The sequence below is a fragment of the Nicotiana tomentosiformis genome, chromosome 4, assembly GCF_000390325.3.
Source record: "Nicotiana tomentosiformis chromosome 4, ASM39032v3, whole genome shotgun sequence".
NCBI lineage: Eukaryota > Viridiplantae > Streptophyta > Magnoliopsida > Solanales > Solanaceae > Nicotiana > Nicotiana tomentosiformis.
Genome location: NC_090815.1, coordinates 77,671,390 through 77,743,478, shown reverse-complemented (window position 1 = coordinate 77,743,478; position 72,089 = coordinate 77,671,390). Strand labels below are relative to the sequence as shown.

At 39.6% G+C, this 72,089-nt stretch overlaps 2 protein-coding genes across 2 annotated transcripts; both read right to left on the bottom strand.

Annotated features, from left to right (window-relative positions):
- Positions 1–37,945: 37,945 nt before the first annotated feature.
- Positions 37,946–38,716, bottom strand: LOC138909987 (uncharacterized). Its single transcript, XM_070201205.1, has 2 exons — positions 38,546–38,716; positions 37,946–38,260 (listed from the first exon to the last, which is right to left on the bottom strand). Exons 1-2 carry the CDS (start codon positions 38,714–38,716, stop codon positions 37,946–37,948), a joined length of 486 nt encoding a protein of 161 aa, XP_070057306.1.
- Positions 38,717–60,921: 22,205 nt separating this feature from the next.
- LOC138909986 (uncharacterized) lies at positions 60,922–61,509 on the bottom strand. The gene is made up of 2 exons (XM_070201204.1): positions 61,088–61,509; positions 60,922–61,039 (listed from the first exon to the last, which is right to left on the bottom strand). Exons 1-2 carry the CDS (start codon positions 61,507–61,509, stop codon positions 60,922–60,924), a joined length of 540 nt encoding a protein of 179 aa, XP_070057305.1.
- Positions 61,510–72,089: the final 10,580 nt, after the last annotated feature.

The following is a 72,089-nucleotide window of genomic DNA, read 5'->3' as shown; positions in this document are numbered from 1 at the left end:
GGTTTTGACCCTCGTTAGCAGCTACTCTTTATTCAGCAGATTTTGGTGAGCCCTACTCTGTTCTGGGCTTCATCTCATTTGACATTGTACGTTAAATTTTGAGGTATAGCCAGGGCCTTGTCGCCGACATATCCATACTACTCTTTTGTTGTACTTAGAGGCTCCGTAGACAGGTTGTGGGTGGCATATGATGTTGGGAATTAAACTAGTAAGTGTTGGTATTTGGGCGAACATGTTTTTATCATATCAGTAAACTTGTTGTATTTTGGAAATCATAAATGAATATCCTTTAGTAATGGAAAATATTGTGGAACACTTGACTCTTCTCATGTCTATCACCTGTACTGGTTCTTATATTGTTAATGGGCAAGGTTGGGTAGAAGGTATCTAACCAGCTTACTTAACTAGGGTATCTCGGTTGAGTGCCGGTCGCGCTCCCTAAGGTCGGGGTGTGACATCTACTATGTTAGTAAGACCATGAATGGTGCCCAAGTCAACTACACCATTACAGAGAAAGAGTTCCTTGCCATTATGTTTGCAATTGAGAAGTTCCGCCCGTACTTGATGGGTGTGAAAGTTATTATCCACACGGATCATGCAAAACTTTATTATCTTATGAGAAAGAAAGATTCCAAAGCTCGATTGATGAGATGGGTGCTTTTGTTACAAGAGTTTGATATTGACATCCAAGATCACAAAAGGAGTAAAAATCAAGTGGCGGACCACTTGTCTCATTTGGAGGAGGAGGGGAGGCCGCATGATGGCCTTGAAATCAATGACTCCTTCGTCGATGAGAAACTCTTGGCTATTTCAATGAAGGAGGTGCCATGGTTCGCGGATCTGGTAAACTTCCTTGTGTGTGGAATTATCCCGGAAGATTTCTCTTCAAATCAAAGGAAGAAGCTCAAACAAGATTGTCAAGATTATTATTGGGATGAGCCATATCTTTTCCCGATTTGTATGGATGGGGGTAACTAGAAGATGTGTACCGGAATAAGAGTAAAGTGATATTCTTGGGGCTTGTCATTCTTTTCCATATGGTGGTCACCATGGTGGAGCAAGAACGGCGGCCAAAGTGCTAAGTTGCGATTTCTATTGGCCCACTCTTTACAAGGATGCAAGTGATTTAGAGAAAAGATGTGATAAATGTCAACGGGCCGGTGGAATCTCGAAGAAGAATGAAATGCCTGTCACTACCATTTTGGAGATTGATATCTTTGATGTGTGGGGTAATCACTTCATGGGTCCTTTTGTGAGTTCTTGTGGAAACACCTACATCTTGGTCGAGATTGATTATGTGTCTAAATGGGTTGAGGCCATTGCTCTACCCAACAATGAAGCGGGAAGTGTGGTGGTGTTCTTGAAGAAGAATATTTTCACAAGGTTTAGTACTCCGCGGGCTATCATAAGCAATGGGGGGGGGGGGGGTCATATTTTTGCAACAAGGATTTTGACACTTTACTTAGCAAGTATGGTGTTACTCATAAAGTCACGACTCCTTATCCTCCATAAGCTAGCAGTCAAGTGGAAGTCTCCAATCGGTAGATAAAGAGTATCTTGTCCAAAGCAGTGAATGCTAACCAGACGGATTGGTCAAAGAAGCTTGATGATGCATTATAGGCTTATCAGACCGCTTTCAAAACTCCTATCGGAATGTCTCCATACAGGTTGGTGTTTGGAGAAGCTTGTCATCTTCCGGCGGAACTTGAGCACCAAGCCATGTTGGCTCTAAAGAAGTTGAATCTTGATTGGGATGTAACCGCTAACTTGAGGGTTGCACATTTGAATGAATTGGATGAGTTCCGGTACCATGCTTATACAAGTTCGTCCTTGTACAAAGAAAAAGTGAAATATCTTCATGACAAATAAATTTGTGGGTGATCTTGTATTGTTGTTCAACTCACGATTGAGGATGTTTCCCGAAAATCTAAAGTCTAAATGGAGCGTTCCCTTTGAAATTGTGGTTGTGACACCTTTTGGTGCATTGGACTTAAAGAACAAAAACAATGAGGTATTCCGAGTCAATGGTCATCGGGTGAGGCACTATTTGGGAAAAGTTGATGATGTCCACGTTGTGGCAGTGATTCATTTCAAATTATGGTAATTTGGGTCGTGCCGCAACGTTAAATCAGGCACTTCTTGGGAGGCAACCCATGTGTTTTTCTTTTCTTTGTTTCTCTTGTAGTTAGGAGTTATTTTTGTGCTAACTTGATTTGAAGTATGCTGTAGGGATGAGTGTGCTTTACAGGAATTGTGCAAAGAAATCTGGTTAAGTGTGGAAAGAATTGTGGTCAGCAATTGCATTGTGCGGACCGCACAATTTTAGTTGCTGAAGCAAAAAGGTGCTCTACGGCCGCACAATTAAATTGCAGACCGCACAAATTGAAGGTTGAAAGTGATAGCTCTCTGAAGTTGGCCTGTCAGAAAAATGGCCGATCTGCGGCCGCAACACAAATTTTTCGGTCCGCAACAAAATCTGCGGCCGCAAACACAATTTCGTAGACCACAAAACGAAAGGGCAACTGAAGCCCCCATGTAACAGAGAGCGGTCCGCAATTGGAATTCTGTGGCCGCACTCACAATTTCCTAGGGTATTGTTAATCTTTTCCCTCTCTGATTTCACAACTTGCATCAATTCGAAACTTCTTCTTAAATTATCTTCCCACACGCCTAGCAACTATTGATCGCTCATCTCTTGCACTCATTCATATCTGGTATGCTTCATAATCTTGTTAATTTCTTTTAATTTTTAGATTTTTAGTAAAAATTTAGACCATTTGTCTGTTGAATCTAATTGAACAACCATGTGGGTTAAATCTGTAGTGGGTAGACCGGAAAATGCTCTAGGGGGAATTGGTCAATATATTTTCATGCTTATATGTTGTTTCCATGTCAAAGTTGTGCAAAAGTTGCAAGCCCTAGACAAACGTACTGCTTGTTCGTCATTATTTGAAATCTTCGGCCGCACAAGAAATTGTGTGGTCTGCAGAAGATGAGTCTAGGGCAATATTAGTTAAGCATGAGTCTGCAGCCACAAGGAAAAATATGCAAACCGCAGAATTTCCATTGCGGCCGCACAACTGCTATTTTACTATCTTCAGAGAGTTGATAAATTGGTGACTCACCTGTGCAGTCGCAAGGCAATTTGTGCGGACCGTAGAAAATAGGTAGCAGCTGAAAAATAGCCAATTCTCTATTATTAGAGAGTTTGCATATCTGTGGTATCTGAGTTGCAGCCGCAATGAATAATATGTGGACCGCAATCCAATTCTGCGGCCGCAAAAGAGAATTGTGCGTTCCGCAAGGCCCATTCTACGGCCGCACTAAACAATATGCGGACCGCAAATCCCTACCCTGCAAGCATGTTTCAAATGTGTCTCTCACTGTATCTTCTGGTGTGTGCTTATATTCATTCTTTGTCTGCACTTGAATTGCAACTAATAATCGCCTTTGCTTGGTACAGAAAATGGTTCGATCTAGAGGCAGGGGCGACACTTCGAATGGAAGGGGTGACCTTTCTCGGGGCCGAGGGAAGAGACCCTTACCTAGTGCCCAATAGCTAGAAATCAGAAAGAAAACAACAGCCGGTAGAGGGAGAGGTGCAGACCTTTCCGAGACCAGTTCTTATGTCCCATCTAGGGAAGCATCAGAGGGAAACTTGACCTATGTACATGAGTAGCCGGCTATCCTGTCAAGGCCGCCAGAGAGGTATCAGCTTAGGGATGAGTCGTCCATATCTGATAGCACTTCCGAGGGCTCGGAAAGTGCTAGTTAGGCTTCTGAGCAATCTACTACACCTGCCCCTAAGGCACCAGAGACAGCAGTGCAGGACATCCCCAATGATGGTAGATGGGGAGATGCTACTATTACCGGCCTCGAGAGGTCAAAGAAGAAAGAGATATGGGAGGAACATTTTGTCAGTTTGGCTGCCTTCACCAGCTTCCGTGAGTGGTGTCCAGTGAGGTCGCTCACTCTTGAGCAGCAATTTCAGTTGAAAGATCTTGAGAGGTATAACCCGGCAGTGTTGAGACAGTTTAGAGAACGGAAAGGGTGAATGTGGTTTACCCAGAGCGTGGTGGATGCTAAGGAGTACCTTGTCCGGGAATTCTACGCCAATGTGGCGCATATCAAGAAAGGGACAAAGGTGACGAAAGTGAGAAACCTGAAGGTGCGATTTGATTAGCACACATTGAACACCTACATGGGATTTGATGATGTCTAGCCTACAGAGTACTTAGAGATGTGTGCACTTGGGGATGCAGCTCGTCCGTGGCCAGCAGAGATCCTAGCAGCTCCTGGGCCACCACCACCATGGATCACAACAAGGGTTTCTATTAACAAGATCACTCTGATCTTTGAGGCAAAGGGGTGGCAAACCTTTGTATGCAGCAGACTAGTCCCGTGCCAGAATGAGACATATCTTCCGATCCATCGGGCAGTTCTAGTTGCTTCCATCATGGCCGGGTACCCAATAAATGTGGGTGCCGTGATGTCTGGAAATATCTATGTGGTCGCCCAGCAAGATGACACATCTTACCCATATCCCAACACCATTACAGAGTATCTCACAGATACGAGGGTAGAGATGAGGGACTTTGATACAAAGGTGCGGCCGAAGAAGCCTTTCTCATAGTACTCACTGATGGATGCACACAACCCTAAGAAAAAACGTTAGCCGTCATCTACTATAGGCCAGTCTGATGAGCCATCGGTGGTAGTTGCAGAGGCCGTTGATGTTTCATCCACCTCGACCAAGCCTTCAGCTAGTACATCAGCTATGCCTCCACCACCATCCTCAGCTCCTACAGCAGTTCCTGCCACAGGTTCCACCTCGGCTTTGAAGCCGGTGCTCATGCCTACTGCTCCACTTTCTGCGTTGCGAGTCTCCCAGACATTGGCGAGCCTCAACAACTGGATGCAGATAGCCATGGCCAAGCTGTCTAACTTATCCAGTACTGTTGCAACGCAGTCTTCTTTTCCGGCACCTCAAATGCCCCAATCAATGGAAGAAACATTGAAGAAGCTCTAGGAAAACCAGAACACCATCATGGCTATGCCTCTACCACCATCCTCAGCTCCTACAGTAGTTCCTGCCACAGGTTCCACCTCGGCTTTGAAGCCGGTGCCCATGCCTACTGCTCCACTTTCTACTTTGCGAGTCTCCCAGACATTGGCGACTGGCGAGCCTCAACAACTGGATGCAGAAAGCCACTGCCAAGCTGTCTGACTTATCCAGTACTATTACAGTGCAGTCTTCTATTCTGGCACCTCAAATGCCCCCATCAATGGAAGAAACATTGAAGAAGCTCCTAGAAAACCAAAACACCATCATGGCTACATTGGTGCAGCATGGGTCAGTGATCGAAGAGCTGGGAAAAGAAGTAAAGAACATGAGAAAGTCCCAGGCATCCAAGAAGTCAGTGGACAAGCTCCGGAGATAGGTTACCAAGCTTACTGCGGCCAGAGATATTCCATTTGACATGCTGATTGACCCACACCACCCAGGCCCAGATCCTACAGCACCAATAGCACCGGTGGCACCAGCTGGACAGCCTGAGGAGCCAGACTCTGCTGCTGACACTACCGAGGCAGTGCGTCAGATATTCACCAACCCAGTCACTCCAAAGTTGAGGATGATGAGATCCAGTTGGAAGAGACTGAGGGTGGTGACATTGCTGGGGACACAGAGATGTCCAAGGAGCCATATGGAGTTTTCTTCACTCTTACCCTTTACTCTTATTCTGTTAAGCATTGGGGACAATGCTTATTTTTATTCAGGGGGTGGAGTTTGTTTGATCTTATTTGATGATTCTAAGACAATTGGCTTGTAATAACTTGACATTATTTTCTTCTCTTTCCTTATTCTGTATATATTCTCTCTTCTTCTCTCATTATGTATATATCTTCTTCTTCTCCCTCATTATGTATATTCGTTATGCTTTCAATAGTTTTTGCTTTGTAGCTTCTTTATGTTTGTTTTCTTATTAGTTAGTGTTTAATTTAGTAGCTTCTTTTTATGTTTTAGTAGATAATAATCCTTTGGTTTTCTTAATGCCACGGTTCTTTCCAAAGGTAGTTTTTGTGTGAACCAGGTGACTCTTCCCAACGATGGATGGCGCGACAACCTTTTTAAGGGTGTCTAAATAATAATAATAGTAGTAATGAATAAAAAGACCTAATTAAGTCATTCTCAAAGAGTCAAACATGCTTCACTTGGCACCAACACACTTAACTACATGCTTATGGTTAGAAATAAGTTTTTTGAAATAAATAGCTCTAGTTAGTGACTTTGTGACTCTTGTGTTGACTTAGGCAATCATCGAGTGGTTTAATCGAACCATAGTATTTTTCAATCTTCAACATGGTCGTTGTGGGCCCTTGACTCTATCCTCTTTAACAATCCAGTTGCGTGAGGGGTGAGATGCTTTGTTGCTAGTCCAAGTACCCTTTTTCCATTGCCTACCAATGTTGTTATCCCTAGTCAACCCATTTGAGCCTCGAGCCCTTCTCATTTGATAACCATATTTCAAGCCTTTACCCATTTTATCTTGACCCTCTTTTGGCATCCGATATTTTCTAACACTCTTGTGAAACAATTGGCTAAAAACGTACGTTTGGGGAACAGACGAGGACTTGAAAGAGGTATCAAGGCACAAAAAGTGAAAAGAAATAATGAGAAGGAAAGGGCAAGAAAAGAAAAGAACAAAAAGAAAAATGCAAAAAAGTGAATAAGTGGAAGAGTTGAAGGGGTTCAAAGAAAGGTAATGATCCAAAACATGGAGAAATCAAAGAGGGAGAAAATGGATGTCATGATCAAGAAATAGTGATGTTAAGTCTCTTTAGTTCCCCAAGGAAAAGATAGTGCCTCAAAGAATTGGCAAAGCATGAGCCGAGAATAAAACAATGGAGTGCTTAAGGAAAGGTGAACCCAATCCACCATAGTGTATCCAACCCTAATCCAAAAGCCTTTATTACATCCCGAAAAATGCCCTACTTGATTTCAAGCCGAGAGAGTTTACATTAGTGGCAATCTACATGAGGGGCAAGCCTATGGTACTTGAAGCCATACTTGCGACATTCTCTTGAGATAGATGAGTGTACCTTTCCTAAATCTTTGAACTGATTGCTAAAATTCTTAAGTAAGCTTGGCAAACGGAGTGCAGCGGAGGAGGAGTTTGGGATCCACAATGATCTACATGAAAGAGCGAGCTTCCTTGATGAGTAAAGTCAACTCTTGATGCTCAAGTGTCACACTAGAACTATATGTGCATAAATGTTTAACTTGTCGCCTTGTTGATAATACATAAGTAGTGTGGGTAATTGTTGGTCCCAGCTGATGTGTGAGTGGCTCACTTTTGACTGGCTGAAATGACCCTTAACTTGTGGAGGTGGGAACTATTTTATTTGCTTGAGGACAAGCAAAGAATTAAGTTTGGGGGAGTTGATAAGTATGGATTTTGACTACTTATTAGCGCCTTTTAGCTTTTGTTTTAGTCTAAAAGCATTGATTTGTATTCTCAAAACTAATGAAATGTGCAAAATTGTAGGAATGTTGGAAGTTGGACTCCCGAGATGAAATCCGGCTCAAAGAGGAGTAATCCGAGCACAAGGCAACAAAAGGGCACAAAAGCATACAAAGTGTGGTCCGCAGAAGAAATTGCGGTCCGCAAAATTCCATCTGCCTCAATCAAAGAAGGAAAACTCAGCAGACTTTCGTGCAAATTGCGGACCACACATGAATTGTGTGGCTGCAAAAGAAGGGCTCAAGACCAAGATTAGAGAGATGACAAAACAACTAAATCCAGAGCTTCATTGAAGTGCGGTCCGCACAAGATTTGTGCGGCTGTAGAATATTGTATTTCGGCCGCAATCATACTATTGAAGACCGTAAAAGAGGGCCTTGCGGCCGTAGTGCTAAAAATGCGGACCGTAGAAATATTTCCTCGTGACCGCAGTTCAGAATTGTGCGGCCGCAGAATCCCAGCTCTTGCCAGATGAAGAATTGTGCGGCCGTAGAACCTCCCGAAGGGTATTTTTGTCTGAAATTTCTAGCCTCGTATAAATAGATGAGTTTCATAAAATTAGGTTATGGTTTGACATTAGCAAGTACTGTAGCCATGTTTCTTGCCTCTTTTGGAAGTATACTATATTTTAGTGTATTTTACAATAGATTTTATTATTTTAAGCTTACATTATGAGTTTAATTAGTGTTTCTTCTTCTTCTTCTTCTTCTTCTTCTTCAAACTCAAGCATGAGTCCAACCCTAGTGTGTTAACCTTATGGGTAATTAAATTAGGGTCTGTTTATGATTGAGTGTTTGTTATTTAGCCTAGTTCATACTTTAATTTGTGAAATTAATGGTTGCAAACATTGGTTCATGCCTATTTGACGTAGTCTCTACTTGAGAAAGAGAGACTTAATCTAGAAAAACTTGGCTAACAAGGAATTGGGTCAATCGAGAGATTGATTAAGCCAATTAAGGGGTTCAACCTAGAGATAATAATAACCCAACTTGAGCTTTTATCAACTATTTTTTGTGATACCGATTTGGTCTTGAGAAAGCCAAATTGGGCAAAACCACTCTTTGACCGAGAGGTATTGAGTGGGTAATTGAGAGTTGATAGCCATAATACATTCCGATCAACAAAACAAGCATTAAGGTCTTTATCCCATTAGGAAAACACCTAGATAATGGTCACAACCCTAGGCTCTTTATTAATTTGAAAAACATCAAAAACAATCTGTCACGCCCAGAACCTGGGGGGCGAGACCGACACCCGGTGCCTCACCTATCCTTGTGTACCAACTTGCGACTAAGGGACTCTAAACATATAATGTCATACTTTGGCCATAGGCCACATTGCAAGACAATTTGCGAACGCTGACAAAACATTAATATAAAGCTGGGTCGACAAGGCCGACATAACTACTACGGCTGGCAAACCAACAAAATATACATATAAGGCTTATAAGCCCAACATACTGCACTAACTGACAGGATATGTCTACAAGCCTCGAGTGATGGATGTACTGTGATCGGAATAGGGCACCGACCTACTCATATAATATACATATATATATACAAGATGTACATAAAGCTCTAGACCCGGCAACACCGAAGGGCATGGAGCTTACCGATCAAGCTGAACTCGGGCAACACCTAATAAGGAGGTCTACCCGTCTATCTATCTGAACCTCCACGCATGAAATGCAGCGCCCCAGAAAAGAGACGCCAGTACAAAATAATTTACCGAGTATGTAAGGCAATTTACTGAAAGCTGAAATTGAACTGATAATATAATAACTGAAAGTAACTGGGAGTCAAAGATAATCTAAAGATATGCTCACCTGCTGATACTGACTCAACTCTCTCAATATAGTAAGTAAAATAGTTGTCCGACTTTATAAGGCTTGGTATATATAACAGCTCTGCCGTAGTAGGCTCGCTCATAGGTGCTCGGCCATACTAGGCTCAGTATCTCGGCCATACTATGATCGCTTATAGGCGCTCGGCCACAATAGGCTTGGTATATAACTTACCATCTGATCAGAGTTTGCCCAATAGGGGCCTGACCACTGATTATAGCTCGATGGTGGTGAAAATACTGTAATACTATATATATATATATATATATATATATATATATATATATACAGAACCTCTTCTCTCTTGACTGGAAGAAGACAATACTCAATAGAATATAAAGCCCCGATAAGGGAGAATACTGTAACTTATGAGACTAGAATAATGCATATAAATTCTGGAATATGAACTTCTCTTTATGTTTCGTTATCAAACACATGTAATTTTGAGATCATGCCAAAATGAAGGAAGGGCTTAGCCTTAACATACATGAGCCGATTTTCTTGACAATCCTTCCAACACACGTCAATAGTGACAACATGTAACGACGGATCGAAGTAGGGGAAAATCCATATGATATTCTTGAGAAAGACTGCACCGTACTTCCTTAGAATTGCAAAATCTCACGTTATAGCTCCGACCATTGTAAATCACATATGCAATTTCTCTGAAATGTAATGCTTTCTCTTTTAGTCTGGGGGGGGGGAGTAAGCAAACATTAGCTTGCATTGCTAAAGTGAATATATTTCTGCAATTCACGTTCAGAAGGCTAAAGAAAATGTTAACCTTGTTATGTACTCTAATAATGTGACACCTTGCTACACCTTATATGAGTCATTTAGTGGCTTTGTTAACCATTTCATGGACTTCCACGTTGGTGGTAAGATCCATCAAGCTTATCCAATTCTAATTAATTGTTAATTTATTAATATCCCACTAACCAATAATTAACCAATTACCCACATAATTAAGAATGATCTCAAATTACTTAAAATACTACTCACTTTTAACACACTTTGTACACCTTACTATTATGGTCATGTGGTACCTTGTATGGCACTAGTCCATAAATACCGGGTATTATAGCTCGGACCGTATTTTATCCCAAATTGTCAAATTTTAACAAAACTCATTTTCTTCGATTTGCTTACCCTATTACCTTCATGAATTTACTTATCCCTTATTTGAAATAGCATAATACTTAAAATCACAAAATAATCTCATTCCCGAGCTTACGTCGATTAACTTACGACGAAATTTTAACGTACAAAAATGCGGGATGTAATATCTCATTTTCGAGCTTTCATCAATTTACTTATGGCTTACTTTCACGTACAAAAACATGGGGTGTAATATTATTCCCCCTTTGGAACATTCGTCCTCGAATGTTGACTGATGCACTTATCATTATCATAGCCCAGAGCTCTTGCGAATACTTTAGTACTCTTCTTGCCATCTAGGCAATTGTTCTATGAATAAATCCAAAGGCCGGGGTATTTCTCCCTTTAGGCCTCTTTCTCACACCACGACTTGTGGTCGGAATTCTTCCAATCTCGTAACTGTTGCTACCTTCTATCATGCAGCCTGTACCACTTTTTCCTTATATGTGCGCCTATGCGACTCTTCCCTCCATCTTTTTCCTCCAGTTTTTAGCCAATCTTTAGGCCTCACTTTGTAAACATATACAGAGCTTGATAAGATGTCCCTCTGGGCATCTCTAGGTATACTGAAGTCCTTCGCTCGGTACTTTGTCAAACTTACGAATATTGCTATATCTTATTTCATAGGCCCGGTTATCTATCCGCATGACTTTACTTCCTTTAAGTAGGTCATAATATACCATAACTCTTACCTCAATTTATCATTACTGAGGTATGCTACCAAACTCCAGGTTACATTCGTTGCTTATCCCATATGTATAAATCTATGTCCTTTAATGCTTCCTCATTACTGTTCATCTTAAGAATGACGACCTAATCTCACCTCATACTTTGTGACTTTTGTTCATCCATTGTTGATTCACCTTAATGTTGATCTATCATCTACCACTGATAACTTGAGCTTTTATGAAATACTGTCGCTAGGGCTCACGTCTCATCGGGGAACATCTGAAATGATTAGACTGATCCACTTGGGGCGATACCATGCTTTCATAACTGTATTTCATAGCATCCCAATGTGATTCACATTATGTGGGTATTTTAATCCTGTACAATTCATGAAATTTCCCTTTTTTTATTCAAATCATTATTCAATCGATGGCCCAAATGTCATCTTTCATCTATCACAATTACACCCTCATTCTACTACCAGGGTATTATTCCATCTCTTCTAAATGCTACTAGTCTTAGACTCCTTTGAGTTCATTCAGGCTATACTGAGCTTTCTATAACTTAGAGAGACCATTATCTATCTTGTTTTCATGGGCTTAATCCTGAGAACTTATACATTTCTTGCCACCTCCTCACTCGCCCTTTCTTATCCTTACTCCTATCATAAAACCTTGTCTCTTTACTATACTTTAGCTTGCGACCTATACGTATCTATTTATGATACTCGCAACCTCCCTTCAACTTGCTTGCACCATAAATTTCCTTATGTTATTCTGGAGCATCAAGCGAGACATCACATAGTCTCTAACTCTTCTTTACTCTCTTGGCTAGATCTCTCGGTACCTAGAAACCATAGGCTGGAAGATATGCCACTAATGACACCGCTATCATTCCTAGATACTGAATCCCAATGCTTCTAGCCCTCTATCTGAAGTATGGATTGTTCACAACCTTCTGCACCTGAGTATCTCGTACGTTGTTCATCATTACCTTGCTTACCTTAAAATCTCGCATCGTATCTTCTATCTCTTTGATAACCCCACTTCCATATAGGTATGAATTACATCCACAACTTGAAATTTTATTATACTACTTATACCTCTGGTGCATTCACAATCTGGTGGGAGCTTCATACTGACTTCTTATGAGGCTGGTACTTTTCTAACTGGCTTTACCATAGAGCTGTTATAGAATATGGCTACTGTACTATCTCTCTTGCACCTCTGATATTAAGAGTGACTCTGCAATGTTCTTAATCACGATTTCTATAATTTTCTGGGTCCAATAATCAGACTCTTGATTTACTTAGTTGATGTAAGTATTTAGTTTCCTCTTCCTCTGATCAACCTTTATGTAGGCCTAAGCTATCTTCCGATCTGTGGCTCCTGGTATTATTTATTACTTTAGCCTTTCATGGGTGCTATGAAATATCCATGATATAATCTTCTAACAATTCAATCCTTTGTCTATGCCCTGGGCTCAATTCTTTCTTTTAACTTATACCGAAGTCTTCTACGGCTGTATGAATATCAACATATATGCTGCATGGATAATACTTCGAACTCTTAAGTGTGTTCATAACGTAACTAACTCTGGATCATTAATCGAATAATTCTTTTCGTTCCATCTCAACTTTCTTTAAATGCAAGCAATTGCTTTTCCTGGTTAATCTGCCACTTGTTGCGTGCATACTTAACTTATCTTAGTGCCCATATATATTGGAATTCCATACAACTCATATAATCTTGAATATCACTTCTGATTTTTACTTCCCGTCCATTAGCCACGAGAGGTGCCACTTTCTTATGGAGTGCATACAACGTTGTTATGAGACTGTTGTTATAAGATCACTTCCTCTTTAGGTCACTGAGCTTAGGTTGAATCCTTCCTCCTTACTTCCTCAGCTAGTCTTTCATTGTAGTACTTAGGGAGGACCCTATGGTTCTTACAAGGCTGTGAGCTTATTACATCGTTTATCCGGCGGAATTTTTAATGTTCTTACTCGTTTATAAATATCCATAGTTACATACCTCTGTGCACTTGTGCTCGTGCAGTTGCTTCTGAACTGAAGTTTTGACTGTCTTTCCAGTGGAATTCTCTTTTATTTCCGTAATACTCATACGATACCTTTAACTACCCCAACTCTTATCTGAATATTTCTCAAGGGTTCCGATGTCATATCTGCGAGACTGAATTCCCCATGTTGGGGTTCACTATGTTCATCTTGCATGATCTGCTGATTTGTTGGTAACCTCTTGTCTAGCCATGACTAAGCTCTTCCTGAATCAACTATTAATTACTCGTTGACCCATTCTCATATCAATATCTCGCAAAATCTTTCTTGTTTTATTTCCTTTGTCTTAACTTACCTCTCGTACTGGCTTCTTATTTATCAATAACATCCCAGGCACGAACCCTTACTTCCTTTCTTTGATGTTGTGTTTGCATAATGTTCTGGAATCGTAGCATATCTGTAGGATTTGAATAAGTGCAATTTCATCCCTTTCTCATTTTTATCGCATTCTTTCTTTACCATTCCATACTGATTTCTATTACTCTGGGGTTTAACTTTTCCTTTTGGTAATCACGTTAGAGTCACGAACTTATTTCTCGAAATGAGGATATGACTGTATGGCCTATACTCTTTTGTTGTCTTAAGGCCTATCACCTCTCGTCTCTTCCTTCACCTGACTATGGACCTTTTAATACCGTCATCTTTTTGATCTACCATTGTCATCCATGTATCACATCTTACTCATAATGCTTCCTTATCTCTCTTATCATTTCCCTGCTAATATTTCTGCCTATCCCTTTCTTGTGAAAACTTCAACAAGACATTCTTTTGCTTTTAGCTCCCCTTGCTTCATTCATCGGCTCTTCGGGTTGCTCAACGTCCTCGCTCTACTAGGGACGGGAGCCACTCTAAAATAATATTTATCGCTTCCAGGCTTTCAGTGCCTATCTTCTGAATTTTTTTGATCATGCTAGTATTCACATCTAATTGTAATATTCTAGAGTGCACTATCTGGGTGTCTCATAAGGAGATCTATTAGCACATTTGTAATATCCTTCAGAAATGTCAACTAACACAAACAATCCATTCACTATTTTGGATTACTCTAACCCCAGCCAGATCCTAATGTCCGGTCCTTTTCTTAAACTATACCTGTTAGCCCCCATAGGGCATAACTGAGATGGGTGTGGCCAATTATACATACCTCTGTTACAATTGAAGGTAACTTAAAATGTTTATATTTCTCTGCTTGTATTGTAAATACTGATAATCTTCATTAACTGGGCGCCTCGTACCCTTCTTCATCTTGCTTCTTTTACTTGTTCAAACTTGTACCTATCTTCTGAATCTCTCATTGCTTTTTTTTTTTTTTACCATAAGAGTGGATATTCTTACCTTAAGTCTCCTTATCAAGAAGCTTACACACATGTTTGGCTGAAAACTTTACATTTACTCATCATAAGCATGATACAAAATCGAGTTCCTCTGACTCAATTCTTCCATAGCTATCTCTCTTACCAACCGTCTTTCTAGATGTAGGTATCGTTGTATTACGAATAAGATAAAGTTTAGGAAATTGAGTTCTTACAACTGAGCTCTACCACACGATCTAGAGTAAGAAGAATGAGCGATAGTCCTAAATGCCCCGTAGCCTCCTGCTTATAAGTGTGGTGCGCAACATACCCATAAACAAGACTCTACTAGACACGGCTTGTAGACTCCATAGGATAGAACAACTCTGATACCACTTTTGTCATGCCCCGAACCTGGGGGCGAGACCGGCACCCGGTGCCTCACCAATCCTTGCGTACCAACTTACGACTAAGGGACTCTGAACATATAATGTCATACTTTGGCCATGGGCCGACAAGGCTGACATAACTACTACGGCTGGCAAACCAACAAAATACACATACAAGGTTTACAAGCCCAACATACTGCACTAACTGATAGGATATGTCTACAAGCCTCTAGTGATGGATATACTATGTTCGGAAGAGGGCCCCGACCTACTCATATCATATATACATATATACACAAGATGTACATAAAGCTCTAAACCCAGCAACTCTGAAGGGCATGGAGCTTACCGATCAAGCTGAACTCAGGCAACACCTAATGAGGAGGTTACCCGTCTGTCTATCTGAACCTGCACGCATGAAATGCAGCGCCCCCAAAAAAGGGACGTCAGTATGCAATAATGTACCGAATATGTAAGGAAATATGTTGAAAGCTGAAACTGAACCGATAATATAATAACTGAAAGTAACTGGGAGTCAAAGATAATCTGAAGATATGCTCACCTTCTGATACTGACTCAACTCTCTCAATATAGTAAGTAAAATAACTGTCTGGCCTTATAAGGCTCGGTATATATAACTTCTCTACCATAGTAGGCTCGCTCATAGGTGCTCGGCCATACTAGGCTCTGTATCTCGGCCATGCTGGGCTCGCTCATAGGCGCTCGGCCATAGTAGGCTCGGTATATAACTTACCATCTGATCAAAGGTTGCCCAATAGTGGTCTGCCCACCGATTATAGCTTGATGGTGGTGAAAATACTGTAATACTATATATATATATATAGAACCTCTTCTCTCTTGACTGGAAGAAGACAATAATCAATTGAATATAAAGTCCCGATAAGGGAGAATACTGTAACTTATGAGACTAGAATAATGTATATAAATTCGAAAATATGAACTTCTCTTTATGCTTCATTATCAGACACATGTAATTACGAGATCATGCCAAAATGAAGGAAGGGCTTAGCCTTAACATACCTGAGATGATTTTTCTTGACCAATCCTTCCAACATATGTCAATAGCGACAACATGTGACAGTGGATCGAAGTACGGAAAAATCCATATGATATTCTTGAGAAAGATTGCACCGTACTTCCTTAGAATCGCAAAATCTCACGTTACAGCTCCGACCATTGTAAATCACGTATGCAATTTCTCTAAAACGTGATGCTGACTCTTCTAATCTTAAGGGGGGTGGGGGGGGGAGGTTAAGCAAACATTAGCTTGCATTGCTAAAGTGAATATATTTGTGCAATTCACGTTCAGAAGGCTAAAGAAAATGTTAACCTTGTTATGTACTCTAATAATGTGACACCTTGCTACATCTTATATGAGTCACTTAGTGGCTTTGTTAACCACTTCATGGGCCGCCACGTTGGTGGTAAGATCCATCAAGCTTATCCAATTCTAATTAATTATTAATTTATTAATTTTCAACTAACCAATAATTAATCAATTACCCACATAATTAAGAATTATCTCAAATTACTTAAAATACTACTCACTTTTAACACATTTTGTACACCTTACTATTATGTTCATATGGTACCTTGTATGGCACTAGTCCATAAATACCGGGTATTATAGCTCGGACCGTATTTTATCCTAAATTGTCAAATTTCAACGAAACTCATTTTCTTCGATTTGCTTACCCTCTCACCTTCACGAATTTAATTATCCCTTGTTTGAAATAGCATAATACTTATAATCCCAAAATAATCTCATTTTCGAGCTTACGTCGATTAACTTACGATGAAACTTTAACGTACAAAAATGCGGGATGTAACATCTCATTTCCGAGATTTCATCAATTTACTTATAGCGTACTTTCACGTACAAAAATATGGGGTGTAACATTAATCATCCTAGTCTTATTTATTTATTCTGCAAACTTTAGTGTAAAATTAGAAATAGAAACAAAACCCTTTTTGTGGAAGTGCAAATTAAGATAATTCAATTTCACGCATTAGAATATATACCCCTAACTCCCATCTAGCTCCTTATGGATTCGACCCTGACTCGTTGTTGGGTTATTGTAATTGCAATCGACCATTTCATACCTTGTTTAGAGGTGTGCATTTGGACGCGATTGGCCGGGTTCCGAGGCGCGAGCCCAGGGTTGACCTTTTGGGTTGACTTTTTATTTTTATTTAAATATTGCAACTTTATTGTCTGAAATAGTTTCCTTTAGTTTTTATTTATGGTATAATATTATTTTTGCTTGATTCGAGCAGTTCAGAGTTGGATATTAGTGGAAAGGGCTTACTAGCGGATTGAGTTAGCATGTTTTGAGGTAAATGTCTTTCCTAACTTTGTGTGGGGGAATTACCCCTTAGGATTGGTGTTGTTTTGTGTTAATTGTGGTACGTAAAGGCCATATATGCAAGGTGACGAGTGGGTACACGGGCTAAATATTGTAATTGACTGGTTAAAGTTATGTAGATTCTTTTCATGCCTTTAATTGAATTGTCATAACATATTATCTTCATCATCGTTAATCTATCCTTATGTGATTTACTTGACATTGTAATTATTTGTCTCATCTCTTACTTGTTATTTGCCTTTACATGCTTAGTTGAAGTTATTGTTCTCTCATTCCCTTGTTAATTATTTAACTGTTGAGTAAACTTACTTGAACTTATTATTTCTTGGAATATCTTATCGTTGAATTATGGTGTTGAAGTTATAAAGGCAGTGATTCACATTGACGCAAAGTTGTAAATTATTGAAACACCATACTTGTTGAGATATTCACTTTTGGTTGCTATTGTTGAGACTCTTGTACATATTATGGTTGAGCAATGGGTTATTTATTGTGGAAACATTATTGTTGTTGACTTCTTTGGCAAGTTGTTGTTCTGCGTACTTGAGGTGCGATTTGTGATATGTTGAGATATTGATACGCATGTGATTGTATAAGGATTGAGGTTGATACATGTGCGGTGATATAAGGTGGGCTAGATACACGTACTTGAAGCCACACAGTGTGATAAGGTGGGCTAAAATGTGGGTAGTTATTTCGGGAAAATGATTTTCAAAACTAAATGCAAGGCTCCCGCGGTAGTATAAGGAAAGACTGTGATTTGATTTGTGAAATGAGACTACGAGGCGGTGCCTTGGTAGTTATTCTTGTCGATACCTTTCATTTACATCACTTATGTGTTGTTTGCATTGTTTCCTTGGTATTCTTATTATGTCTTTCCTTCCATGATGTCTTAACTGCCTAATTTCAGTGTAGCTATTCTTGTTATATTTCTTCATTGTATCCTTTCCATTATTTCCATTATTATACTGTACTATACCTGTTTAGTTTCTTCATTTATTCCAGTAGGTGTCTTGACCTAACCTCGTCACTACTCTACCGAGGTTAGGCTTGATACTTAATGGGTACTGTTGTGGTGAACTTATACTATGCTTCTACATATTTTTGTGCAGATCCAGGTACTTTATACCAGGCTAGGCACCCGTGAGCGAGCTTGGATTGGAGACTTCAATGTATACCTGCCGACGCTTGCATACCTCGGAGTCACCCTCTATCTAGTTTCTATTTCATTCTCTTTTTTAGATACTGTTGTATAGGGATGTCTCAGTATATTCGTGTAGAGCTTGTGACTCAGTATCACCAGATTTTGGGTGTTATGTTTAGTCGTATTGCAAAGTCCTTTTTATGATAGCTTTGGTTTAATTGGGAGTTTTATTGTTATTTTCGTTAATTCTGCATGTATGTTAGGCTTACCAAGTCTTAAAGACTAGGTGCCATCACGACATCCTACGGAGGGAGATTGGGGTCATGACAAGTTGGTATCAGAGCTCTAGGTTCATAGGTGTTATGAGTCATAAGTAGGTTTAGTAGAGTCTCGCGGATCGGCACATAGACATCTGTATTTATCTTCAAGAGGCTATAGAACTGTTAGGAAACTTCACTTCTTTGATTCCTTATCGAGCGAATTTGGTGACTCCAAAATTCTAAATTTTTTTCTTTCCATGCTCTCATAGATGGTGAGGACACGCACTGCTGGATCTAACGATCAGACACCCATTCCCCCAGCTAGAGCTGCGAGAGGCCGGGGCTGGGGCAGAGGCCAATGAGGGGCACGTGGTATAGCCAGAGCATTTGCTTGAGCTGCGACAGAGGAGCCACCAGTAGCTCCAGTTGGGGGGGCAGGAACCTGAGGCGCCTATTGCTGCCCCTGCACTTTAGGAGACCCTCGTCCAGTTCTTGAGTATGCTTGGTACTGTAGCTCTGGCGGGGTTGATTCTACTTGCACCAGCCACATCTCAGGCTGGGGGAGGAGCTCCCGCGGCCCTTATCCCAGAGCAGCGGGTCCATGTTGACCAGGTCCCAGAGGTTATACCAGTGCATCCGGTCATTCCAGTTCAGCCCAAGGTTAGGGCAGCAACATCTGAGGAGGAGCAGCTTAGACTTGAGAGGTACAAGAAGTTCCACCCTCCTATTTTTAGCGGCCTAGCTACAGAGGATGCACAAGGTTTTCTGGAGAAATGCCACCGTATTCTCCGTACCATGGGTATTGTGGAGACGAGTGGGGTTGATTTTATTACATTCAAGATGTCGGGACCAATGTACCAGTGGTGGAGGGCTTAAGAGAAGGGTAGCCCAGCCGATGTAGCTTCACTCACATGGGCTCTATTTTCAGAGATGTTCTTGAGAGAGTTTGTTCCCCAGAGCCTTGGGGATACATGGCGTGCGGAGTTTGAGCTGTTGCACCAGGGTACTATGACCGTGTCAGAATATGCTATCAGATTCGGTGAGTTGTCCAGACATAAATTTGCCTTGGTTTCCACAGTCAGAGGGCGAGTCTATCAATTTATCGAGAGGCTCAACTATGGTATTAGATTCAGCATGGCTCGAGAGTTGGAGACAGATACCCTATATCAGTAGGTGGTAGAGATCGCACGGAGATTGGAGGGTATGTAGGGCCGGGAAAGAGAGGATAGGGAGGCCAAAAGGCCTCAAGATTTTGGCGGATATAGTGGTGCCCATGCCTCAGTTGCAACCTATCATAGTAGAGGCTATGTGAGTCGTCTAGTTCATTCAGCACTTCTAGCTTCTAGTGGTACTCCGGCTACTCCCAGGTCTCACATTGCCCATTATGCACTGCCACTGTCTAGTGCACCTCCTGCACGGGGTGCTTTAAGCTGTCAGTCCAGCCGACCAGGCCCGAGCTAGTTTCAACAACCATATCCTCCGAGAGCTTATTTTGAGTGTGGTGATACTCATCTGGTGAGGGATTTTCCCAGACTCAGGAGGGGTGCACCTACACAGTCTACTTAGGCTCCACGTATTCCACTATGTCCAGAGACTTCTCAGGTCGTGGTTACCGCTCCAGTTTTTGCTCCACCTGTACAGCCAACTAGGGGTGGAGGTCAGGCGGGTACAGGTCGCCCTAGAGGGAGAGGCCATGCTCAATGTTATGCTTTTATAGGTAGGACGGAGGCAGTTGCATCTGACGTAATTATCAAAAGTATTTTTCCAGTTTGTCATAGAGATGCATTCATCTTATTTGATCCAGGCTCCACTTATTCATATGTATCATCTTACTTTGCTCCATATTTAGGTATATCTCTTGATTCTTTGAGTTATCTTGTTTATGTGTCCACGCATATGGGAGATTCTATTGTTGTTGACCGTGTGTATTGATCGTGTTTAGTTGTCATTGGTGGTTTTGAGGCCAGAGTTGATCTATAGTTGCTTCGTATAGTAGACTTTAATGTTATCTTGAGCATGGACTGGCTGTCACCCTATCATGCTATTCTAGATTGTCACACCAAGACGTCGATGTTGGCTATGCTAGGTGTATCACGGTTGGAGTGGAGGAGTACTTTGGATTATGTTCCTAGTAGGGTTGTGTGATGCATCTCTAGCCTTTGTGAGAGATGTCAGTATTGATACTTTTATCGTTTAGTCAGTTTCGATAGTGAGCACTATCCAGACGTATTTCGGGCAGATCTTTAAGGCATGCCGCCTGATGGTGATATTGATTTTGGTATTGACTTGTTGCCAGGCACTCAGCCCATTTCTATTCCACCATATCGTATGGCCCCAGCGGAGTTGAAGGAGTTAAAGGAGCAGTTGGAATAGTTGCTTGACAAGGGTTTCATTCGGCCTAGTGTGTCACCTTGGGGTACTCCGGTCTTGTTTGTGAAGAAGATGGATGGTTCTATGCGCATGTGTATTGACTATCGGCAGTTGAACAAGGTTATAGTGAAGAACATATATCCATTGCCACACATTGATGACTTATTTGATCAGCTACATGGTGTTAGGGTGTTCTCAAAGATTAATTTGGGGTCAGTGTATCATCAGCTGGAGATTAGGGATCCGGATATACCAAAGATTGCTTTCAGGACTCGGTATGGTCACTACGTGTTCCTTGTGATGTCATTTGGGATGACCAATGCCCCAGCAATATTCATGCATCTGATGAACAACGTATTCCAGCCCTATCTTGATTCATTTGTCATTGTGTTTATTGACGGCATCTTGGTGTACTCCCGCAGCCGGAAGGATCATGAGCACCATTTGAGGATTGTGCTCCAGACCTTAAGAGAAAAAAAATTGTATGAAAAATTTTTAAAGTGTAAATTCTGGCTTGCTTCGGTGGCGTTTTTGCATCATGTGTTATCGAGTGAGGGATTCAAGGTAGACCCGAATAAGAATAAAGCAGTGTAGAGTTGGCCCAGACCGTCTTTAGCTACTGAGATCCGGAGTTTTCTTGGTTTGCCCGGGTATTACCGTTGTTTTGTAGAGGGTTTCTCATCTATTGCTACATCTATGACTATATTGACCCAAAAAGGTTCTCCGTTCAGATAGACCAAGGAGTGTGAGGAGAGCTTTTAAAATCTGAAAACTGCCTTGACTACAACCCCATGTTGGTGTTTCTTACCGGTTCGGGGTCTTACACTGTGTACTGTGATGCGTCACGTGTTGGCCATGGCGCGGTGTTGATACAAGACGGTAGGGTGATTGCCTACGCATATAGACAGCTGAAGGTTCATGAGAAAATATTTCCTGTCCACGATCTGGAATTAGCAACTATTGTTCATACCTTGAAGATTTGGCGTCACTATTTATACGGTGTTCCTTGTGAGGTTTTACACCGACCACCGGAGTCTACATCATCTGTTCAAATAGAAAGATCTTAACTTGCAGTAGCGAAGATGGTTAGAGTTGCTTAAGGACTATGTGTCACCATTCTTTATCATCCCGGGAAGGCCAATGTGGTGGCCGATGCCTTGAGTCGAAAGGCGGAGAGTTTGGCTAGTTTAGCATATCTACCGGCACTAGAGAGGCCATTAGCATTGGATGTTCAGGACTTAGCCTACCAGTTTGTTAGATTGGATATTTCAGATCCTAGTCGAGTTCTCGACTGCGTGGTTTCTCAGTCTTTTTTATATGATTGCATAAGAGAGTGTCAGTATGACAACCCCCATTTGCTTGTCCTTAAGGACACTGTACAACACGACGATGCCAAGGAGGTTTCTATCGGAGATGACGGTGTGTTGGGGATGCAGGGCCGGTTATGAGTGCCCAATGTGGATGGTTTGCGTGAGTTGATTGTTTAGGAGGCCCACATTTTACGGTACTCCATTCGTCCGGGTGCTACTAAGATGTATCAGGATTTGAGGCAAAACTATTGGTGGAGGAGAATGAAGAAGGAAATAGTTGAGTATGTTGCTCGGTGCCTTGGCATTCTTATTATGTATTTCCTTTCGTGATGTCTTAACTGCCTAAATTTCAGTGTAGCTATTCCTGTTATATTTCTTCATTGTATCCTTTCTATTGTTTCCATTATTATACTGTACTAAACCTGTTCGATTTCTTTATTTATTCCAATAGGTGTCTTGACTTGACCTCGTCACTACTCTACCGAGGTTAGGCTTGATACTTACTGGGTACCATTGTGGTGTACTCATACTATGATTCTGCACATTTTTGTGCAGATTCAGGTACTTCATACCAGGCTAGGCACCCGTGAGAGAGCTTGGATCGGAGACTTCAAGGTATACCTGCCGGCACTCGCATGCCTCGGAGTTACTCTCTATCTAGTTTCTATTTTATTCTCTTTTTTAGATATTGTTGCATAGGGATGTCTCAATATACTCGTGTAGAGCTTGTGACTCGGTATCACCAGATTTTGGGTGTTATGTTCAGCCATATTGCGGAGTCCTTTTTATGATAACTTTTGTTTAATTAGGAGTTTTATTATTATTTCCGTTAATTTTGCATGTATGTTAGGCTTACCTAGTTTTAGAGATTAGGTTCCATCACAACATTCTACGGAAGGAGATTGGGGTCTTGACAACGGTACCATTTGGCAAGCCAACAAATTTAATCAACATGACGATAGGCAATTCATAACACATTTTAAACCAATGGTTAAATAATTAAGTGAAATTTCTCTATCTTTATAAAATTACTAACATTATATTCAAGATTTGAATATGATAACCTGTAATACTGAATGTCGTAAAAGAAATATATACAAGAATAGTAGTCTAAACCCCAAAACTCGGTGTTACAAGTACATGCGCATCTAATAGAGTGTACAATACCACTATAACAACTGTTTGGATTAGAAAATAGACATAATATAGTAAATGAGTAAGACAAGTTCTCCGTGTGTTGCATATCGTAACATAGAGAGCAGCTCACCACAAAGTCTCCTAAGCAACTACGCCTACGCGCGTAGATGACCACCAAATATACATGTCTTAGTACCTACACAACAAGTGCAGAAGTATAGTGTGAGTACATAAATCAATGAATACCCAATAAGTATGTAGTCTAACCTCAAATAGGTAGTGATGAGGGGTCGACACCGACACTTACTAGTGGTCCAATAATCATAGTACAATAAAGGTAGACAGGAATGAAGCATGGAAAGTAAAATTAGTGACAAAAAGATATATGTACATAACATGATCCTCAACAAAAGAGTAAATACAAAAGCCTCGAATATCGAATACTACCTCGAATGGAATATATGTAAGGTCACTAACCAATAAATATCATGTCTCAAGTCAGATAGATTCATAGATATGCTTGTTGTACCCTATTTTGCACAGGTCAAAACAAAATATAACTTGTGGTTTCCTTGAAGTTGATAAACGAAGAGTTGTTACCTAATATTTAAGTTATACTAAGGTACCTATAGGCCTGTAAAGATCATTATCCCAATGGTCCACTAAATTAAGAAATCGTGCAAAGGTTCTAGTTATTCTAAGGGGATGGTGTTAGGCATCCCTTAAAATCTATATGAAATAGTTCCTTAAACTTAGGCTAGATGTGGGGACAGAATTATATATATTCTAGTCCATTAATGATTAAAGTTACTAAACGGGTTTATGTGAAAGTCTTGACTAAGTGAAAAAATATTTTTATTCCTATCGAAACTCATTTGTTTTGAGAAAAAGATTTATAACTTTTTAGAAATAACGGTATTTGTTTCAAAAGTATGTGGTAAGGTTGCAAAAAGGGTTTATTTAAAACATGGGTCTATGTTAACACTTTATATGCCTCAGAAAATATACTTTATCTGTTTCTTTGAAAGCTATTTGGGTATGAATCAAAGCGTTTTCCTAAAGCTATTTATTTATTTCTTTGTAAAATCCAATTCGGGCTTTGTATTGCACTGTTTCCTCTTTTGTCCAAAAATATTAGATGTCGAGTTTGCCTAAGTGATCTGTTTGAAATTTATTTTTCTAAAAAATATTGTTTCTGCATAATCCATTCAGATTCTGTAGATTCCTAAACAAACGAAAACTCGTTAGTGAAGAGTAAGTAAATGAAAGAAAATTAATTGATAGACAGTTAGTTCGAATTCCTGAAATTGTTAAGCCTCCTAAAGCAAGTAACCTTCTCAATCAAGATTATCTTTTATCTTTACTAGATTTAACTCCCTAGGGTCTTTCTTAAACAATCACAACAAAGCAAATAAAGACAAAATATCACGTTAGTTGAATTTAAAGAAAAGGGGAAATGATTAGACTCTCTTGTTGGGCTGACAATTCGTCAGGCCCAACCAAATTCAAGCAGAAGCAGACTTCAAGCGAAAAAAAGAAAATCAATTAGTAAGTTCCAATAAAGAGTGAAGAAAAAAATAATGACAATAAATATAAGCATGATTTAAAATATAGCAAAGCTAAATTTGATTTGTGATAATCCCCTAAAGATTAATCAAGGTCAATAACTATAGGCTTAAAGTGAACCATATTCACTTACAAGGTTCCCTTCATGGACCCTGACACTTCAGATTTCACAAGGATCTCTTGGACCCCGAGCAGTGTTTGTGTAAGGGAAGGGTCCTTTGATAGTAAAATTAAGTCCACGTCAAATACCGCAGCTATTGAACCTTGTAATTGGGGTTTAGACTCAAGAACCATGACTTAGCACTTAACCAAATAGGTTAGCCAGGCAGCCCCATACATTCAACATGAGACAAACTATCAATAACATAGAAGGTCTAATATGATACCTTAATTCATCTAAGCATGATATATTTCAAGAATTTAGTCAAACAAAGGTACAAATAATTTCAGGACAATACAAGACTTGTTAGCAAACAATTATTCTACGAATTGAAACAATCACTTTAGTAAAATACCATAAATGATCAGGGACTAACACATGATTTAGTTTGAAACAATCTTTAGTAAGTGATCACTATCAAAATGTGTGATGTAGGGACATATCACAACATATAAGCTCTCAAAGTTCCTAGTAGTTTCAAAGGTTTAAAAGTCAAATCAGAACCATTCCACATGTTATAACATCTATACAACGTTCTTGGGGATCATTGCTCCAAACATAATATGAGCATACTTGCTATGTTATAGATAACTTTAATTTCTAGAATGTCACTCTAGGTGGTTTAAGGCATCAGCTGGAGTTAGCAAAAAACAAACACATACATTCACTTACTGAGTTTTCATCATAGGTCTACTATTTCATAAGGCTACAACAATAACAACATATACCTTTTTACAATCAGCGAGTCTATGACATTTATGCTAGAAACCTTGAAGAAATTAAACAGCTTAGGGCAGTCATTTAAAGATAAAAAGATACACCAACCAAGAGAAACAAATCATGATTAAACTCCAATGGACATTAAGCAGTCTAGATTAATTACTTTAGACCTGTAACTAACTCCACCAAAGTTAGGCCAATCAGAAAAGATAACAAAGCTATTAATCAGAACAAAATAATCAGGTTTTAATATTAAGGTCAAAGCTACAAGCATGGTATCTACAACCATAACAATCAGTAGAAGCAGCATGCGTGATTTCACCAATCCAAAATAGGATTACTAAACATATGAGGACCAGTATTCAAGTTTGATCCAAAATAGGATTTCACCAAAATATATTTTGTTTAAACAAATAACATAGGAGAAAAACATAATTATTAACGAAAAACGTCAATTAGTCAATTGGAAACCAATAAAAGTGGCAGAACATAGATTAAAGTAACATGCTTGACTAACGAATATCATGAAGGGGAGTAGGCAGACGATCAACAGAAAATATTAGATAATCAAATGAAAACAACATGAGAGAACTATATGACAAATCTAATTGATTAACGTAAAACTCTGCTGACCTTATTTGGAGCAGCAAACCAAGTAGCTATGCTTAGCCGTTTAAGGTGCAGTACTCACCATAAATATTTAGCATTTTAACTCATATAGAAAAAAAAAAAGAAGTTTAGAGGGATTCATTGAATACTTAAAGAAAATAGGATATGAGAAATTACTAAGATTTTTATGATAGTTGTGTGTGTTGGTGAGGGCATTAAAGCCCAGTATTTATAGCTAAGATTGAGACCTTAGGGGTTTCATTCAAATTTGAAAAATCAGTGAAAGATGATGATGATGAACACTGACGAAATCAAAAGGGGAAAAGTGAAAAATTAGAGGGGAAATCGGGGTAGGGATTTTACCTATTCAAAAATATCTACCAAATTAGCCGTTGAGATCGTCGGACTACCGGGGTAGGGATTTTACCTATTCACTGCGTTTGACCTATGGATCATCATATGTCACGATGAGGTCAAGATTCCTCCGAATCTAATGGAAGATTTAAACGAAATAAGGCATGATGATGAGGCTTTATTACTTTAATGTTTGAAGCTAGGGTTTTGGATTCTGAGATTTGAATAGGGATGATGAGAATGGGAAAGTTATTGGCTAGATTCGCGGCTGGAGGGGGGGGGGGGAAGGGAGGGAATGATGAAGTTTTGGTTGTCTTCAGTGACCTTGCACTGATTTGTGCAAGGTCTAGGAATGGAAGATGGGTGAGATGATGAGAGAAAAGAGAGAGGAAGGGGAAATGAGTCGGCTGGCATTAGGATAAAATGATTAGGGTTTGAGGGTGTTGACTTAGTTTAAAACGGGAGATCACATAGGGGACGCTGGATCATTTAGATCAACGGCTCTGAATTTTTGAACCAAATGATGAGAGAAAAATATTTATGAGGATAAATCGAGGACTATTGGATCATTCTGATCTAATGGTTGAGATAAATGAGCTGGAGGGTTTAAAATTAAAGGGGAATTTATGATAAATTTGGATCGTTGATGAATTTGATCAACAGTCCTGATGGGTTATGTTTGTTATGTGAGTGGCTTTGGAGGGGTGACATGGTGTAGTGTGATTGGTGAAGATGGAGTGGCGAGGATTGCCAAAGGGGACTGGTAGTGGGCTGATCGGACCGGGTCAGGGGCATTGGGCTAGTCTTTTGGGCCAATTAGTTGGGTATTTGTGTTGAAATAGGAATTTATCTCATGGCCACTTTAATTAAAATCATTATATTGCAATTATAGCCTACTTTAAAGTTTTAATCTCCCTTTTATAATTAAATTAATTAAACTTATTTATTCCTAATAAACATAATAAAATGTCATTAATGGGTGTATTATTATTTAACTAAGCTAATTTTTGTTATAAAATAATTAGAAAAATTAAAATACTCACATATTAAATTATAAAATCTAATTAATGAAAGTAATAAATCTGGTACAATTGTAATTATTTAAGACCAAATTATTATAATTATATAATTAATAATTTGAATTATTATTATACTTATTATTACCTAATATATTATTTATAGTTTAGAAAAATATATACTAACAATTTTAAAGTGCCTTATTACATTATTGTTGATTATTAAGCGTAAAATATTTAATTCAAAAAAAAAGGGAAAGGTCAAAATTGGTCGTCAACAATTGCCCCTCTTTGATCGGTGACGATAAAAGAGTTTGCGGACAAAGAAATTGACTTAATGACTGATTTTGTCCCGACTCTAGGCATATACTGTAGAGACGGTGTATGATATTGTGAGAATCAACGACATATAAGATTACGACCGAATACTGGTTTTGAATCGCCTATATACCTCGAGCTTAATGCGGATCGAGCCGTATGTAGTTCTGGAATGATGATTTGGAGAGAGTTATGCTTGAGGGAATTGCCCCAGTATTGTGTTAAAGCGATACTGCAAGACGGAAAGATTTTGAGACCCAATGACTTCTGGGTTACAGCTTGATTATAGATTTCCTAAGGAATTTGATAATTTGGAGTTCTACTAATCGAATTGAGTTAGAGACTAGATCCTTGGCTCGCTTATGAATCTGTTGTCCCTCATGAGCGATGTTACCTGGTTTGCTGCTTAGAGGAAGTTCCAAGTTGTAGTGTTTAAACCTGCAAAAGGAAGATACACACATACCCATATATTCGAATGCATATGTGTTAGGATATAATGTAAATATGTAGGAATGACGATGCTATCACGCCCCAAAACCGATGAGCGCGACCGGCGCTCAACCGAGAGAACCCGACAGAGCAAGACTGTTAGATTTTCTTCTACCCAAACTCATCCATGAATAAAGAGGAGATGTACTCCATTAATTAAACACTGAAAAGATTTTATTAACAACTTCCTTTTCATTCCCATTAGCAGCTTCATTCATAATTTCCAAAATATTACGAGTTCATAGAATTAATGAAAAACATGATTTCCAAATACCAACATTTCTAGTTCAATTCCCCAATATCAACCACAACCCACAACCTATTTACGAATCCTATAAGAACAATAGAAGAGTAATAGGGAAATGCCGGCAACAAGGCCCCGGCTATACCTTAAAATACAGTACGTGAGAAACAAAATATACATGACCCCAAAATGAAGTGGGGCTCACCAAACCAGCTGAAAAGAGTGTACTGCTATCACTGATCAATGCTGGCTGCTGTAGAACCACCTGCATCCATTAAAGATGCAGTGCCCCCGGCAAAAGGGACGTTAGTACTGTCGAATAGCACTAGTATGTATAGCTAAAAGTCCTCTTTCAAAATAGAATTCCCATATAAGAAAAGGCAACACATAGACACAGCAAGTCATAATGAACAATATCCAAATGTCCAGTTAAAACAAAATAATTTTTAAAATACGAACTTCATATACAACTTTTGTTTGGGAGATCATCATCAGCACCGATATTCCACCGTCTTTGTTAGCACGGAGTCCGATCACACCCGATCGGCTAGGCCATCTCCCCACGGACAATGTGGTTTGACAGGTGATGCGAAAGAAAGTTGTTACCAAGAGTAGTACCACCATGTGCGCAGCATGGAGTCCGATCTCCACCCGATCAGCTAGGTTGTCTTCCCACATATGCCATGTGGGTTGACTTTTCCAATCTACAAAGGTTCCAGTTCATCCCAATTAAGGGGAATAATATCATAATTTCATCCCAAATAAGGGGAATAATCATAATCCACCCCTACACCGGCACATGTAGTTTCAGGTGTGGGCGTTATGACCCACCCTTCCTTGGTTTTGCTAATGATGCTCCCAAAAATAATTTTTTTGATTTGATTTGCACATAAAGATAACATAAATACAATTGTACTCACCTCAACATATTTCACATTGTATAAATTCTCATTAGTATTTTCACTCATTCATAATGACAATATTTCCTTAGCTCATTTGGCCATTCATAAGATTCTTTATTCCTAGCACGATGGCCGTATTTCATATTCCACACTTTTACCCCTTTCAATTTCAAAGATCACCATCAAATATCAATATATAGAAAATTTTATAAATCATATACTTCAAATCCATTTGAAATGGGAACTTCAAACATAAAAGGTTTTTTCCCAAAGAATGAGGTATACCAACCAACAATAGAAACACACATGAAAAAAATCATAAGCAATCAATACACCATTTTCTCTTTCAATACTCTTCCCTAGAAATGACAATGTATAATTTCAACACACCTTAAACATATACTTTTCATTTCAAAATAATGTGGTTCTATCCTATGGGTCTCCTTTAATACTCTAACACGTTATTCCCAAATACCGTTGGCGTACTTATATTAAATCGTTAAAAAAAATTTCTGGGGCCTTACATTCTCCCCCGCTTAGGATCATTCGTCCTCGAATGAGGAGTAGTGTCCGTCCCAAATACTTAACATAATTTATCTTTTTTCTCACATACCTCAAGTCCCCAAATTTGACTAACTCCCAAATTATTTTTCAGAAAATTTGGCAGAGTCTCCTCTGTATTTGGGCCTAACCACCTGCCAGAGTAACACCAAATTCACCCTAACAACACTTTCATAACTCGACAAAGCATCTCAATATATATCAACAACATTAATCTCAACATTACATGCATCATATTATCAAGAGTGATATCTGGACATGAGTTGCACATATTTAAATCATAACACATATAAAGTGCCTTTCGATCCACAATCATTTGACTATACACTCAAGTGAAAACATTTTATTTTCTTAACACTTTTGGACCTCAAGGTGGCCTCCTCGACTTATAGACTTCATCATAATACATTAACAGCTCAACTCTCGAACTTATCTAACAATGATGGCAAATAGATACCCCTCATAATCCAATTATCTATTAACTTCATCTTCACTAGCTTTTACCGGAACGATAGACAAAAGATTTACAACTACCTTAATAGACATAGACACATGATACACCGGGTACACGGAGGACAATAATATGGAATATATCATACTCATAGTTTGGCCTATTTCCTTCAAGATTTCATAAGGCCTAATGTGATTACACATACTTTACCTTTATTAACAATTCACATAGCATCCCCATGGAGAAAATATTGAGAATAACACGTTCACTTTTTTCAACTCTAAATCTCTACGCCGAACACCCAAACTAAACCTTTGACAACCTCCAACAAATACTCTAAGATGTGCTAGCTTGAATATGACCATAAAACTTCCTATCCATTATATTTGATCACTGGATGATGATGCTTCTTTGACATATTTGAACCTTCAACCCCCATAGGTTACTATAAATAGGAACAAGGAGGTTTGAGATTGGGCTGGAATTATTCAAGAATCCATCAACGTACTGAGAAGGGTATTTCAGGAAGTTATATCCTAAGAGACATGAAGGATACTACCAATAGTACTAACATAATTAATCATTGTGATGACATCATAAATTTGACAAATAAGGCATAAATTTGCCTATACACATTAATACTGTGGAAACATGTACATGATCCGGAGATGTAAAAGAAGTGCGTCCTTTTAGACATATGACATATGGGAGGCATACTCGGGAGGATAAATACATTAGCATCCGTCATTCTTGGATGACTATGAGTTATGAAAGGGACAATAACAATTGTTTCATTCCATATGTGCCTTGTTCGGCAATAGTAGGCCTCAAAGAGAAATAGCCAAGTAGGTGATACCGGTCGCCTCTTTGAATGTAGGAAAAATCAGTTTAACTCAAAAATAAGAATAATCTGGCACCCTGAATGTGATATGGGTTTCAAAATATATGTAGTTGCCACAAGCCCATGAGGTTGAAAAAGAAGTTGAACACATGCGAGATTATTATCATTCTGATAGCTTAACCTTTGCAAATAGTTGATCCTATATGAGAGGACTAGAGATACGACAAACTTGCCTTTCAAATCAATATGCTCATGATATGTGCCAAAATCTGAAAGCATCTAATTTCAACCTTTCATGAGTGAAACCACATAGCTAGGACATCGTAATATTTGCGTGAAATCATGTATTGGCTAGATAGAGTGAACACTTTGCTATGAGCTAGACATGTTTCTACCATAACAACTCTCAAGCTGCCATATCAGGCCACTTCACGGGCAACTACAATACTAGGAACAAAGTGAGTTACTCACTGAGGCATGCTCTAGGTGGACATGAAAGTCATATTGAGATGGGCGCACAAAAGATCTTCTTGTGACGAATTTGTGAAAATTTCAAATTTCCTAGAAACTTTATGCAGAGAAGTGACCCCTTTCAATTTACATGTACACATTTGATAGGTGTTGAGATATGCTCTCATGTTACTAGACAGTGAAAAGGATTCATGATACAATTCATAAAGGAGTAGAATAATTGTTCCAACCATAGGAACCACATTCACCGAAAAGAGAAAGAGTGGCTTAAGAAGGATCTCACCACTGGGTTGCTTTATATTGGATTTGATACCACATAGGTAAACTCTATGACGGTGCATGCATAAGCACAAGTGAGCAAATGTTATCCATTTGAATCAAAACCTTCTGTAATAAATTCATCAAGTATAGTCCCTTGTTGAGAAATTAGGAAAGCAAGTGGGAAGTATCAATCCTAGAGTCATCACTTAATTCAAGGGCATAATTATAGAGCTCAATTCCTCAAGAGGTTGTAAATAAGATATTTTGTGATAGGGTGGCCTCACGAATAATGCGTCTCGTTCAAGGAGTAGATACAGAGAACAACTCATAAAGTTATTCCGGTTCTATCCCAACTTCCATAGTAGCATAAGGATTTGACATATGACAAAATGGAACCGGGATCATTAAAAGCATATACATCATGAGATTGGACAGTCAATATACCTGTAACCACATCTGAAGAAGCCTCCAACTTTTGACATTTCCTCATAGCATAAGATCTGCTGGGTCCTCCTGAGCCCTGTGCTCCACCCCTAGCTGCACCACGCCCTGCGGGGCAGTATAGTGCCTCTAGCTGGGGGAGGCATTGTGGATGTAGTAGCTATAGAACTGGATGGTTGTGTCACACCCCAACCCATGCTCTGGCGAGACGAATGACAATCTCTCTGAATGTGACCCCTCATACCACACTTGTAACATACATAGGTACTATAGTGACATACTCCCGGATGACATCTCCCACACTTCAGACAACGGGGATGAGGTCCGCTAAACTCACTCGTCCCACTGACCTCATAATTACCCTTTTTTCATACATCATAAGCATCCCCCTTATCCTTCCTCCAAGCTTCCAATATGAGATTAATAATTCCAGCACCGGATTGCTGTGTGGGCCTTTGGTATTGCCCAAAGCTATCACCCCTAACGCGCTGCTGAGCATACTCACAACACGACGACAAATGTTCCTTCCCGTATGACGGACATAATTGGATAGGTGTACCCAACCTTGGGAATTTGTTCTTCTTGTGCCCCCTCTTACCACAACCATAACATATTTCAAGGGTCATCCAACATGTTCCCAAGTGTCGCTTCTTGCAAATCACACAATTTGGTTCATTAGCACCAACAACCCTCTTTCGTTTCTTAGATTCTCTCACCACACGATCCGGTGGTGCGGTGACATTGGTAGGAATAAGGACACTTCCCTTAGAAACAAGTTCTTCCAACCCCTCCACGGCTCGATGCATTCTCCCAATGAACTCTTGTGTAATCTCCCCCAGATTCAATGGCACGGTTATTCCCTCCTTGTTGTTTCGAACTCGTAGATTACTCATCTGAAAAGAATGAGACATAATGAGGAAGTTAGCTCCCTACCTTGGGCTATATCGCACGATCTTGGAATACCAAAGAAGTGTGAAATTGTCCATGTAGCCTCATCATTATAGATATGGTCGACAATACACCGATAAGAAGGTCTCTACTAGACACGGCTCCGAGACATCCTAGGACACTTTAAAACCTTTGGCTCTGATACCAAGTTTGTCACGCCCCAAAATCGAGGAGCGCGACCGACATTCAACCGAGAGAACCCGACCGAGCAAGCCTGTTAGATTTCCTTCTACCCAAAATAATCCATGAATAAAGAGGAGATGTACTCCCTTAATCAAACACTGAAAAGATTTTATTAACAACTTCGTTTTCATTCCAATTAGCAGCTTCATTCATAATTTCCAAAATATTACGAGTTTATAGAATTAATGAAAAACATGATTTCCAAATACCAACATTTCTAGTTAAATTCCTCAACATCAACCACAACCCACAACCTGTCTACAGAGCCTCTAAGAACAATAGAAGAGTAATATAGAAATACCGGCAACAAGGCCCCGGCTATACCTTAACACACAGTACGTGAGAAATATAAGATACATGAACCCCAAAATGAAGTGGGGCTCACCAAACCAGCTGAAAAGAGTGTACTGCTATCATTGATCAATACTGCCTGCTGTAGAACCACCTGCATCCATTAAAGATGCAGTACCCCAGGCAAAAGGGACGTTAGTACTGTCGAATAGCACTAGTATGTATAGCTAAAAGTCCTCTTTTAAAATAGAATGCCCATATAAGAAAAGGCACCACATAGACACAGCAAGTCACAATGAACAATATCTAAATGTCTAGTTAAAACATAATAATTTTTAAAATACGAACTTCATATATAATTTTTGTTTGGGAGATCATCATTAGAACCGATATTTCACCGTCTTTGTTAGCACAGAGTCCGATCATGCCCGATCGGCTAGGCCATCTCCCCACAGACAATGTAGTTTCACAGGTGATGCGAAAGAAAGTTGTTACCAAGAGTACTACCACCATGTGCGCAACATGGAGTCCGATCTCCACCCGATCATCTAGGCCGCCTTCCCACATATGCCATGTGGGTTGACTTTTTCAATCCACAATGGTTCCAGTTCATCCCAGTTAAGGGGAATAATATTACAATTTCATCCCAAATAAGGGGAATAATCACAATCCACTCCTACACCGGCACATGTAGTTTCAGGTGTGGGCCTTATGACTCACCCTTCCTCGGTTTTGCTAATGATGTTCCCAAAAATATTTTTTTGATTTGATTTGAACATAAAGGTAACATAAATACAATTGTACTCACCTCAACATATTTCAAATTGTATAAATTCTCATTAGTAATTTCACTCATTCATAATGACAATATTTCCTTAGCTCATTTGGCCATTCACAAGATTCTTTATTCCTGGTACGATGGCTGTATTTCATATTCCACACTTTCACCCACTTCAATTTCAAAGATCACCATCAAATATCAATATATAGAAAATTTCAGAAATCAAATACTTCAAATCCATTTGAAATGGGAACTTCAAGCACAAATGGTTTCTTCCCAAAGAATGAGGCATACCAACCAACAATAGAAACACACATGAAAAAAATCATAAGCAATCAATACACCATTTTCTCTTGCAATACTCTTCCCCAGAAATGACAATGTATAATTTCAACACACCTTAAACATATACTTTTCATTTCGAAATAATGTGGTTCTATCCCATGGATCTCCTTAAATACTCTAACACATTATTCCCAAATACCGTTGGCGTACTTTAAAAATATTAAATCGTTAGAAAGATTTTTCGGGGCCTTACAGATGCATGGCTGCCGGCAAGTCATTATTTGGGATCTCTGGGCAATGGAAAGTTTGAATTTGGAGCCTCTGAGTTGCGGAGCATTATTTGGGATCTCTAGGAGATGGGATGTTTGAATTTGTAGCTTCTAAGTTGCGGAGCATTATTTGGGATGTTGGAGACGAGATGTTTGAACTTTGACTTTGAAGGTTAGTCGGGTTGTGTATTGTTCCAAAGTTTTCAGAGCGTTTGACTTTGACTTTGAATTTGAGTTTGAATATTGAATTTGAATCTACACACGATGAGAGTATTCGACTTTGAATTTGACTTTGAATTTTTGCGCAATGGGAATATTCGACTTTGAATTTGCCATTGAATTTGAATCTCCGCGCGATGGGAATATTCGACTTTGAATTTGACTTTGAATTTGAATCTCCACATGATGGGAGTATTCAACTTTGAATTTGAATCTCCGCACTATGGGAGTATTCGACTTTGAATTTGAATTTGAATCTCCGCACGATGGGAGGATTTTAATTTGAACCAAGCAAGAATGTAAAACCGCCTGTAAGCTACACAAATAAAATGTCAAGACATTCAAGATACAATAAGAGATAAAGGAGCATGCCCAAGAGGTACTCTTAACTGCAGGATTATTTTTCTAATTTGTGGCCATCGATTGGCGAGACATGTGACGGATTTGAACGATCCAACCTTCGACTGGCGAAGCTGGCTACGACGTTTGTAATGGTCTATCTAAAATCTCCGATTTGGCGGAGCAACATGAAATCTATGCAATCTGATGATGTGTTCAAGACGAACTTTACGACTATATAATGGGCGCTAATTAGTAAAGTGGACGGTGCGATCTGTACCATGTACTGTGATTGGTAGAGCGGACGATGCGATCTGTACAAGGTGCTCCAATTGGCAGAGCAGACGGTGTGATCTGTACAAGGTACTTTTATTAGCAGAGTGAATGATGTGATATGTACAAGGTGTCCCGATTGGTAGAGTAGACGATGTGATATATACAAGGTGCTTTGATTGGCAGAGAAGACGGTGTGATCTGGTTGTGTTGGAGGTTTGGCTCCGGATACCTGCAAAGAATTGAAAGTCAGTTTTTGGCTATGCGAGACTGAAACGAATTTAATAATAAATAGATTTGGAAGCTCATGTGGTTGTAGTGGATCTGGCGTCGATTCTGATTATATTTTGCGCCCTTTGATTCCTGTCAATACTGCGCTCAAAGAAAAATTCTTAGTAGGGGAAGGGCATTGATTTGTGTTGATCGTAAACTTGACCTTGCCCTGATTCATGTGAATCAAGTCATGAGGTTTGGAAGGTGGAAAAATAAGGTAAATATATTAAGACATAGTTTTAGAAAAATTATTTTGAAAAATCATTTATATTACGATAAATGCAGTCGTTCCGGATTATGACATGTTTTGACAGTTCCCTTGATGCGAGTATTATTTCTGGATGGCTCTTCTTTCCTGATGATGCTTTTCTTGAATATTCCCCCGATGATGGAGTTTTCTTGTTGATGTGATCAATTCCTAATCTAGACAATGCATTACAAAGGCTTTCCTAGGGTGATGACCGAACCTTTTTAGGTTGCCTGCATATCCAATGGAATCAAGTCTGAGCGTAGTTCGAGGGTATGAGTAAGTGAAATATTGAAATGACTGATCCTGACTCAGGCGGCCTACGTATCAAAACAAAATCAGGTCAAAACGTAGTTCGATAACAATAGATGCAAAAATAAGGAAATAGAATTTGAAATGATATGATCGAGTCTGACTCACACTAACTACGTATCCAAAAGGAATCAGGTCAAAACTTAGTTCGATTACAATAAATGACTGAATCCGACATGGTTTGCCTACATATTCCTACCAAAGGGAATCAAGTCATGGCGTAGTTTTGAATATATGAAAATGGTATTTGGATTTTCTATTACAAAAAGTGGGAGACCAGACTCTACGTCGGCTGCCTACGTATCCCACAGTGGAAAGTTAGGTCAAGTGTAGTTCTGTTACACAAAACCTAACTCTATTGTCTTCAAATGTAGTATATCTTATTTGCATCTGAATTAATGGGCTTTGTGCTCACTCTGCCGTCTATCTATGCTAAGATTAATGCTACTCCTGACAATACCCGATGGACTACATAAGGACCCTTCCAATTTGGCGCGAACTTCCCTTTAACTTTCTCTTGATGGGGAAATATCTTCTTCCAGACCAGTTGCCCTAGCATGAACTACTGAGGTTTCACTTTCGTGTTGAATGCATTGGCCATCCTATTTTGATACAGCTGACCATGACAAACTACATCCATCCTCTTCTCATCGATGAGCATAAGTTGTTGCTGCCTCACGCGTATCCTTTCTGTGTTATCCAACTTGGCTTCCTGGATGATTATTAAAGATGGTATCTTAAACCTTGTGGGTATTACAGCTTCAGTACCATGTACCAGCATGTATGGCGTTTTCCCGGTAGATGTCTTCATTGTAGTGCGGTAACCAAGTAGGGCAAATGATAGTTTCTTGTGCCATTGCATGTGATTGTCTACTACCTTTCACAAGATCCTCTTAATGTTTTTGTTAGATTCTTCAACCGCTCTATTCAACTGCGGCTTGTATGTTGAGGAATTATGATGGACAATTTTGAACGTCAAAAATTCCCCTCATGAGATTGCTATTGAGATTGACTGCATTATTAGTTATGATTGACTTTGGGATTCTGAATCAGCAGACTATGTTGTTGCGGACGAAATCTGCCATCACCTTCATTGTAACGACCTTGTATGTAGAAGCTTTGACCTACTTGGTGAAATAATTAATGGCCACCAGGATGAAACATTCCCATTTGATGCAGCCGGTTCTATGGGTCCAATTAGATCCATGCCCCAAGAAGCGAACAACCAAGGAGAACCCATTATATTTAACTCATTTGGCATGACCCTGATGAAATCCCTGTTAATCTGGCATTGATGGCATTTCTCCACGTAGCGATAATTGTCCCTTTCCATGGTCATCCAAAAGTATCTTGCCCTCAGGATCTTCCTGGCCAAAGTGAAAGTGTTCATGTGAGGCTCGCACGACCCTGGATGTATTTCTTCCGATAATCTTGTTGCTTCGGCAGCATCTACACAACTTAACAGACCCGAGTCTGGGGGCCTCTGGTATAGACTTCCCCGTTAAGGAAAAAATGGTTTGCCAGTCTTCTTAATTCTCATTTCTGACCAGTAGTAGCACTCTCTAGTATTCTCTTGCCTCAAGAAATATCTTGTTGTCATGATACCATGGTTTGCCATCTTCTCTTCATCTACGTGAATGTAGTGCGCATTCTGGTCCCGGATATCTACTTCGATAGAGTTGATGAAATTCTTGTCCCGGTGTTGAATCATGGATGACAACGTTGCAAGAGCATCAACAAACTCATTCTGGATTCTAGGAACATGTTTGAACTCGATATTGGTGAACTTATTGCAGTATTCCTTTATATAATGCAAGTATGGAAGGATTTTGACGTTCTTGGTGGTCCACACTCCTTGGACTTGGTGGATCAGCAAATCAGAATCTCTTATGACCAACAGTTCCTTGATATTCGAATCGACTGCCATCCTGATCCCAAGGATACACGCTTCATGCTCCTAAATATTATTTATACAGGAGAACCTTATCTTTGCTAAAATCGGATAATGTGGTCCTGATTCGTAGACTAAGACTGCCCCGATTCATACTCCTTTGAAATTTGCAGGTCTATCGAAGAACATTCTTCACCCGGGGTAAGACTCCAAAATGTCTTCCCCTGCGAATAACACTTCTTCATCTGGGAAATATGTGGTAAGTGGCTCATAGTTTTTGTCTATCGGGTTTTTTGCGAGATGATCAGCCAATGCCTGTCCCTTAATAGAATTTTGCGTCACGTAGACGATGTCGAATTCGCTGAAAAGGATTTACCAGTTTGCTAACTTTCCCGTAGGCATTGCTTTTTGGAAGATGTACTTGAGCGGGTCGAGTCTGGATATCAAATATGTAGTATATTCTGACAGGTAATGTCTCAACTTCTTGGCGATCCAGGTAATAAATAGCTTGTTCCATCTTTTCGGTCTCGTCATTTTGTCCTAACACGCATCCAAATGCATTATCCAGAACAGATAAATATAATATCAATGGCTTCCCAAGTTCAGGAGGAACCACCATGGGCGGGCTAGACAAGTACTCCTTGATTATGTCGAAAGCCTTTTGACATTCTTCTATCCATTTTATGGTGGTATCCTTCTTCAATAGCTTGAAAACTGGTTTGCAAATCACTTTTGACTGGGCTATGAATCGATTGATGTAATTCAATCTCGCAAAAAAGCTCATTACGTCCTTCTTGCTTTTGGGAGGAGGCACATCCTGAATAGCCTTGATCTTCGAAGGATCTAACTCTATCCCCTTCCTGCTGCAAATAAATCCCAACAATGTTCCCGCAGGAACTCCGAACGCACACTTTGTAGGATTCAACTGCAAATTATACCTTCGCAACCGTTCGAAGAACTTCCTTATGTCAATTGATCTGTACTCTTCCGTGACTTGATGATGATATCATCCACGTATACTTCAATCTCTTTATGGATCAAGTCATGAAAAAGGGTCATCATGGCCCTCATGTAGGTGGCACTGACAATCTTGAAGCCAAATGGCATGACCCTGTAACAGTAAACTCCCCATGGCATGGTGAATGTTGTCTTCTATGCATCTTCTTTGTGTATAAAAATCTAGTGATATCTAGTAAAACAATCCACAAACGATTGTAAATCATGCTTTGCATAGTTGTCAATGAGGATATGGATATTGGGTAGAGGAAATTCATCCTTGGGACTAGCTTTGTTGAGATCTCGGTAATTCCAAACATATCCTAATCTTTCCGTCCTTCTTAGGCACCGACACTATATTGTCCAACCAAGTAGGGTAATTCGTGACCCTTACCACATTCGCCTCTATCTGCTTGGTAACATCTTCTTTGATTCTCAGACTCAAATAAGGCTTGAATATCCTAGGTTTCTGTTTGACTGGCTGTTTGGCAGGATTGGTGGGCAGTCGATGTGAGACAATGTTAGTACTCAGTCCTGGAATATCGTTATATGACTAGGCGAATACGTCAATGTACTATTGGAGTAGCTCTAACAATTCTTTCCTCTAGGTGGATGCTGATTCGAGTCTCCTTCACATCTTCTTCATTTCCCAGATTGATAACCTTATTTTCTTCGAGGTTGTGCTTCTTATGGCTTTCTAGCGGTTCAATCTCCTGCGGTAGATTCTCGGGCATCATACTCTCATCATATTCTTCGTAGTTCGAATCGTTTTGCTTGAGGATTTTGTTACATGTTATAATCGTGGAACATAATTTTTTATTAATTTGATCACTGATAAGAAAAGTTGGTTATAAATAAAAATAAAGACAAGTTTGCAATGATTTTTAGGAAAATAATACTTTATTTCATTGAAAGAAACATCTCAGCATTCAAAGAGTCATCGACATGATTCAAGCCTCAATTTTACAATTCTACACTACCAAGACTCCCGACAAAACAGAGATGGACTGGTTGTCCAGTTCCACAAAGTCTCTCCTGGTTTAGCATTTCTAATGGTCGGTGTCTTGATGTTGGATTTGCCGCATCATTCTTCAATCATTTCCACGAATAACCTTCCGATTCCGTCGATGATCTCTTCTTCTTGTGGTAAGCTATGACCGGGCCCATAACATACTCTAGCACGAAAACATTCTCCCCAGATTACTGTTGTGAACCCCTCCAATATTAGGTTGGTATCCTAAGCTAGTGGTACCCCAGCCCGGTTAGATTGGCTCAGTTATCTTATCTGATCGGACTCCCAACCCGAATCCTGCATGTACCCGTATTTCTTCATTTCTCAAATCGCCATTCCTGACCCATATGATGACTGCATGTTGTGGTACCGTTCATCCTTTTCCATTTACATTGCTTGCATGATATCGACCGCATGAAAAGCGACCCCATCTAGTCCCCCTATAAAAGAAATCTCATGTTCTAAATAAGATGATTGACTCCAGACCACGTGTATCATAATTTCATGACAATCCCATTCGAACTTCATCCATTGATGGATAGTGGAAGGAAATTCCCTAGCCATTTGTATCCATGGCCTTCTCAATAGCAAGTTGTAAGACGATGAGGTATCCATCACCTGGAATAACACTGGAAAATCAACGGGTCCAACTTGCAAAACTAGATAGATTTCTCCGATAACTTATTTATGTGACACGGCAAAAGCCCTTACCATCACGGGGTTCTATTTTACCTCTCTTATATGGATGCCTAATTCTTGCAGAGTGGAGAACGGGCAAATATTTACTCTAGATCCCTAATCGACCACTACCCGAGATATGACCTTGTCTCCACACTTGACAGTGATGTGTAAAGCTTAGTTGTGATCTACTCCTTCCACAAGAAGTTCGTCCCTCTGAAAAGATTTTTTTGCCTCCACCATCTTCCCAATAGTTGCTGCCAGTGCCTCGTTGGTGGTATTGCCTGGCAAGCTCACTCCACTTAACACCTTTACCAGAGCGTCTCTGTGACTGTCGGAACTCATTAACAAATCCATGATTGATATATGGGCAGGGGTCTTTCTCATATGTTCTTCTATGTAGTATTCCTTAACCGACATCTTTCTCCAAAACTCTGCTGCCTCTGTGTTAGTTAAATTCCTTTTTTGGTTCTGTTCTCTGTTCTAATTTCCTCGATTCAATTCTTCAGGAGTGTAGCATCTCTCAGATTAGGTCATCCCATGAGCAACATCAATTTCTATCGTTTTCCCTTTCCTTTTGACTGATAGGTCCACAGAACTGCCTTGTGCTCATCATTCCAATCCCCTTTGACAGTTGTGGTGGCTGTGGTTGATATGTCTGGACTATTACTGGTGGGTTTTAGTTGTACAGTGGTTAACAGGGCTGCCCGAGGGGTTGTCCATGCTGCTTCAGCATTCCCAATAGTAATGATAGTCCTCTTTAGATCATAGTCCTCCTCTGGGACTGGGGGTGCATTGGATAGATCCGTTTTTAATCATCATTTCGATCTCATTCTTCGAACCATAGCAATCCTCAGTGTCATAGCCTAGAACATTTGAATTATAGGCACAACGCTTTCTTGCATCGAAATACTTGGTGGGTTGGTTTGGGATTCTTCCTTCAACCGGGAATAATAACCCAATTTTTCTCAGCCTCTCAAATAATTTGGCTAAAGGTTCGAAAATTGGGCTGAAGTTTTGGGGTTTTGTGCTTCGAAGTTGGGACGTGGCCTAGGAGTATAGCCAGGGCTATTTTGATGGGTAGTGGTTTGAACAGGGGCGTATAGTCGTGGTGGGTTTGGATGTATATTGGCTCGAGGTTGTCACAACCCAAAATTCAACTAGTCGTGATGGCACCTAACCCAACCCGCTAGGTAAGCCAACTAACAGTCAACATAATACAAATGAGATTAATGAGAAATAAATGATGAAATAACTGAACTTTTATACAACAACCCAAGGAATAGTAGTACAAGTCATGAGCTTCTAAGACTTAGAATTTACAAAAGCTAGTACGAAATAAATACATCATCTGTTTGAAATATACTTAAATAGATTTGCAAAATCTAAAGCTAGTAAGGGCAAGTGGCAGCTATAACTGGAACGTAGATACATCTTCGATACCAGCTCCCACCATACACAACAACTCCAACTCCAAAATTTGCACCCAAGGTGCAGAAGTGTAGTATGAGCACAACCGACCCCATGTACTCAGTAAATATCTTGTCTAACCTCAGTGAAGTAGTGACGAGGCTTTTTAGTTAAAAGATACTCACTGATATAACTTATACAGTAGAATTGCAATAGAAACAATACTAAAATATAACAGAGAATACTACAAGAACAATTATGCGAAGCAGTAAAAGAATCATTAGAAGAAATTACGGTCAATATTCCTCAATATCACCACCAAACATTTCCTTATCACGATGACCATCAAACCTAAGGTAGTAAATCTAGAACTTTCATAGCGTCGGAATTGTACTCAAAATATCAATTCAAATAGCACGACAACACCCTTCGTGCATTTATCTCATTCTCACCAAATATATGTATAACAGTACCAACCATGTGAAAGAAATGCCAATAACTGTAACGACAAAGTGGGACTTACACAAGTAGCAATAACGAATAAGGCAGTACATATGGATAATGGTAATAGACTAGGTGGGATGCATAGAAGTAATGATAGCAATTAAGATGGAAGAACATAAATTTCAGTAACTAACATGGTAGAAGGCTAAGATGTAGATATAACAAACATGAAGGAAATCATGATCTTTATAAGCTAAACAAATAGAAGGTATGGGTAATACCATAACAATTTAGGAAGAGGACAAAGACAGAACAACAACGACAAGTCACATAGAAAATATAGGTGCAACGGTAACAACTCAAGATAAAGACATAAATGTATAACAAGGAAAAGATATCACAATATAATGTATGTCTCTCGTCCTCGCCTGCACGAAAACACCCTTCGTGCCATGAGCACACGATAATTTACAAACAATGGTGCGGCATCACCCTTCGTGCTTTTACTCTTATCCTGCATGTAGCAAACAATATCAATTAGTATGAAAAATTCCCCCAACAAAGTTAGGCAAGTCACTTACCTCGAACAAGCCAAATCGGTACGCTACAAGCACTATCCCATACAAATCGACCTCCAAATAGCTCAAAACTAGCCAAAAGCAATTCAAAATCATCAAATAATTCTATTGGAAGTATACCCAAACGATAAAGGTCTAATCTTTAATCAAATACTCAAAGTCAACCAAAGAGTCAACCCGGGCCCGCATCTTGAAACCCGACAAAATTCATAAATTCTGACAACTCATTTAATTATGAGTCTAACCATACTAGTTTCACTCAATTCTGATTCTGAATCGATGTTCAAAACTCAAAATTTAACTTTAGGAAAGGTTAGATAACCCCCCCCCCCCCCCAAATTTCTCTTTTGAAATCTTCAATAAAATTCCAAAATGAAGATAGATTCATCAAATATAATAAAAATCGAGTAAAAATACTTATCCCAATCCATGTGGTGAAAATCGCCTCCAAAATCGTCCAAATCCGAGCTCCAAAACCATGTGAGAAAAAATGACTAAATTTCGGAACAAGTAAAATAACGCAACAGCTGTTATAGCTCGAACCAGATCATAGATAAACCCAAAACTCATATTTGATAAGCCCAACAAAATCCTTACGAGATTCCACCAAAGATAGCCTTTTGAATCACCCAATTTAGCCTTAAAATAAGGGACATATGATTTGAAGTTTTAAGGGAAGTCTAAAAATTTAAGGGATAAAAATTACGTTTTCGTAAATATTTTACACCAGAAAATCAGCAACAAAACACTCTTCGTTTTAGCACCCAAAACTCATTCGCAACCTCCCAGACACAAACCATATATGCATTTCAATCATAAAATATGCTACAAACCTGTTTACGCACTTAAAACACAAAAAAGAGGTCATCTTGACCCGATATTGACTACGGTCAAACTCTAAATCCTTAACATAACTAGTTTCTCAACCAATAGTCTAAAATAAACCTGAGCCACTCGGGACCCTATCCAACCATACCAACAAGTAAAAATAAATTACCCAAACTTATCCTAAGCCTCAAAACACCCATGGGAACATCACAACAAAGAATCGATGCTCAAACCGAATAGAATTTCTCTTAAATTGTTAAATCTTCATTATTTCAAAAAAGTGTTTGAATCACACTTAAACACTTCGGATTACTTCCACATTTTTCACAAAAGTTTAATTAAACTATATAGACCTATCCAAAGTCTCAGAACACCAATTGGAGTCCAATAATATCAAAGGCAACTCTTGGTCAAACTTATAAACTTTTAAGTTCTTCAAATTGCCAACTTTCGACAAGTAGTGTTGAATCCTTCTAGGAACCCCCAAAACCAAATCCGAACATATGTACAAGTCCAAAATCATTATAAAAACCTATCAAAACCATAAAAACTAGATTCTAAGTCCGTTTACCTAAAAGTCAAACCTTGGTCAACTCTTCCAACTTAAAGCTTCCAAATTGAGAGTCATTCTTCCAAATCAATCCCAAACTACTTGAAAACTAAAACCAATCATATAATCAAGTCATAATATATCATATAAAGCTACACAAATTTTCAAACCACCGAACGGAACACTAGAGCTCAAACGATCGATCGGGTCATCACATGGGTGGATTGTAGTGTGGTTGGGTATTGTAATATGGCTGTGTGTTGTAGATTGGGGTATAAGTGGGATGATTTGGATTATGAGTGTTTGCGGGGTAGGGGTGACTCGACAAGGAGGACTTGGTTGATAATAAGGGACAATTGTCATCACTTCTTCTTTCTTCTTCTTTTTGCTGCCGATGGAATCAGACTGTATAGCCTTGCTAGTATCCTGTAGCGTAGCCATATAACGTAACATCCTAGAATTAATACCTTGTTCCAAGAGATATCCCATTTTGACTAGCTCGGGAACTTCTGGCCCATTATCCCCATCATTTTCGCAAAGTAGATTTCCTCCTGGGCACGAATGAAATATTTGGTTAGCTCGTTGTCATCCAACAAGGGTTGTGCTCTTGTTACTTCAGATCTCCAGCGATGAGCATACTCTTGAAATGACTCCGAGGGCTTCTTTTTTGTGTTCACCAAAGCAAATCTATCCAGTGTAATCTCAATATTAAACCTGAAACGGTTCATAAAATCATCAGCCATGTCTTGCCACTCCCTCCAATTTTTGGGGTTATGTCTAGTGTACCAAATGAGTGCTTCACCATTCAAACTTCTTATGAATAGATTCATCCTCAACTTCTCGTATCTTCCTACTCCTACTAACTTGTCATAATATGCTCTGAAGTGGGTGTGGGGATCGCCCGTACCATCAAAGATATCAAATTTTGGAGGCTTGTATCCTGCTGGCATATCAACATCTAATGTATACACAAGTCCTTGTAATCCAAGCTCTTGTCCCCTCGAGCAACTTGCAAATTATTCATTTGGATAGAAACTCATCTTCCTTGGATTTTGCTTCCCTCTCTATTTCAGCATATTGATCGATCTCAAAAGGCATCCTAACCATGACAGGCGTCGCGAAAGTGGGTTCTATTGCCGTATGTATGGGTGGAACAAATCACTCATGGGTAACGGTGTGTACCATAAGTATATACTGCATGTGTGTATTTATGAAAGTGACATTTTCATGAGGAGGAGTTTGGACCAGATTGATTGTGGTTGGTGGATTTGTGGGACTGGAAAGTAGTTGGGAGCATAAGGTGTGTGTATGGGAGGGTTTGGTGGATTTGCGGGGGTAACTGGCGGTATGACCTAGGTTATGGTGGGGTTTGTTGTACAAGTGGTTGTAGTTGGAGTATTGGTAGGTTGTTGGGTTGATGAAGAAAAGTGGTCGGGGATTAAATCTAGTGTTGAAAAATAGGGTGGTTGTGGAAGCATCGTCATGGAAAGATGTGCCAATTCCCTGATCTGATGTACCTTCTTTATTAACAACTCCATTTCTTGCTCCATCTGAGCGAAATGTTCATCATTCCGAGTTTTGTCCCTTCCCCATGAACCCCCTGGGTTGTCAGTTACTACCAGAGCATTTCTAGCCTGGTTATCTGCGATAGTCATCTTCCCTTTGGACCTCAGGTTATACGGTGGCTCGGCCAGTTTAGATATCAACACAAATCAACCTCTTCATTGAGGGATAAATAAATGAAGGGATAAAGCAAGAAAACAAAAAAAAGTAGACGTTAGCTCAGGGAATTACATATATAATCACATGGGGTAGTTAATTTTCATATTTGAGCAAGCACATTCCTAAAAATATTCAGGGACCACTCTTTGCCGGAGGTAGGCCTACATCGCAAGCGCTCCACAAATTATCCATATTTGACAAATTCGGATCCCGAGCGAATATGGTTTTCATTAATACGAAATAACACGGATTACAAGGATTTCAAGGTTTTTGCATTACTGATACAAAAGATAAGGAATAATTGCCAAATGCAACAATGTGATCCTTCCGGGGTTTACAAAAGTTTCATGGGCTTGGAGGGTTGCCCTTAAGGAATTTTAAAGGTATAGAATGGAAATCAACTAACAACTCAATAGTCATCCACAGAATCTCCTCCACTGGATCTTCTTCAAGATCTTCCTCGAATTCCTCCTCGACATCATCATGATTATACTATGGCTCATCTTTCGGATCCTCTAATGGTTCTTCTTTCGACTCAATTTGAATCTACTCCACTATCTGGTTATCATCATCAGGCGGCAATAGCATATGATCAACCGATCCTGGGACTACCTGTTGGTGCATGGTAGAGGTGACAACATAGTAAGACAGGATCTCGTGGAATACCTACAAAGCTGCTCTCGAGTCTTCCAACCCAGCTAACCCTTCTCGAATGGGCTTGGCAGCTGATCTTCTTCAGTAGTCCACGCAAAGTACTCGGGCGTAAACCATGCATTTTGTCCCATACCCATTGTGATCAAGTCACTCCACTCATTTTGAAGCCGTCTTACTCTCAGAATTGGGATTGGACCATTGTAGTCGTACTCATACAAAGCCATTCGGGACCAAAGGGGTATGTCTTGAACTAAGCCAAACTAACTCAAGAAACTCAGTGGTGCATATGGATGAATCCCTTTCAAACCCATCAGCTCAATGAAATATTTCTCCGCCCCCCTTAGATTGCTCTGCCGCTTAGCCTGGAAAGCTTTCAGTTGACGAATTCTCTAGTTAGGTAGGTCAGAAGTTCCCACCATTCTTCTTAACCATGTGGTGTTCCCCAGTGCCTCATTCTTTCTTCATGACTGCGGATCATACTGCTAGTGTCGATGAAGTAATCAATGGTCGCCTCTCTTTGAAAGAAATTCTTTGTAGCACATATTTGCAACAGTAGGTTGCTGCCCTTAAAGAAATCATACTCCCTCGAACATGCCGATAGTGCCCTGAACATCTCTGCCAACAACATCGGGATAAGAGTGACTCACAAATTCCCTCGTAATGTGGCCAAGATCAGCGGTAGTTTATTGATGTTGATCTATCCCTTCCATTGTGGAAAAACCAAAAGTCCTAACAATGACAAAGCGAAGGTCAGGAGCCGAAGGCTCTCCCACATTTCCTTATCACACTGAATCTCCTCAAGATATAGCTCGTAGCTCTTCCGATGCCCAAATCTATCAAACAACTGGTCTAGGCTTATCCACCCGTCTTCGACGTTCCTTAGGTTCTTGTTGCTCTTCAATCCCAATGGATAGAGAAACCTATGACCCGGCATGGTGACCGATAGTATGGGCTTTCATCTGGCAAATGGCAACTTAGTAAAATTGGTAACTTCCTCGAGTGTTGGTGTCAGCTCACACTCAACAAACTTGAAAATTGCCTTGACTGGATCCCATAATTCTATTAATAACCTAGTAAGCACTCTATTATCCTGGGCAATCATCAACATGGTCAGTGCTCCAAGATGTGTCCTAATTCAGTCTCTATGTTCTCGTCGGATATTTCTCTACCATTGTTTGAGCTTGTGGGGTGCTCCCGTGACCATGCTAATTTATGGGATGTAGTGGTTGATTTCTTTCTAAAAAGGGGAGAAAAGGCTAGGTATATATTTTTCTCTGAATCCTTGGTGTCTTATCTAGAATGATTTGTCATTATACAGAAGGCATGTCCTTAGGTGCATGACCCATTGACATTATGGAGGCTTTCCTACTTGTGAGTCAATGCCAAGGATCGGCTCCCCTAAGGTGTATGCAGCATGACCGATATTTACTAAGAGTAGAGTGTTTTCTAAATTTTGGAGTTGGACTGAATAACTGCAAGACGACAGGTCAGTTGACCTCACAATGTCGTTATCTGAAACTAGAGAGTTTTGAAAAAAAGGTTCAGAGGGGTGAAAAGACAACCCTCACGTGATTCGTGTGTGATTGTGTATGACCAAGACTCGATAGGAAAATGTGATAATAGCGTATATAACAGTAACAAATAATTATGTTGAATCGGTAATAATATAAGGAATAAAGCAAGTAAACATATATTTGCAAATTATGAAGACATGTAAACATATAATGAAGTTGATAAACAAACATCCCCCCAAGTTTAAAAATCTAACCTAAGTCTTCTAAGGTCAGAACCTAAGTGTAAAATCCTAAGCAGAGTCACCATGTTGTTGCACCCTATTTTGCATAGGTTAAAATAAAATACAACTTATGGTTTCCCTAAAGTTTATAAAAGAAGAATCGCCACCAAATATTTAAGGTATACGAGGGTACCTATAAGTCTGCAAACATCATTATCCTATTGGTGCACTAAACCAATGAGAATTCGGGTAAGGGTTCTAGTTATTCTAAGGGGAAGGTGTTACGCATCCCTTAAAATCTACATAAAGTAGTTCCCCTTATACTTAGGCTAGATGTGAGGAGAGAATTGTTCATATTCTAGTCAATTAATAATTAAAGTTACTAAATGGGTTTATATGAAAGTCTTGACTAAGTGAGTAAACATTTTTATACCTATCGAATCTCATTTATTTCGAGAAAAAGATTTATAACTTTTGAGAAATGATAGTATTTGTTTCAAAAGTATGTGGTGAGGTTTGCAAAAAAGGGTTTATTTAAAACATGGGTCTATGTTAACACTTTATATGCCTCAGAAAATATTCCTTCTATGTTTATTTGAAAGTTGTTTGGGTATGAATCAAAAGGTTTTCCAAAGGCTGTTTATTTATCTCTTTGTAAAATCCAAGTCGAGCTTTGTATTGCACAATTGCCTCTTTTATAAAAAATAATTAGGTGTCGAGTTTGCATAAGTGATCTGTTAGAAAAACCTTTTTCTAAAAAATGTTGTTGCTGCATAATCCATTCAAATTCTGTAGATGCCTAAACAAACAAAAACTCGTTAGAGAAGAGTAGGTAAATGAAAGAAAATTGATTGATAGACAATTAGTTCAGATTTCAGAAATTGTTAAGCCTATTAAAGCGAGTAACCTTCTCAATCAAGATTATCTTTTACCTTTACTAAATTTAAACTCCCTAAGGTCTTTCCTAAGCAATCACAACAAAGCAAAGAAAGACATAATATCACGTTATTTCCATAGTAGCATATACATAAATAGGCTATTAATTGCGAGAATTTAAAGAAAGGGGGGAAGGACTCGACTCTTGTGTTGGGCTGACAATTAGTCAGGCCCAACCAAATCCAAGCAGCAACAGACTTCAAGCGGACGACGGGGAAGATATCCTAGTTCCTCAAACATGGGCCTCAGTATATCATGAACTCCATGAGCCTAGCGTTCATGCAAGAGAAAAAAAAAAGAAAAACAATTAGTGAGTGCCAATAAAGAGTAAAGCAGAAAATAATGACAATAAATATAAGTATGATTTAAAATATAGCAAAGCCAAATTTTGTTTGTGATAATCCCCTAAAGATTAATCAAGGTCAATAATTATAGACTTAAAGTGAACCATATTCACTTACAAGGTTCCTCTTATAGATCCCTAGCACTTCAAAGTTCACAAGGGTCTCTTAAACCCCGAGCAGTGCTTGTTCCAAGGAAGGGTCCCTTGATAGTAAAATTTAGTCCACATCAAATACCCCGACTATTAAACCATGTTATTCAATAGGGATTTAGATACAAGAACCATGACTAAGCACTTAACCAAATAGGTTAGCTAGGCAGCCCCATACATTCAACATGAGACAAACTGTCAATAACATAGAAGATTCAATATGATACCTCAACTCATCTAAGCATGATATATTTCAGGAAATCAGCCAAACAAAGGTACAAATAGTTTCAGGACAATACAAGACTTGTTAGCAAACAATCATTCTAGCAATTGAAATAATCACTTGGGTAAAATGCCATAAATAATCAGGGACTACCGCATGATTCTGTTTGAAACTATCTTTAGCAAGTGATCGCTATCAAAATGCATGATGTAAGGATATATCACTAGATATAATCTCTCAAAGTTCTTAGTAGTTTCAAAGGCTTAAAAGTCAACTCAGAACCATTCCACATGTTATATCTACACAACATTCTTAGGGATCATTGCTCCAAACAAAGTCAAGAGAGAGTCACAAAGTATAAGTGGTTAGCTATACATTTCTATGAGCATGCTTGCTATGTTACATGTAATTTTAATTTCAAGAATGTCACTCTAGGTGGTTTAAGGCATTGGTTAGAGTTAGCAAAATACAAACACATGCATTCACTTACTGAGTTTTCATTAGAGGTCTACTGTTTCATAAGGTAACAAGAGTAACTACATAAACCTTTTTACAATCAGTGAGTCTATGTCATTAATGCTATAAACCTTGAAGAAATTAAACATCTTAGGGCAGTCATTTAAAGATAACTAGATACACCAATGAAGAGAAACAACTCATGATTAAACTTCAATGGACATTAAGCAGCCTAGGATAAACACTTTAGACCTGTAACTAACTCCACCAAAGTCAGGCCAATCAGAGAAGATAACAAAGCTACTAATCAAGACATGATGATCAGATTTTAATGTTAAGGTGAAACCTACAAGCATGGTATCTACAACCATAACAATCAGTACAAGCAGCATGCATGATTTCACGAATAACAAATAGGATTGCTAAACATATTAGGACCAGTATTCAAGTTTTATTATAGACTATATTTTATGATAGCATGATAAACAAAACAAGGCTTCAAACGACCAAGTATACTAACATGATAGGGCATGCACACTACTGATGACAGACTCCAATTAGCCAAATAAGATAAGGTAAGAATCTGAATGACTAACAACAAAGGAAATAGTGACTACACAGAAAATGAACAAGAGAAACGAGATTCAATGATCATCAAAAGACATTTTGTTTAAACATACAGCACAGGAGATAAACATAATTGTTAATGTGAAGCGTCAATTAGTCAAGTGGAAACCAATACAAGCGGCAGAACATAATTGAAAGTCATATGCTTGACTAATGATTATCATGAAGGAGCGTAGGCAGAGGACTAGCAGCAAATATCAGATAATCAAATAAAAAAATATAAGAAAACTCTAGAATAAATCTGATTGATTAAAGTAAAATCAGTGGTCTGCTGACCTTCTTTGGTGCAACAAATCATGCAGCTATGCTTAGTCGTTTAAGGTCCAATACTCACCACCAATTCTTAGCGTTTCAAATTGATAAGAAAACAAAAGGAAAGAAATTTAGAGGGATTCACTAAATACTTTAAGAAAATCGATTGTAGAGCAATTACTAAGATTTTTATGGTAGTTGTGTGTGTTGGTGAGGTCACTAAAGCCCAGGATTTATATCTACGATTGAGACCTTAGGGGTTTCATTCAAATTTGAAAATTAGTGAAAAATGATGATAATGAACACTGATGAAATCAAAAGGGGAAAAATGAAAATTCAGAGGGAAAATGAGAGTAGGGATTTTACCTATTCGAAAATGTTGACCAGGCTAGCCGTTGAGACCATCGGACCACCGGATAAAACTAATATACAGAGGTCACTGCGTTTGAACTTTGGGTCGTCATATGTCACGATGAGTTAAGATTCCTCCGAATCTGGAGGATGCATGCAAGCTTTAATGGCGTATTTGAACCAAATAAGACGTGATGACGAGGCTCCGTGACTTTCATGTTTGAAGCTAGGGCTTTGGCTTTAGATATTTGAATGTGGATGATGAGAATGGTAATATTCTCGGCTAGATTAGCAGCCAAATGGGGGGGGGGGGAATGATGAAGTTTTGGTTGTCTCCAGTGAGCTTGCACTGATTTGTGCAAGGTCTAGGAATGGAAGAGGGGTGAGATGATGAGAGAAAAGAGAGAGAAGGGGAAATGGGGCGGTTGGCGTTATGAGAAAGTGATTAGGGTTTGAGGGTGTTGGCTTAGTTTTAAACAGGAGATCACATAGGGGCTGTTGAATCATTTAGATCAATGGCTCTGGATTTTTGAACTAAAAGATGAGATGAAAATATTTATGAGGATAAATCGGGGGTCGTTGGATCATTCTGATCTAACGGTTGAGATAAATGAGCTAGAGGGTTTAAAATAAGGGAAATTATGATTAATTTGGACTATTGATGGATTTAATCAACGGTCCTGATGGATTTTGTTTGTTATGTGAGTGGATTTGGAGGGGTGACGTGGCGTGGTGTGATTGGTTTTATCACGACCCAAAATCAACCGTCGTGATGGCGCCTATCGTGGAACTAGGCAAGCCAACTACTCAACCAGTTCAAACAAATAAAAGCTTTGAAAATTAACGGAAGCAGTTAATATTTAAGAAACCATTTAAAAACCGAAATAAAACCACAACGCAATACGAACCCCTCCCAAAGATCGGGGTGTCACCGAGTACATGAGCATCTATGTCAGAATACAGTCTACTACAATGTCTAGAGAATAAAAACTAAAATACAAATAGAGATAAAGAAGGAGAGTCAAGGCCTACAAACGCCGTGCAGCTACCTCGATAGTCTCCGAACTCTGAAGCCTCAATTAGCAGCCGCCGTGATAAGAAGCGCCTGGATCTGCACACGAGGTGTAGGGAGTAATGTGAGTACATCCAACTCAGTAAGTAACAAGTCCAACCTTTGGACTGAAAGGTAGTGACAAACTCAATCGGTACAGATAAAATAGAAATAATTGTGCAGAAATGTAGGCATGCTTTCAAGTTAAATAGATATTTCAAAATAGTAAAGTAGATCAAGTCTGAACAATGTGAAGAATATATCTCTTCTACTTCTACACGCCAATGCACATACTATATGTGATGCACCATGATGACAGCCTCATGTGCTCACACTCTCAAATACTCAACCACTCAGTACTGTATATGGTTCATACGGCCCAGGGAAGATCCATCCCGGAATATATAAATCACTGACCATCAATCACCCAGTACCGAGGAAGGCCAATCCAGCCCTATGGAGAAGATCCATATCCAGGTATCAAGTACTTCGGACAAGATCCATGTCCAGAGAAGATTCATCCCTCAATAATATCAACCGCACTCACTGGGAGTGTGTACATACTCCGGAGGGGCTCCTACAGCCCAAGAGCTATCACAAATCAATATAACCGCTACAGCGTGTAGCCCGATCCCATAACTCTCACTCATAATTAGGCTCTTGGCCTCACTCAGTCATCAATCTCTCCAGTCTCACTCACGGGCTCACAATGTCATGAAAACTAGCCCGAAACAATGATATAATATATCAATAAATAACAACTGAGACTGAGATATGATATGAAATACATGAACACGACTGAATACAAAATATCAATGAAATCAGTGAGATGACAACAAGAAACGACCACTAGGGGTCCCAATAGTACTGACATAAAGCCTAAACATGATATTTAGCATGATTGACAGCTCAATTACTTTATCATATGATGAAAACACGGATATAAACAAGATAGAGTCACTATACGGTGCCATGGAATCAACCAGGTCACAATTCTCACGGTACATTCCCTCACTCCCATCACTTGGCATGTGCGTCACCTCAATACCAATCACATAATACATAATTCGGGATTTCAAACCCTCAGAACCAAGTTTGAAAGTGTTACTTACCTCAAACCGAGCAAAACTCTACACCAAAATGCCTTTGCCTCCCAAATCATTCTCCAATTGTCCTGAATCTAGCCACAAGTAGTACAATACAGTCAATATAGGCTAAAGGGACCAATTCCACAAGAAAAGTACTATATTATAGCCAAAAATCAGACATTGACCCGTATCCGTCCCTCGGGCCCACGTCTCGAAAACCGACAAAAGTCACAAAACCTGAAAGCCCATTCACTCACGAGTCTAACTATACCAAATTTACTCAAATCCGATAACAAAATCCCATTCAAAATCTCAAAAATCTAACTCAAGAACACTTCCTCTTTTTTCCCAATTTTTCACCCCAAATCACAAATAAGATGATGGAATTAAAGACATAATCATAGAATTTAGCCAAAACTATGTAAGAATCACTTACCCCAATCAACTTCATAAAAATCCCTTCAAGAATCGCCCAAATCCGTGGTCTCTAGCTCAAAATATGAAAAATGGGTTCAAACTCTCATTTTTGAAATTAAATATTGTTGCCCAGATTTCCTTCTTCGCGAACGCGACTATCTTCTCGCGTTCGCGTAGACCAATTTGAGTGCCTCCCAGTTTAACTCTTTGCAAACGTGACCAACGCTTCGCGAATGCGATGCTTTAACAACTCTGACCTTCGCGAATGCGACCCGTGCCTCGCGAACGCATAGACCAAAAGGCTGGGGGTATCTAGCTGCCCCACTCCTCTTCACGAACGCGACACCACTCCCGTGTTCGCGATGCACACACAGAACACACCTTCGCGTTCACATCCTCTTCTTCGCGAACACGCAGAACAAAAATTCCTAGCTCACAAAAACCCTTCGCGAACGCGAGGCTCCTCTCGCGAATGCATAAGAGGAAACTAGAAAAACACAGCAGCAGACATCAGCCATCAACCAAGGTCCAAAAATGATCTATTAACCACCCAAAACTCACCCGAAGCCCCCCGGAACCTCAACCTAACATATCATCAAGTCCCAAAATATCATACAAACTTAGTCGAACCCTCAAATCACCTCAAGCAACATCCAAACATGAATTACACACGGATTCAAGCATAATGAACTTTGAAATTTCCAAATTCTACAAACGATGTCGAAACCTATCAAAGTACATCCGATTGACCTCAAATTTTGCACACAAGTCACAAATGACCCCACGAACCTACTTCAACTTCCAGAATCAGAATCCGACCCCTATATAAAAAAGTCAACTCCCCGGTCAAACTTCCCAAAAATTTGACTTTCGCCATTTCAAGCCTAATTCTACTCCGGACCTCCAAATCATAATCCGGACACGCTACTAAGTCCAGAATCACCCAACGAAGCTAACAGAACCATCAAAATTCTGATCTGAGGTCATTTAAACATAAGTCGACATCCGTTCGGCTTTTCCAGCTTAAGATTTCAATTAAGAGACTAAGTGTCTCATTCACACTGAATTCACTCCGTACCCGAACCAACTAACCAGGTAAGTCATATAGCAGATATAGAACACAAAACAAGCAGAAAATAGGGAAACGAGGCTACAATTCTCGAAACAACCAGCCGGGTCATTACATCTTCCCCTTCTTAAACAAGCGTTCGTCCTCGAACGAGCATAGAGACATACCTGAAGTGGTGAAAAGATGAGGATAACTGTTGTGCATATCTTGCTCGGTCTCCCAAGTCACCTCCTCAACCGGCTGATCCCTCCACTGAACTGTCACAGAAGAAATATTCTTCAATCTCAGCTTCCGAACCTGCCTATCCAAGATCGCCACCGACTCCTCAACATAAGATAAATCCTTGTCCAACTGGACTGAGCTGAAATCCAACACGTGAGACGGATCGCCGTGATACTTCCGGAGCATAGAAACATGGAATACTGGATGAACTCCTGCTAGCCTGGGAGGCAAGGCAAACTCATAAGCAACCTCCCCAACACGTCGCAACACCTCAAATGGGCTGATAAACCTCGGGCTCAACTTTCCCTTCTTTTCGAACCTCATAACACCCTTCATGGGTAACACCCAGAGCAGGACTCGCTCTCTAATCATGAATGCAACATCGTGAACCTTCTTATCTGCATAACTCTTATGTCTGGACTGGGCTGTGCACAGTCTATCCTGAATTACCTTAACCTTCTCCAGAGCATCCTGAACTAAATTTGTACCCAATAATCTAGCCTCGCCCGGCTCGAATCAACCCACTGGAGACCTGCACTGCATACCATACAAAGTCACATATGGTGCCATCTGGATGCTCGACTGATAACTGTTGTTGTAGGAAAACTCCGCTAGTGGCAAGAACTGATCCCACGAACCCCCAAACACCATCACACACGCACAGAGCATATCCTCTAATATCTGAATAGTGCTCTCGGACTGTTCGTCCATCTGAGGGTGAAATACTATGCTCAATTCCACTCGAGTACCCAATCATGCTGCACGGCCCTCCAGAACCGTGATGTAAACTATGTGCCCCGATAGAGATGATAGATACTGGTGCGCCATGAAGCCTGACAATCTCGCAGATATACACTCGAACCAGCTGCTCAGAAGAATATGTAGTCATCACATGAATGAAATGAGCTAACTTGGTCTGCCTGTCCACAATCACCCAAACTGCATCAAACTTCTGCTGAGTCCGTGGAAGCCCAACAATGAAATCTGTAGTGATCCGCTCCCATTTCCACTCCAGAATCTCTAATTTCTGAAGTAACCCACCTGGTCGCTGATGCTCATACTTCACCTGCTGGCAATTTAGATACCGAGACACATACTCCACTATGTCCTTCTTCACTCTCCTCCACCAGTAATGCTGTCTCAAGTCTTGATACATCTTTGCGGCACCCGGATGAATAGAATAACGTGAACTGTGAGCCTCCTGGAGAATCAACTCACGCAAACTATCTACATTGGGCACACATAGCCTGCCCTGCATCCTCAATGCATTATCATCCCCAATAGTTACCTCCTTAGCATCACCGTGCTGGACCATGTCCTTAAGGACAAGCAGGTGGGGGGTCATCATACTGACGCTCCCTGATACGATCATAAAGGGAAGACCGAGACACCACATAAGCCAATACTTGACTCAGCTTAGAAACATCAAATCTAACAAACTGGATGGCTAAGGCTTAAACATCAAATGCCAATGGCCTCTTTGCAGCTAGAAGATATGCTAAGCTCCCCAAACTCTCCGCCCGACGACTCAAGGCATCGACCACCACATTGGCCTTCCCAGGATGGTACAAAATGGTGATATCATAGTCCTTAAGAAGCTCCAACCACCTCGGATGTCGCAAGTTAAGATCCTTCTATTTGAACAGATGCTGCAAACTCTGGTGATTAGTGTAAATCTCACAATGGACACCGTACAAATAGTGCCGCCAGATATTCAAGGCATGAACAATAGCTGCTAACTCAAGGTCGTGGACAGGATAGTTCTTTTCATGGGGCTTCAACTAGCACGAAGCATAAGCAATCACTCTACCCTCCTGCATCAAAACACACCCAATACCTATCCGAGAAGCATCACAATATATTGTATAAGAACCAAAAGCTGATGGTAGAACTATAACTGGAGCCATGGTCAAGACAGTCTTGAGCTTCTGAAAGCTCTCCTCACACTCATCCGACCACCTGAAAGGAGCACCCTTTTGGGTCATTTTTGTCAAGGGCGATGCTATAGACAAGAAACCCTGCACGAACCGACGGTAATAACCAGCCAAACTAAGAAAGCTCTAAATCTCTGTAGTTGAGGACGGTCTGGGCCAACTCTGAACCGCCTCTATCTTTTTCGGATCTACCTGAATACCCTCACTGGACACCATGTGCCCCAAGAACGCTACTGAACTGAGCCAAAATTCACACTTGGAGAACTTAGCATAAAGCTTCTCCTCCCTCAACCGATGCAACACGGTCAGTAAATGCTGGGCATGCTCTTCCTGGCTACGAGAGTACACTAGGATATCATCAATGAATACAATAACAAACGAGTCGAGATAAGGATGAAACACACTGTTCATCAGATGCATGAACGCTACTGGGGCGTTGGTCAGCCCAAAAGACATCACAAGGAACTAGTAATGACCATAACGGATCCTGAAAGCTGTCTTAAGAATATCCGAGTCCCAAATCTTCAACTGGTGATACCCTGGCATCAAATCAATCTTGGAGAATACCCTCGATCCCTGAAGCTGGTCAAATAGATCATCAATACGCGACAAAGGATACTTGTTCTTGATTGTGACTTTGTTAAACTGCCTATAATCAATGCACATCCTCATAGTACCATCATTCTTCTACACAAATAGAACTGGTCCACCCCAAGGTGACACGCTATGCCGAATAGATCCCTTATCAAGGAGTTCATGAAGTTGTTCCTTCAATTCCTTCAACTCCACCGGTGTCATATGATACGGTGGAATAGAAATAGGCTGAGTGCCTGGCACCAAATAAATATCGAAATCAATATCCCCGTCAGGCGGCATGCCCGGTAGGTCTACAAAAAACACATCCGGGAAATCTCACACCACCGGAACAGAATCAATAGCAGGGGTCTTTGCACTAACATCCATCACAAAGGCCAGATAAGATAGACAACCCTTCTCAACCATCCACTGAGCCTTCAAGTATGAGATAACTCTACTGGGAACATAGTTTATAGAGCCGCTGCACTCAACCCTCAGTAACCCCGACATCGCCAACGTCACAGTCTTAGCATGACAGTCCAAAATAGCATGACATGGAGACAACCAATCCATACCCTATATCACATCGAAATCAACCATACTAAGCAGCAAGAGATCAACTCTGGTCTCCAATCCCCCAATAGTCACTACACACGACCGATACACATAATCCACAATAATAGTATCTCCCACCGGCGTAGATACATGAACAGATGAAACTAAAGACTCACGGGGCATATCCAGATAATGAGCAAAATAGGATGATACATATGAATAGGTAGAACCAGGGTCAAATAATACAGAGGAATCTCTGTGGCAACCTAAGAATATATTTGTGATCACAGCATCCGAAGCAATGGTATCTGGTTTGGCAGGAATAGCATAGAATCGAGCTTGATCGCCACCTGATCGGCCTCCCCCTCTAGGGTGACCCCTAACTAGCTGAGGTCCACCCTGAGCTGGCTAAGCAGGTGGTAAAGTAACGGGAGCTGAAGTCGTAGGCTGACTCCTCTGCTGAGCTGGACCTCCCGTAAGGCTGGGACAATAACTCTTGATGTGACCCATATCTCCTCACTCGAAACAACCCCTCCCTACAAATGGCAGTGGGGACTGGAGGGGGCCCCGAGCACCAGAATACCTGCTAGAAGAACCTGGTGCCGATGAGCCCTGAACTGAAGGTGCATGGGATGAACTCTGAGCTGGTAGGGAACTGAGAGATGATTGGCCCTGATGATAACTATATGAACCATGGCAGGATGATTCACCAGGGTGAACTGGATGACCCGTCTAAGCGTGCCTGTAAGGACGACCCCTGCCGTGGTAGAACTGACCCCTAGAAGGAACTTCACTGAATCCACCCTGTCCATGAGGCCTCCTTCTCAACCCGCTCCTGGCTGCGAACCATCTCAATCTGACGAGCAATGTTGACAACCTCATCAAAAGTAGCACCAGACACTCTCTCTCTAGTCATAACCAATCGCAGCTAAAAAGTGAGGCCATCTATGAACCACCTGATCCTCTCCCTGTCTGTGGGAACCAACCAGACAGCATGATAGGCCAACTTAGAAAATATCATCTCATACTGTGTCACAAACATATCACCCTGACGAAACTGCTCAAACTGCCTGCGCAACTCCTCTTTGCGGGACTGAGGCACTAACTTATCCAGGAATAGAACGGAGAACTCCTGCCATGTAAGGGGTGCTGCACCGACCGGCCTATGCCTCTCGTAAGCCTCCCACCAACTGAAGGCATCCCCAGAGAAATGAAAGGTAGTAAACGAGACCCCACTGGTCTCTAGAATACCTGTTGTACGGAGTATCCTCTGGCACTTATCCAAGTAGCCCTGTGCATCCTCTCCCTCTGTACCACTGAAAGATGGAGGCTGGAGTATCCCAAACCTCTCCAATCTGCGATGCTCATCATCAGGCATGATAGGAACCACATAGTCCTGAGCGGCTGCAATAGGATGGGCTAGTGGTACCCCCGGTGTCTGGAGTCCCTGTACCACCTGCTCTGGTGTGCGGGTGACGGGAGTCTAAGCACCTCCCCCGGCCTGAGAAGTGGCTGCTGCGGTCGAAATAGAGACCGCCTGAGCAAGACTGGTGCATGCAATTAGAATCTGAGCTAAGGCCTCCTGAAGGCCTGGAATCACAATAGGCACAGCTGGTGCCTGAACTGGTCCCACTTGTGCATCCGCAACTGGGACCTGATCCAGAACTGGGGCAACTGGTGGATTTGTAGGTGTTGCCCTAGCTGTTGTGCGAGCTGTACATCTACCCCTACCGCAGCCCCTACCGCAACCCCGGCCTTTCGCGACCCTGACGGGTGGTACTGGTGGCTGTCCATCCTGCCCAGTAGTACGTGTCCTCAATATCTATGAGAGAAAAGAATAACAGAAGTTTAATTACCAGAATCAAAAGATTCATACGATAAGAATTCAAGAATGTGGAATTTCCTAAGGGTTCGACAGCCTCTCGAAGATAAGTACAGACGTCTCCGTACTGATCCGAAAGACTCTACTAAACCTGCTTGAGACCTATGTAACCTAGGCTCTGATATCAACTTGTTACGACCCAAAACCAAACATCATTATGACGCCTATCATGTAACTAGGCGAGCCAACTACTCAGCCAGTTCAACCAAATAAAAGCTTTGAAAATTAACGGAAGCAGTTAATATTTAAGAAACCATTTAAAAACCAAAATAAAACCACAACGCAATACGAACCCCTCCCAAAGATCGGGGTGTCACCGAGTACATGAGCATCTATGTCAGGATAGAGTCTACTACAATGTATAGAGAATAAAAACTGAAATACAAATAGAGATAAAGAAGGAGAGTTAAGGCCTGTGAATGCCGTGCAGCTACCTCGATAGTCTCTAAACTCTGAAGCCTCAATCAGCAACCGCCGTGACGAGAAGTGTCTGGATCTGCACACAAGGTGCAGGGAGTAACGTGAGTACATCCAACTCAATAAGTAACAAGTCCAAACTTTGGACTGAAAGGTAGTGACGAACTCAACCGGTACAGATAAAATAGAAATAACTGTGCAGAAACGTAGGCATGCTTTCAAGTTAAATAGATAGTTCAAAACAGTAAAGTAGATCAAGTTTGAACAATGTGAAGAATATATCTCTTCTACTTTTACATGCCAATGCACATACTGTATCTGATGCACCATGCTGACAGCCTCATATGCTCACGCTCTCAAATGCTCAACCACTCGATATTGTATATGGCTCATACGGCCCAGGGAAGATCTATCCCGGAATATATAAATCACTGACCATCAGTCACCTAGTACCGAGGAAGGCCAATCCAACCCTATAGAGAAGATCCATCTCTAGGTATCAAGTACTTCGGACAAGATCCATGTCCAGGGAAGACCCATCCCTCAATAATATCAACCGTGCTCACTAGGGGTGTGTACAGACTCCGAAGGGGCTCCACATCCCAAGCGCTATCACAAATCAGTATAACCGCTGCGGTGTACAACCTGATCCCATAACTATCATGCACAATCAGACTCTCGGCCTCACTCAGTCATCAATCTCTACAGTCTCACTCACGGGCTCACAATGTCATGAAAACTAGCCCGTAATAATGATATGATGTATCAATAAATAACAATTGAGACTGAGTTATGATATGAAATGCATTAACATGACTGAATACAAAATATCAATAAAATCAGTGAGATGACAGCAAGAAACGACCATTAGGGGTCCCAACAGTACTGGCATAAAGCCTAAACATGATATCTAGCATGATTGATAGCTCAATTACTTCATCATATGATGAAAACACCGATATCAACAAGATAGAGTCACTATACGGTTCCATGGAATCAACCAGGTCACAATTCTCACGGAGCACGCCCGCACGCCCGTCACTTGGCATGTGCGTCACCTCAATACCAATCACATAACACATAATTTGGGGTTTTGAACCCTCAGAACTAAGTTTGAAAGTGTTACTTACCTCAAACCGAGCAAAACTCTACTCCGAAATGTCTTTGCCTCACAAATCGGTCTCCAAACGTCCCAAATCTAGCCACAAGTAGTACTATACAGTCAATATAGGCTAAAGGGACTAATTCCACAAGAAAAGTACTATATTATAGCCAAAAATCCGAAATCGGCCAGTACCCGGCCCCCGGATCCACGTCTCAAAATCTGGCAAAAGTCACAAAACCCAAAATTCCATTCACTCATGAGTCTAACCATACCAAATTTACTCAAATCCGATAACAAAATATCATTCAAAACCTCAAAAATCTAACTCAAGAACACATCCTCTTTTTTCCCAATTTTTCACCCCAAATCACAAATTAGATGATGAAATTAAAGACATAATCATGGAATTTAGCCAAAACTAAGTAAGAATCACTTACCCCAATCAACTCCACGAAAATCCCTTTAAGAATCGCCCAAATACGTGGTCTCTAGCTCAAAATATGAAGAATGGGTTCAAACCCTCATTTTTGATATTAAATACTGTTGCCCAGATTTCCTTCTTCGCGAATGCCACCGTCCTCTCGCGTTCGCGGAGACCAATTTGACTGCCTCCCAGTTTAACTCTTCGCGAACGCGATGCTTTACCAACTCTGACCTTCGCGAACGCGACCCATGCCTCGCGAATGCGTAGACCAAAAGGCTGTGGGTCCCCAGCTGCCTCACTCTTCTTCGCGAATGCGACATAACTCCCGCGTTCGCGATACACACACAGACCACACCTTTGCGTTCGCGTCTTTTTCTTCGCGAACGCGCAGAACAAAATTTCCATCTCATAAAAACCCTTCGCGAACGCGAGGCTCCTCTCACGAACGCATAAGAGGAAACCAGAAAAACACAGCAGCAAACATCAGCCATCAACCAAGGTCCAAAAATGATCCGTTAACCATCCGAAACTCACCCTAGACCCCCCGGGACCTCAACCAAACAGACCATCAAGTCCAAAAACATCATACGAACTTCGTCGATCCCTCAAATCACCTCAAACAACATCAGAACATGAATTACATACGGATTCAAGCCTAATGAACTTTGAAATTTTCAAATTCTACAAACAATGCCGAAACCTATCAAATCACATCCGATTGACCTCAAATTTTTCACACAAGTCACAAATGACCCCATGAATCTACTGCAACTTCCGGAATCAGAATCCGACACCGATATCAGAAAGTCAACCCCCCGGTCAAACTTCCCAAAAATTCGACTTTCGCCATTTGAAGCCTAATTCTACTCCTCACCTCCAAATCACAATCCGGACACGCTCCTAAGACCAGAATCACCCAACGGAGCTGACAGAACCATCAAAATTTCAATCCGAGGTCATTTATATATAAGTCAACATCTGATCGACTTTTCCAGCTTAAGATTTCAATTAAGAGACTAAGTGTCTTAATTTACTATGGACCCGAACCAACTAACCCGATAAGTCATATAGCAGTTGTAGAACACAAAATAAGTAGAAAATAGGGAAATGGGGCTACAACTCTCGAAATGATCTGTCGGGTCGTTACAGGTTTAGAGGGAGTGGCGAAGATTGACAAAGGGGACGGGTAGTGGGTTGATCGGACGGGGTCAGGGGATTTGGGCTAGTGTTTTGGGTCAATTGGTTGGGTATTTGAGCTGAAATAGGAATTTATCTTATGGCCACTTTAATTAAAATTAGTCAATTGCAGTTATAGCGTACTTTAAAGTTTTAACCCCCCTATTTATATATTAAATTAATTAAACTTATTTAATCCCAATAAACATAATAAAATGCAATTAATGGATGTATTATTAATTAACTAAGTTAATTTATATTATCAAAATAGTTAGAAAAATTAAAATACTGACATATTAAATAGTAAAAGCTAATTAATTAAATTATATAATTGTAATTATTTAAGACCAAATTATTATAATTATATAATTAATATTGTTAAATATTATTATGCTTATTATTACCTAATATATTATTTAAACTTGAGAAAAATAGATACTAATAATTTTAAAGTACCCTGTTACATTATTGTTGATCAATAAGCGTAAGAAATTTAATTCAAAAAAAGGGAAGGGTCCAAATTAGTCGTCAACAAGGTTGACTTCTTATCGAATATTGCGCACGATTCTGCCGAGAAGAATGTCTGATTCCAAAAGAGTAATGGCATAATATCATGCCGTGGCCTACGACCCGCTCCCATAATAATTGTGTACATTGCCGAGGTCGTATGGTCTGATCCATGGATGCATCTCATAATACTGTCGAGGTCGTACATCCCATCCATAATAGTACTGCTGAGGCGTTCAGCCCGATACCATAGGTATAATGAAACTTGATGGGTCACTGACCCCACTCATGAATATATGTGTGAGTTATGAAATTTAAGAAACTTTCGGACAAATACGTAAAACGCGGGAGGAATCCGAAAAATAGAAGGAACCATTTTCACGACTGATCAAGTAGCGCATCAAGCATCTAAAATAGCAAAGTTCAATATTCTACAAAAGCCTAGTCACAGGCTAAATTATAACTTATAGCATTTAAACAAACAAGAATAACTCATTTAATACAATTAAAAAATATGGCGTAAGTCTAAGACTACCTAGACATGATCATGAATATAGCATACGCACGGACACTCATCACCTCATACGTGCGTAGCTCCTCTGACACATAGCAAATATAGCACCTACGAGGTAAATTCCCTCTTACAAGGTTAGACAGGAGACTTACCTCGCTCCGAAATCCGATAGTGGTCTCCAACGCCTCTCTAACACCTTAAACAAATATTAAACAATCCGAAACTAGTCAAAGAACATGCAAACCAATCAAATATGCTCAAAGTCTTGTAATTTAATCAATTAGAAGAAATTCCCAACTCCACACAAAAGTCAACAAAGTCAAACTCCGGGTTCACGCGCCCGTATTTCAAAAATTCTCAAAGATAAATACTACTCATAACACCACAAACTCTATTATATAATTTATTTTCAATTCCATGTCTAATTTCGTGGTCAAAACTCAAAAATACCATTTCTAGGTTTTCTTTCAAAATCCCATAATTTCTACAAAATTTCATGTTCAAATTCATATATAATCCATGTATTTAGCTCACAATGAGCAGGAATTACTTACCTTGTGATGGATGATGGAAAGGCCCCTTCAAAATCAGCTCCAATGAGAGAAGTGAGATAAAAATCAGCGAAGTCCTGATTTGTTTTCTTATATGTGATCACCTAATTTGTTTACAATATTTATATTTTTTTTATCACTTTTTAGTTGGTAAATATTTTTAAAGCTTTTGTTTTATCTTTTTATACGTTTTTAAGAAAATAAAAAATAAAAAAGGTTATATTTTTAGATAATTAGTCTTGTTTTAAATTTGTTTTTTTAAAAAAGAAAGAACAATTTTAATATATATTTTATTAGTAAAAATTTTTTAGTCTAAAGACGTTCTATAAATAAATATTGAATATTTAGTACTTTAATCCTTTGGTTAGTAAGATGTAGTATTTTACACTATTTACCTATTATCTCTAAATAAATAAATAAAAAAGAGTAAAAAGAAAAATGAACGAAAGGGTGACACAGCGATGTGGCCTTGAAACGTTTGCACAAATTTGACACATGCACTTTTTCCAATTGGCTACCCACTTTTCAAAAAGCTCACATGAGGTAGGAATTCAATTTCTCCTTCTCCCAATTTTTATTCTACTATACATATAACAAAAAGTCAAAAAAGTAGGGAGGAAAGTCAAAAAGGGGAGGAGGAAAGAGAGGGGATCCGAGAGAGAAGCAAAAAGAGAGGAAGTTAGATCTGGGGACAGAGAACAGAGAGAGAAGAAAATGCAGCACAAATATATATATATATATATATATATATATATATATATATATATATATATACACACACACACACACACTACAAATGAATCTTATCTTTTTTCAAGGGGGATACCATTCATAACACTCATTTTTACACCATTAAAATCACCTCAAAAAACTCCATAACCCGGTAACTTAACACCACTGCCAAACACTACTACTTCTTCACAAAAGCCAATTGGGAGCTCAGCTAAAAATCAGCCCATTTTCCACCCAAAAGCAGTCCCTAAATCAACACTCCAAACACAACAAAACAGAATAGTTCATAAATTACAACTTTTAAACGTGAAATCAAGCTAAAAAAAACCCAACTATAGCAACACCATAAAACAACCTTTAAATCATCGTTGTTATTAGAGTTTCGGTCGAAGTTTAGTCACCAGGGAGATTTTTAACCACTGATTTCGGTTCGAAGCCGGCTTTGGTCTTTAAAGTTTCAAAGGGTGTTGACGTTATAGTCTTTGACGTAAAGGTCCATTTTTATTCTCAATGTAATTCTTCTGTTTCCTTTAATAATCATAATATGTTAAGCTTTCTTATTAATATTTTAGTGCTTAAATTTGTGCTCTACTGAACAATGTCCTCTATGTTACTGTTCTATTAACTTGATGTGATTGTATTGTTGTTTAAAGCATTTCAATTTTAGGATTATCTCTATGCTTGATTATAGGAGTAATAGGGACGTTATAGTAATATCTTTAGTTACAATAATATCTAAATGCTATACTTTTCCACAACAAATTTCATAATTTGTGACTTTACAATAATCTCAAACTTAGGATTTGAACACTCATAAATATCGTTAGTATGCTTTAGGCGCACAGTAATAAATCAATTATCGTAATTTATGTTTACGTTCGTGTGACATAATTACAATTTTCAAAATTGAAGGCAAGGTATGCGTTCGTGCCACTTTAACGAAACAATCTTAATAATAATAAAAGCGTTATCAATTGTGTACATGCACGCATGACATGATTTTTAATGCACCAAATAAAATGGGTACACATACGCGTGACTCATTTCAAGACAATTCCATAACGCCATAATCAAGCAATAAAAGCGGACATAAGGAAAACATAAAAATCATATAAATCACAGTTTATCCAAAATTAATTTTAGCTAAATATAGTCAATAAAGCGATCGTGCTAGAACTACGGGACTCAAGAAATACCTTACACCTTCTCCCCGGTCAACAGAATTTCTTACCTGGACTTTATTTTTGCAGACCAATAATAATAGAGTCAAACCTTCCTTTGACTAGGGATTCAAATAAAAGGTGACTTGGAACACCCAAAAAATCAATTCCAAGTGGCAACTCTGTAAATAAAATAATCCCTACTCAAATTCTTTACTTTAATTGGAAAAACCCTTTAACCCACCACAATCCATAACATAGTAACATATCTTTTGAGGGGGTAAAAAGGGGTGTGACAGCTATGGCGACTCCGCTGGGGATATCAAAATTCAAGCTTGTACATGTTGACTTTTATTTGGCTTTATTAATTTTGTACATGTTGTGATTTATTTGGGTCTAATGTGCTACTTGCCTGCTTTTTACTGCTTTGATATTATTGAACTGTACATATAAACTGTCTTCTCACGCACCCCCTCTGAGTCTTCTTGAAATTAAAATTAGGCATTTGCTTAACATAGCCCGCTTTCTTTGAGATAGCCGAGGTGCTTGCCACCCGGTGACGAATTTTTTATCACACATATTTTAGGCGAGGAGCACGACCAGCTAAGCCAGAAAGTAATGCTACCAGTACGCTGACCCTCCTTGGCTCGAGTTGTCCGCTCGAGTAAGCTAGTCTAGATACCTTTCTCCACCAGGATTTAAACATAGAAGAAAAAACCTCATGCGGGATCCCTAGTAGGTACGCTTGTTTGCATCACGTACATTTGATTTTGGGGACCAACACAGGGGTTGAGTCCGTCTAGGACAGGTGTACCCAATTTAAAAGACCATCCTGATGCATTTAACGTGCTACGTGTGCACTTGTTTGTTTCGGCTTGCATGTTTACCATCTTCTAAATTAGGGAAAGAAAATCAAAAAAAAAAATAGAGTAAGGGGAGAGAAAATTACCCGTTTCTAAAAAATCCAGGTATTTAAAAAATCCTGAAACTCTGCCAAAATTTTGAAGAAAAAAAAGAGTCATTTCAAAAACAAGCCAAATATTTTCAAAAAAAAATAAAAATAAAAACAAAAATCATGTTTATCTATTATGTCAACACTGACTGAACTACGCGGGTCTGATTCTCACCGGATGTGAGATTCTTAGGCAAACCTCATCGGTTTCGGTCCCCAATTTTCAAAAAATCTAAAAAGATATTTTTCTTTAATTCCTTCTTTAGAAATTTTTCTTTGAGACGTTAAATCCAAAAATCCCAAAATATTTTCTTTCTTTTTTTAAAAAAAAAGTCTTTTTCCCAAAATTCAAAAAAAAAATCAAAATCCAAAAATATATTTTCTTTCTTGTGAAATTTACCAAAAAAATTCAAAATTCAAAAATATTTTCTTTCTTCTTTAGAAGTATTTCTTTCACCAATTCCCAAAAAAAAATCTTTCTTCTTTAGAAGTTTTTGTGGGATTATTTGTATATAAGTAAAAAAAAAAAAAGGAGTTAGTTTATTTCCTTCATTCATGATCTTCACGAACTACGCAAGATCTGATTCATGTTCCCACATGATACGTAGGCAACCCACATCAGGTTCGATCAATTGATTTTGAAAAAAAAGTGAAAAAAGAAAAGAAAAGAAAAAGAAAAAAAGAAGAAGAAAGGGAATAAAAGTGTGTTCATTCTAACGTGGTTGTTGTTTTGAAATGAAAGCTAGTTAAAGGTGGTTGGTTTGTTGGTTTGCAATGGTGAATTACTAAAATAATCTAGGATCGTTGTATCATCTTCTCAACCAAGGGAATAAGCAATACTATTGTTGATCCAACTAAGGTCGCGAAAAGGCAAGTAGACATTTTAGTGGTAAAAAATAGAGGCAAATAGTGGTTAACTTTTATCAGGTTTGAGAAACAGGACATGGTATACGTTCCATGGTTTGGGAATGGTTTGATCAAAAAGTCGGAATTTGAATGATGATTCCAAAGCAATCAAAATTAGTGAATGCCATAGTAATGCTGATGTGCAAGTCCCAGGCTAAGATGTCGCTTAATAACTGAATTCACTCCTCTTTTTGTCGGGGAGGAGTCATGGTAGCTTATTTTGTCATCTTTTCTTCTTCTTTTTATGTTATCGGACTCTGCTATCCTTTATTCAATAAAAAGCAGTCAATCATTTTGTGTCCACTTTGTGCATAGTTCTTTTCATGCTAGTTCTAGTGACATGACATGCATGCGGAATTTTTGGCTAGATCTTAGAAAACTGATTTAGTCTTGAATTGGATAAGGGAGAAAGAGACACTTTTGAAGATGAATAAAGACATGAAACATTTGGAAAATAACTATAAGCCAAGTATACGTGGAACCAAAGCAGTCATACCCAAGGAGGTTAAGGATCTCTACCTATGAATTGTTGTGAAGATCGGACTTAAGGATGATCAGATGGGTTGAAGTCTGTTTAGCACTGAAAAATAGAAAGTGTTTTTCAAAAGAAGGTGCAATACAGATAATTTGAAACGAATCAATCAGTTTCGAAATACACACCTCCATATCAAGAAAGAAAGGTTTCCCAAATTGACAAGGGTCATATCTTACGAGGAAATTATTGCTCATACAACTTTACGCTGGACAAGACCCAAAAGACAACATGTTTATAAATGTCATGATTGTGAAGAGATAATATGCTTGGTGTTCTTGAGGCTAGGAGGCCTTTTTTTCTGCTACCCAAACACTTTATACCATTTATTACCCATTTTGAGCCTATGTTATAATCTTTGACCCCCACTCTCTTGGAATCAAGTCTAGAGTCAAAAGTCCAAAAAAAGAAAGAAAAGAAAATAGTCTAAGTTCCATGCCCCTAGAACATAAGAGATGGGGCATTTTGCAACCAAAAAAAAGAAAAAGAAAAAAAAAAAAGAAAGATGAAAAAAGAAATAGTTAGGTCGGATGTTTGAACTACGTTTGATCTGATTCCGTAAAAAAGGATACGTAGGCAGCCTTTTACGGTTCGGTCCAACTAAATAAAAAAAAGAAAAAAAGATCTAAAAATCCCCAGTATCTGAAACTGGGGCAAAGATTTTATTTCACTTTTGAAAAAGTCGATTCTAAAAGTTGTAAGTCTACAACCCCTCATTTTGAGTATACTTTGAGCCTTCATGTCATCCTTTCTTTCCAACCCTATCCAAAAACCTTCCAAATAAATACCTCCCTATATGCCTTCAAGAATGCCAAGAATGTAATGAGCAACAGCTGTCACGCGACATAGAACACTGTCAAATTGCTCCCACAAGAAAGTAAAAGAAAAAGAAAAAAGAAAAATGAGAGAGTCTTACTAGTGAAAACCTTCACGGGCACTGAAAGGCGACGGTAAGTAGAGATAAATAAATGAGAGAGACTTGTTGGTGAAAATCCCTCGGGGCATCACTAGTTGAAAGTGAGTCGTGAAGCTGATGCAAAGGATTGGCAGGAACAAGCTCGACTTCAAAGGTCACAAGAATGGTAAAAGGGAAGACTTGA

Coding starts and splice junctions, on each gene's coding strand:
- LOC138909987 (XM_070201205.1), bottom strand. CDS start 38,716: ATGGAAAGGGACAATTATCGCTACGTGGAGAAATGCCATCAATGCCAG. Junction 38,261..38,545: donor CGGCTGCATCAAATGGGAAT/GTTTCATCCTGG, acceptor ATCTTGTGAAAG/GTAGTAGACAATCACATGCA.
- LOC138909986 (XM_070201204.1), bottom strand. CDS start 61,509: ATGCCTGATGATGAGCATCGCAGATTGGAGAGGTTTGGGATACTCCAG. Junction 61,040..61,087: donor ACAGACAGGGAGAGGATCAG/GTGGTTCATAGA, acceptor GGTTATGACTAG/AGAGAGAGTGTCTGGTGCTA.